The 72089-nt window shown below is 43.7% G+C and overlaps 1 protein-coding gene across 4 annotated transcripts; it reads right to left on the minus strand.

The window, feature by feature from the left end:
• Positions 1-43851: 43851 nt before the first annotated feature.
• S1pr1 (sphingosine-1-phosphate receptor 1) lies at positions 43852-48489 on the minus strand. 4 transcript variants are annotated; one of them, XM_050155186.1, is made up of 2 exons: positions 48123-48489; positions 43852-46495 (listed from the first exon to the last, which is right to left on the minus strand). In XM_050155186.1, exon 2 carries the CDS (start codon positions 46327-46329, stop codon positions 45181-45183), a length of 1149 nt encoding a protein of 382 aa, XP_050011143.1. In that variant the 5' UTR covers positions 46330-46495; positions 48123-48489; the 3' UTR covers positions 43852-45180. The 4 variants fall into 4 exon arrangements, with proteins under 4 accessions (XP_050011143.1, XP_050010976.1, XP_050011222.1 ...); XM_050155019.1 differs by lacking the exon at positions 48123-48489 and adding an exon at positions 47422-47760; XM_050155265.1 differs by lacking the exon at positions 48123-48489 and adding an exon at positions 47094-47298.
• Positions 48490-72089: the final 23600 nt, after the last annotated feature.

The raw sequence follows: 72089 nt of genomic DNA on the forward strand, positions 1-72089 counted from the left end.
AAAAGGTTATTTTATTTTAAAGCCTGTAGCAGTCAACTTTAATTGTCCACCTGACGCAACCCAGAAGAATTCCCTAGGAGGAGAACATCAGTGAAGGCCTTCTACCTTAGGTTGGCTTCTGGGCATGTCTGTGGAAGACTGTTTCAGTAAAAGTAATTGACATGAGAAGTCCCAGCGCAGTGTGGGTGGTGCCCGTATCCCTAGGCAGGGCATCCTGAACTAAGGGTAGAGAGATGGAGCCAAGCACAAGCAAGTGAGCCCGCATGCGTTCCTCCTTTCTGCTCTTGACCGTTGGTGTGATGTGAATGACTATTCCAAGTCCCTGCTTTGACTTACTCACGATGATGGATGGCAACGAGAGATGGTAAGCTGAAATATGTCCCTTTCTGCTCTAAATCGCTCTCTGTCTGGGCATTTTATCATAATAGCAAAGAGAAAACGAGGACAAAGCCTTTCAGGGTTCCAAGTACTTAGCAACTACGATGAGAAGCCAGTCTCCAAGAACTACTTCCAAAATACTATTAAGAAGTTGTTCCTCAGCAGACGCCACAATCTAGGGTGATACATGACCTCTTGATGCTCAATGTCGGCCTCTCTACTTATGTCTGTGAGCAGCAGGGCTATTCATGAAAAGCTTATCCTCACACCCTTTCCTTGCTTGCCAGTCACACCCTTCCTCCATATGATCCCCATTCTGCTCCCCTCTGCATCCTGCATTCTCTTCTTTGCTTCTCTCGCCTTAGTCTCTGCTGCCTAGTTGTTTTGTTGGGTTGACACAAGCTAAAGCTACCTGGGAAGAGGGAATCATAACTGAGGAATTACATCTATCAGATTGCCTATGGGTAGTCTGTGGATCATTTTCTTGATTAATGATTGATGGAGGAGGGTTTAGGCCACTGTGAATGGTTTCACCTCTGGGCAAATGGTCCTGTGTGGTATACAAAAGCAGGCTGAGTGAGCCATGGGGAGCAAGTCAATAAGAAGTCTGCCATAGTGTCGGCTTCGCGTCCTGCATATAGGTTCTCGCCTTGAATTTATACCACCTCATCTGGATTTCTCTACAGTTTGCCCACTGAACCCCGGAGAAGTTCATCCCTCTTGAGCACCGTGCTTGACAGGCTGGCTAAAATCTCAGGATGAGGCATAGCTCAGAGGTAGAGTATATGTTTCCCTAATACAAGGCTCTGAGTTTAACTCTCAAAACTCTACTGGTGAGCAAAGGCAAACTACTTAGAACCCAGAATGTGACTTATTCCAAGCATGGAAATCCAGCTCTATAACTAGGCACTTTGCTATGTGGCCTTGGGACAAGAGAATGACGCAAACACAATGTGTCTTTTATCAACAGTATTTTATTTACTGGATTAGGGGTTTGTTTCCTTCTTACATTTTTACATTATCTCGTTTTATTATTAGCCCCACGCCAAATATACCATATAAAAGTAATCAGTTTCTCTATTTTTATGTGTAAGTATGCAAGCTAGGTGTGGTGGTACATGCCTATAATCATAGCACTTGCTAGAGACATGGGGACCGAGGGCTCAGGTCAGCCTGAGATTCATGAGACTGTCTCAGATCAAATCAGAGTCAAAAATATGGGGCAGAGGTTGCACCCATCCCTACAGATCTATAGGCAGTTAATGGTTGCTGGAAGATGGAGACATGTTTTCTTTCATGGTGTAGCCACTGGAGAGGTGGCCGTGCTCCTCCTTTAAGCAACCTCTCACTCATGCTCCTGTGAATGGCATCTCGCTCACGCTCTTGTAAACAATCCTAATAAAACCTAATCTAAAAACAGTCCTAACAAAACTCACTGGCACACCAAAAAGAGACTAGCCAGAGGAAAAAAGACACAAAGTGATGCATGATTAATAAAAACTCAGGGTCGGAAATTGGGGTTCAACCTGAAGACCCGAAAAGCAAAACAGCCAGCCACTGGCTCTTACCTTGACTTCAGCCTGAAAATGGTGATCCTGCCTCCAGGAATCCCAGAATGAGACTGTGTGTGAGAACTGTCTCCCTGTCCTATCCTATATTTCTCTCTAGGGCTAGGATTAAAGGTGTGCACCACTGAGATTAAAGGTGCATGTCATTGTGGCTACTGAGCTTAAAAGTGCATGTCATTGTGGCTACTTGGATTAAACGTATGTGTTTTCATAACCTGGTCTGTAAGGCTGACCAGTGCGACTATTTTCCTCTCAGATCTTCAGGCTGTCTTCATTTATGAAAATACAATTGAGATGCCACTACAACGAAGGCAGAGGGAAGACTAGCTGGGAAGAGGAAAAGGATCAGCAACAGTGAGTGAGTCAAGGACATGAGAGCCTTATGGGTTTGAATGTCATCAAAGCACATTAGATACAAGCATGAAAATACCATAACAAGCCCACTGCCGTGCATAATTAATATATGCTAATAAAAGCATCTGTGCATAAGAGCAAATGACATAGGGAGAATAATAAAATAGTTCCATTTTCCCAAGACTGGCAGCTTCCCCAGGTCACTGGACTTTCTGTATCGAAATGAGTCCTGCACAAACTGGAGTAGTGACATCCCCTACATCACACTGTTCGTAAACAACTGGCTGGGAGCTGAACCGGGCCACCTAGCTGATACCGGGGCAATTGGGTCAAATAGGTATTTGTTCAATAATACTTGGTCCCTTCTTCCCCAATCCTGTGTGTTCTCCAGACTAATGCATACAGGTCCTGCTTGCTGTCATGAGACAGCAGTTTGGTGCCGTGGATGAGGAATGGCTGCTCTGCAGGTGAGAAAAGCATCCCCGCACTAATGTGAAGGTCAGAACAAACACTCCCAGTAATGATGTCAATAAAGGATTAATTGGACAGAGTCTGTGATTATCCTAACAAGACCTGGAATCAGAAGTGATTGTGAATGGGCCACTAACTCAATCAACAATCAAACTACCCCTACTCCTGGATGATCAAGCACTGATTGCATATATGAATATTCAAAATATGTAAATTTTAGGGCCCTATTATCAGATAACAATCAAGGGTTGTAAGAGACCTGAAATGGTCAATAAATCTCAAACCCAAGGATAGCCTTGATAAAAACTATCTCAAGAGAGTCTCGTTTCAAGACTTTCAGATAAAGAGAGCCCGAGAGCTCCTTAGCTGATAATGTTCACGTCTAGTCGTCAAGGACGAACAAACAGAGAAGGGAGCTTGTAGAGGAAAGCATCCAATTTAAGATGATAGTTGCCATCAGTTAATTGTATGTATGGGGGTGGGGTATCATGGGACAGGGTGTGTTGTTAACTAGTAATTTTATCTCTTCCTGTTGTGGCAGATGTGAGGAAGAGGGCAAGGGTCTCTATAAATTCAACATCAAACGTATGAAAATATGTTCCCTTTATGACCCAAACTAGCAAGGGACTTCTGTTCAACTCATAACAATATAGGTCCTCTGATGGACCGAGTGCAGCACCTCATCCTCAGGGCTGACAGAGCTCTCTCAGGGTGTGCAGCTTAACTTCTCAGCTAGCAGAGAAGGGCTGAGGTCAGTGCCCATCCACTTCCCCTTTGGCAGACTCTACAGGCCACCACCCTCTGTCACCAGAATGCCCCTGCTCTTCCTGAGTATGACCAGCCTTCCTTTTGACATTAGTTTACATAATCTTTGGAGATAATTCATTCTGAATGCTCAAACCCTACTCTAAAGCATCCTTTTATAGCCCCCAAATTTCACTTTTTTGGTGTTTCCAGATTCCGTATTTGTAACAGTATCTGGAAGATACTGATTACCCATCATTCACTCTGGCCACAACTGCCTGGCAATATGCTGGGTGCGGAGATGGGGGGGGGGGGGAACAGTGACAAGGATAAAAGTCCTCCTAGGAATGAGGAGAACAGGCGTGGCAAAGCTAGTTCAGGAAGTGGAGCCAGCATTGTATGGAGATGATACATGCCAAAGACGACAGATAAGTTCATCAAGGTTGGAGGCAGGAAGCCTAGCAGTTGGCAGACCCGCTGCTGGGCAATTCGGTACTTTTCCAGGAAGCTTTCTCTGGCTGAATCCTGCAGAAGCAACAGCTTCTGCCCCCTTCACCTCGAATTATCAGAAAGCCATTAGGGCTCCCAATGTGCTTCCTCCCTCTTATTTTCCCGCCGCTGGTGTTTTCTCACAGATGAAATATTTTAAACCCTATTTTGCATATGCTTTTCCATCCGTCTTCTGCATATACCTGCCACACTGGTCCACATCTCTGTTGTCTGCTAGTAACCGCTGTCAAGGGTGGAGTTTCCTGTGGCCCAGGAAAGAGAGAAAACATGAGCTTGCCGGCTCGACGCATGGGGAAGCCACTGCCTACTATCTCAGAAGTCTGGTTAACCCGCCTGAGGTCAGCACTGCACACCTGTCTCTGCCAAGCATGCCCTGTTCGCTGAATGGACACAAGCCTCGACACCCCCCCTCCCCGAAAGGTTTTCGGGAGCTTTAAGTGGAGCTGTGGTAGTCAGTTTTCATTGCTACCTCAAAAATACCCGAGGAAACGACTCTGAGAGGAAATGTTTCTTTTGCCTCCCAGTTGAGGTCCATAGTCACTTGTTCTGTTATTTCTGGGCCCCCATGAGGTGAGCCAGAACTCAGCGGCGGGACTGATGAAGTTAAGGTCATAATTCAATCACCCTCCAGAATCCCAGCAGCCAACAAGCCCATCTTAACCCCTGAGCTTGGGAAGGACTGCTCTGAAGCAAACCGCAGCAGGGGCTAAGCAAAAAGCTTGGTTAAGTCAGGCACTGCACTACTAAAACTGCCAAGGGCAAGAGAGATGGCTCAGTGGGTAAGGACCCTTGCTTACCAAGCCTGAGGGCATGCATTTCATTCCGGGAACACACATGATAAAAACAGAGAATGTTTATTCTCTGACTCCCACATGAAGACTGCAGTACAGCCCTCTCCCTCCCCTCCCCCAGCACTAAATAATTGATAGAAAGAATGGGAAGAGCTGGGTAAAGGGCTAAGCAAGGGAGAAACAGAAAGCAGACTGGGGGTGTGTGCTTGCCTTTCAGCCCAAGTATGGACACAAAAAAAATCAGTGTGAACCTCTGCCCTCAGCCAGAGGCTGAGCTGATTGGAACAGTGATAGGCTGGGACCCAAGGACTGTCACCTCACAGGCTGGCTGGTGATTGCCAAGGACGCTTGTGAGTGATGACAATAGGGATGGTCCTAGCTGCAGCTCTGATGGTTTGGTGGCTTTCAGCAGGCTCTATGCTTTTCTCATGTAGCTGGCATAGCAGCATTTATCTCTGTTTTACAGGTGGGAGTCGAGTAGAGGTTTCACAGTCCTCTAAGACCAAAGCTGAGCGGAGCCCTAATATATGTGCATCTAGACTAACGTCTTTCCTCTCAATTCAGCAAGACTGTTCGTTTATTGATTGTTTACCCCTCATTTAAAATGCTTCTCAGCATCCGCTGTAATCGCTTCTCCGTCTTTTGCCTAAGAACCCAGAATAAACCTAGAGCTACACAAAATGCTAAAGATGCTGTAGAGTCCAAGTCTTAAAATGTCCCATCAGACTCCCTCAGAGGCTCTACGTCACAGAAGACAATCCAACGCCAAACCACCAAAGAACATAAGCACAGGTTGTTACATGCTGTGGGTTACGACAGAGATGAATAGGTAGTCAGGGGAAGGCCCTGGAGAAAGGGATCTGGGATCTGAAGGACACTGCAGCTCAACCATTGGGCAACTGAGGACCAGATAAGTAATAACCACGCAAAGCAAGACAGTGAAGGTGAGAATGAACTGACCCTGAGGGAGTGGGATAGCTGGCCACACCCCCTAGTCTGCCGCCCAGCAAGGTGGTGAGATCGAGGGAAAGATGCCTTTCCTCCCTTGTGCCTGTCACCTGTGCTGAGAGAGGAAGCCTACCCTCCCCCCTAACCGCTGCAGCACTCAGGAAAGTGGAACCTGCACCTTGCCTGGGCGACATAGCAGTGTTGGCCCTACTAATAGGAGTAGGGTGAACCTGACCAAGCTCGTGAGCGCGGGAGATCTGGCCCCGCCCCTCTGCCACACAGTGTTTGGGAAGGGGGGAGATTCCCCTCCGCACTGCCCCTCACTGCCTGTGATGGGTGAGGAGCTGGCCCTGGGGTTATAAGAACAGGAGAGCTGTCTGGTCCCTCACCAGTTGCTGCGTTTGGGAAAGTGACCCCTGCACTCACCTGGACAGCACAGCAGAGCTGGCCCTGATCGGCCAGGTGTGGCAGTGAAAGCCTGCAGGTGTGAAAGCAGGAGAACTGGTTCCGGCCCTTGCTCATTGCAGCGAGGAGTGAGCTAGCCAGGGCAAAGCTGGGGAGCTCACCCTCTTGGTGAGGACCGGAGAGAGCTGGCTTATTGATCAACTGTGCAACTACCCAGACCCAGAACCCGGGCTATGAGTTGACCCATGCCAACATCCACCCCATCTGTGATCTGCTGGAGCACATGAAGGGGCCGGTCTGGCAGACCCAAAACTTCAGGATCTCCATGACACTGGGCAACAACAGGATAGCCAAGAGCAGTCTCAGTGAGGGCCCAGCATCTACAGTGTAGCAGAAACCTTGGGCCTCAAGCTAAATCAATGACTCTTTTCAATGAACACTTGTAAGTATATATGAACAAAAGGATTTACTGCCTGACTCACTATCACGACAGCTTCCATGATGAAATTTTCCCCTTTTTTCTTTATTTTTTTTCCTCTTAAATTTTACTTTATTTGCAGGGAGATTTCAAAGGCAGAGGGCAGATACAAAAAAGATGGGAAATAAATGGGATCCAGATGCATGATGTGAAAGACACAAAGAATAAATAAAAAGAGTTTAAAAATGTGATTTCCTTCCAGTGCAGTGTGTTTGCTGTCTTCTTTCCCTTGGTTCACATCTGCCCAGTGGAAAAAACTTACCAAGAACTTGATGCTTCTTACTACATAATCATAAATAGGAATGCGTACGATATGTGTATGCATTTGTATTATAGCACGCTATGATCTTTGTTTTGCAAAAAGTCAGTCCTCTTCAGTCCTCTTATATACATTTTTTTGTTGTTTAATGAATACGCACATGTGGAAACACTTTCTAAACATCATCCTTTAAATGGGGACATTCGGACTGAAAAGTTTCTGCACCCCATAAGCCTCTCCTCCAAATCAGACCAAACCAAACCGAATTAGAAAAAGCCTGGGTTTAAGGGATAAAAATGCTCCTGGATGGTTTTCCAGCGCCAACCCCCCCCCCCCAGAGGAGATAGGAAAGGAAGACAAGAAAACCACCATGTCTGTTTTCTAGGGGGCAGTTTAAGTACCTTGTGGGAGTGGTCTTGAGTATCCTGGGGAAGGGAGTCATCATTTGGCAGGCTTTCTGAGATGAGGCTGGGTTTGGAGAGAGAGAGAGAGAGAGAGAGAGAGAGAGAGAGAGAGAGAGAGAGAGAGAGGGGGAAGGAGGGTTGGAGTGGAGCTTCCACCTGAGCATTCCAGACTCTTTGGGCATATGGATGCCAGGGGCTGGAGTGAAGTTTCCACCAGAACACTGACTATCGTTTACAACGCACCTCCTCTCTGGATACACATCTGTTCCCAGTTCTTTTGATAGAACTAATATCTTCCCTGTAAGTGTCAATACTTAAATATCCTTGCACTCTGGTCTCTCAACAGGTATCTGGGAGAGGGGTTGCTAGACTTCAGGGTACCAGTGGTATTTCCTTTCCTTTGGTTTTTTGTTTTCTTTCTGACAATATCTCAGAAATAACACAGGGGACTAATCTTGAACTTGCCAAGCAAGCAAGGCAAGCCTTGAACTACTGTTTTCTCTACCTCCCAAGTGAAGTACTAAGATTACAGGTATCTTTATTAGTATTTTGTTATTGTTTGTTTGTTGAAAGAGTCTCACATAGCTCAAGGTGGCCTTGAACTCATTCTGTAGCCAAGGATAGCCTTGAACTATCATACTGTCTCTACGTTCTAAATTCTGGAATTATAGGCATGTGTCACCACACCTAGCTAAAATGTCCTGAGTTTTCATTATGGTTTCACACTATAATCAAAGCCATGACCAAGAGAGAAAATATTCACCACCCTCAGAATCTCCCACTGAAAATCACTGTTTTTTATTTCTATTATCATGTATTTATTTTGTCTGCAGTAAAATGACATATAAATAAAGCTACATAGGGTAGATTTTAGTATCTGGGTTATTCCACTCAGCTTTTTCTTGTTGCTATTGGCTTGTTATTATTGTCTGGGACATGATCTTACTACATTGGCTCAGGCTGGCCGGGAACTCCTTGAGTAGCCCAGATCCACCTTGACCTTGAACTTATCTTCCCTCTTTAGCCTCTGTGTTGGCTACGTGTGTCAACAAGCCTGGGATTCAGAACATTCAGAGCAGTGTGTGTGTGTGTGTGTGTGTGTGTGTGTGTGCATCATAAGACATAAATATGCAGATGAACGCTCCATGATAGAAGCTTTGCATCAGTCAAGTATTTTATGCTTTTTAATGCTATTAGAAACTGGATTGTTACCTTATTTCTTCTTTCTAGTTCTTTTCTGCAAGCATATAAAAATGATGATAAATAATATTACTTTTCATGTTTTAATCTTGTACCCTATAATTTTATTGAACTCTCTTGCGTTCCATAAGTCTTTGTAAATGAAGGGTTTATTTTATTATTTTATTCTATTTTATTTGAGAGAGAATTTTATGTAATCCAGGTTGCCCTTGAATTTGCCACCTGGACAAGGAAACCTAGAACTTCCAATTCTCCCTTTGTCCCCCCCCCCCCAGTGTTGAATTACAGATGTGATTCTAAGTTCACGGTGCAGTGAGAACTGGATGGAGGGGCTACTTCTTACACATTCCACCAGCTGAGCCACATTCCCAATCTCATCATTTTTGGTGATTTGAGTAGGAGGTCCTTCTGTATTTGTGTTGCTTTCATGGGTTATTAAAGAAACTGCCTTGGCCTAGTTGATTGGGCAGAACTCAGGTAGCCTGGGAAGACAGAACAGGATATTGGGAAGAAGGGCAGTGGGGCGGACACCATGGTTCTCCTGCCCAAGATGGATGCTGGTTAGACTCATGCTGGTAAGCCACCGTCAAATGGCAATATACATTAATGGAGATGGATTAAACTAATATGTGAGAGTTAGCCAATAAGAGGCTAGAGATAATGGGCCAGGCAGTGTTTAAATTAATACAGTTTCTATGTGATTATTTCGGATGTAAGCAAGCTAGGCGGCCAAGACCAAAAGCAGGCCTGCTCCTCCTGTTACACATATCCCAGGCTCGGCTCAAGCCCACAGTCTTCCTGCCTCTACCTCCCAAGTGCTGAGATTACAGGCACATGATACCATACATGGTATAAACATTGTTCTCTACATAAACAATTATGTTACTTCTAAATAAATCTACCTTGTAAGTATATGCAATAAGATATTATACTTATTTTTTCTTACCCTATTGCATAGACTTGTATCTCTAGTGCAATGTAAAATGTAAGTGCTAAAAGCAAGCACGCCAGGTGTGGTTGTGTATATCTGTAATCCCAATGCTTGAGAGGCTCAGAGGCAGGCAGTTTCTGTGAGTTCAAGGCCCGCCTTGGTCTACATAGCAAGTTCCAGACCAGCCACAGATATACAGCTAGACCCTGACTCAAAACAAAGTAAAGCGGACATCTTGCCTTGTTTCAATAAATATAGTAAGCACATCCAATATTTTGTTGCTAAGTTTAATGTTATATGTTTTTTACCTATACCTTTGAAAATAAAGTGAGTTGGTTTCTATTCTAATCCTTTCATGAGATCTTATAAGAATAACTTAATAAGGTTTGTACTCCTAGAATAAACTTTACTTGATAATAATATATCTCACATCCTATGCATATAAGAATTTGATCTAATAACATCCCATCTCTGACAGACTCTGACCATAACTTCTTTATTTCTTTGACAGTTGTTGATATTAATTCCTAAGTCTGGCATTATGGAAATAATTGGGAGGCATTCTCTTCTGTGATTTTCTAGAATCTGTGTTATAAACAAATACATTGTATACATACACACGTACACACAAAATATTTTTTACAAAAAAAAATCTGACAGGTATATATTACTTCTCCCTTAGATATCTGATAGAATCCATCACTGAAATTATATAAGCTTATGAAGTCAACTACTGGGGATAAGAATATGGGAGAAAAGTGCTCATACATGGATGCTGTTTTCATAGACTCACTCCTGATGTCCCTCTAAATCAGACACCTGATCAGATACTGTATTTTTTATGAGATTTCATGCATACCATGTCAATAATTCTCTGTTGCTGTGATAAAATCATGACCAAAATCAATTTGGGGAGGAAAGGGTTTATTTGGCTTACACTTATACTTCATGGTCTATCATTGAAAGAAGTCAAGAACTCAAGGTAGATATCTGGAAACAGGATATGAAGCACACGCCATGGAGGAATGCTACTTACCTGCTTGCTCTCTGTGGCTCCCTCATCCTAATTTTTTACATAACCTAGGACCATATATATTCCTAAGAGTTGTGTCACCCACAGTGGGCTGGACACTATCACATCCATCATCAGTCAAGAAAATGGCCCACAGACATGCCAATGTGAAGGAGACAGTCAACTGAATTTCCCTCTTCCCTGGTGACTCTAGTTTGTTAAATTCTGAGCAATGATGTAATCCCATGCATGCTGAAGTCATGCATTCCAGAAGTATTATCTACATCTTTGAGATTGGAATGCTAGTCCAGACAGGACTGAAGAGGTATAAGATAGCAAGCCTCGTTTCCTTTTGAGATAAGATCATGTGTTAGGAGTCTGACCTCAGATTTGCTATGCAGTCCAGGATGACTTTGAACTCATGGTCTTCATGCCTCTACTACCTCGAACTTGAATTACATGTCTGGTCTAATAGACTTCTCACCATGTTACTAGTTCTTGAAGAAGAGTGTCAGGTTTTAGTATTGGGTCTCTGCTACTGATCCACCACCTCCATTTAGGCAGAATTTCTCAATATAATCTGGGTTGGCATTGAATTTGTATTCTTCCTACCTCAGTTTCTGTAGTAATTCCTTACCACGCCCAGATTATGTTTCTGAATATAGCATTCCTTTCCCCACAAGTCAGCAGTGGGAGGGTTTAAGAGTTCATATATCAATAATAACTAGATACTTAATGACTTGAGTAATAATCATGCTGTATGTTTTGGGATTTAGTTGTCTCCCAGTGAGCTTGAATTTATGCTATAATATGTATGTGTTTCCTGATCACAGACATCTCCAGTCTAATAGAGGGACATAACGTTACTGGGTCTCTGGGGATCAATTCAAACCACATGTTCCTTAAAGTGTTAAGGTATTTCCTGTCCTCAGGGTCAGCACTTGCACATTAAAATGACCCTCTTCTTTCCATCTAAAGCTGAGACAAAAGAATGGAGCCTGTATGCCCTGCTTGGCTAGTTATTGCACGTAACCACCTCTGAGCATATTGACCCAGGATCCCAGAAGCCATGGGAATTAGTTCTCTGTTCCTGAAGTGACATCTGGCTGGTGCTCCCTGTGTCAAGCACAGTAATGTGCCTGGAAGAATGTCTAGAAGGGAATAGGGAAGCAAGGCTGGGCAGAGAAAGAGGATGGGTTATGGTGATGCTCCCACAGAGACCCCAGCCAATCCTACATGGGCACCAGCACAACTTCTCAGACTTGTTCCAAACTGTCAAACCCTGAATCTCGTTTCTACCAGCATTACATGCAGGCTGTTTTGGGTGAGGAAGTGTGGTCTGGGATGAGACAGTATTTAGGAGGAGAATCGGCTGGGCTTGATGGCATCCTTCTGCCGTCCCAGCACTCAGAGGCTGAGGTGAAAGCACTGAAATTCTGAGGTTGACCTGGGCTACATAACTGTCTCTCCGAAAACTAAGAGATGGCAGTGCAGCTCAGAGGCAGAGCACGTGAGAGGCCATGGGTTCCATCCCCAATACTCCAAAAATGGAAAAAAGGAGGTAAGAAATAAAGAGGGAGAGGGAGAAAAAAACAGGAAGAGAAAGAGGAGAAAGGAGAAGAGGAGAAGAAAAAGAATAAGAGAAGGGAAAGAAAAGAGGGGAAAAGAAAAGAGGGGTGGTTGTGAGCTGCCAAGGAAACCTTCCAGCAAGGAAGTGGGGGGAAGCATGCCTTAGTGCTGACAGGGCACCTGGGGAGAGTGCCAGGGTCTCCTCCAGGAGCACTCAGAACTGAGACTCAAGGCCTGCATATGAACGCAATTACTGAGAAGAAAGTGCAGACAGTAGAGAGAAGAGGAAGTTAGGCTCAGTGGCGCGCGCCTGCCTTTAGTTGAGAGCCTGAGGCAGACTCACGTGAGCCCAGGAGTTTGAGGTCAGACTGAGTGACAAAACAAAATCCCACTTCATGAGAAGAAGCGGGATGACTAGAGTCAGTGAGCGTCTGCTGGTAGTGCTTCAGATCCGTGTCCACCCTAAACGATCAGGGCACCAATCCCGTTCTCATCTTTACACAGGAAGAGACAAGGTGGGGTTTCGCAGTGCTGAGTGCTGACAACCACCGCTGGGCGCAGTTGCTTTGCCTCTTCGCTGTCTTTCTTTTTCTTCCATTTACAGTCATGTGTGCCAGCCTTCAAACTGGTAAACAGGGGATGGGGCAAAAGGTCAAAGTGGGTCAGATCTCAATCTGAACCTACAGGCCTGATCAGCTGTGTTTCCTCACTATAATCAGGAAATCCTGTCTCCAACCAGCAGAGGCACATCTGGAGAGAAAGGGTGGGGAAGGGCGGAGGGGGGAGGGAGGGAAGGAGAGAGAGAGGGTGGGGTCAGGTAGTGAGGAACTGAGAGGTTGGCCTCCCCTTTCTGGGCTCAAAATGACCTTCTTTCTTCAGTTCTTGTATATGTACATCTACTCTCTGCCACACCTCTTTCCCTATGAGCCTCTGCTGGCTTTAGACTCTCCTTCCTAGCTAAAGACAGTTCACTGCATTTAAACAGGAGAGCAGTGTGAGTTCTAGTCCACTCCTGGGCTACAAGACACCCTGTCTCAAAAAGGAAAGTTAAAAGTTTAAGGTAACATTATAATGTATGAACATGTTTGTGTGCATGTGGGACGCATGTATAAAGTACACACATGATCAGATGTGGTGATACACACTGATAAACTAGCAACCAAGAGGTGGAGGTAGAAAGATCATGAGTTACAGAGCAGTGTAGGCAACATGCTAAGAATCTGTCTTAAACAGGGTGATGGTGGTGCTCCCCTTTAATCCCTGCATTTGGGAAAGGAAGGCAGATCAAGTTCAAGGCCAGCCTGGTCTACAAAGGGAGTCCCAGCTCTGTACAGAGAAACCCTGTCGCCTCCAATGACCAAAAAGAAAAAGAACCTGTCTCTAAAAGGGGTAAATAAACAAATTTTGTATGCATACTTATTTATATTTATATAATTTTAGGGACTGGCATTGATAGGAGAGTAATTGCCTAACCTGAATGAAGTCTTGGGTTCAATCCCCAATCCTTCATAAACCAGCACAGTGGAAATAGGGAGATCAGAAATTCAAGGCCATCCTCAACTACACGGGGCATGAAATACACAAGACTATCTCAAACAAGCATAAAATAGCAACAGCAACCCTAACTTTTAAGTGGTCGACTTTTGTAAAGTGCTTATTGCATGCCAGCTATAATGTGAGCTCTGGGATTGAAAATAAACATTGAATTGCTAGTTTTAATAGCAGTGGTCATGTTTTTATTGTCTCTACCTCGAGAGTGTTAAGGATTAGGCATTTTTCAACCAAGCTTAGCTAATGTGGAGTTAAGGATTGAATCCAGGATTTTGTTCATGCTAGGTAAGCACTGGACCAGCTGAGATACATCCTCAACCTGTTTGTTTATTTTTTTATCTGTCTGTTTGTCTGTCTGTTTGAGAGAGGATCTTGCTGCCAATTTCCCTTCATTTAACTCTTTTCTGACTAGGAGAGATTTTATGTGTTATTTGCAACACTTGCTATTACTTCCCTTTTTTTCTTTTTCTTTTTTTTTTTTTTTTGCTTTTTTTGTTTTGGTTTGTTTTTGGTTTTTCAAGACAGAGTTTCTCTGTGTAACAACAGGCTGTCTTGCGATGGACTCTGTAGACCAGACTGACCTCAAACTCACAGAGATCCCCTGCCTCTGCCTCCCATATGCTGCCATTTAAAAGGTGTGCAGTACCACTACCCAACAATTGCTGTTACTTTCTTTTAGATTTCAAATGTCCCAGAGATTTTGATTACTTACAGGACTCCTGATCTGTCAACAGCCAATTTCATGAGTTTAACAACATTTATTAGCTTAATCTAATTCTGTCCTCTGCTGAAAGGATATCTCTGGTTCTTGACAAGCCTCCCCACTGCTTCAGCATGTGGAGCTTTGACCTTGTGCATTCTCTGATGGCCTGATACTGGGTACTTCCAACATGGGCCTGCCTGCCTGCAGTTTATTGAAAAGAAAGCAAATTTGGTCTCCACACCTTTGTATTGTCTCATTTCCCACTTGATGGCTCTTTGTACAGGGAGAAAAGCTTTAACCCTTTTCTCTTTTGAATTTATTTTGTGTGGACAAATGTCTCACCTGCATGTTTACATGTGCACCACATACTTGCCTAATCAGAAGAGGGGATCAGATCTCCTTTAACTGGAGCTACAGATGGTTGTGAGCCACCTTACAGGTGCTGGGAATCACACCCAGGTCCTTTGGAAGAGTGGCAAGTGTTGTAAACCACTGAGCCACCTGTCCAGCCCCTCAGCCCTTTCTTTTCTCTTACAAAATAGAAGAAGAATGCTGAAAGTGTACTCACAGGAATGCAGGCAATTTTCACATCACACCGCTGTCATGTCCAAGTCAGGTTGGTTGTTCTGGCAACCAAACAACTGACTTCTTTTAAAACCTACCCTTTGTCTTCTATAAATGTAGGCTCCAAACTAAGTGAACCCACTTCCTGAGCCATTGGATTGTTAAGCCTGCGGACAAAGACAGACACGTTAAAATTGAAACTATGATTCTGATATTCCCCCTCACATTTGTTTGCATTTATTTGGGGGTTTTTGATATTGCTGCTTGAGTTTTAATCCTCCTGCCTCAGCCTCCTGGGTCCTGCGATTGCAGGCACACACCATGATGCTACCTTGATTACTCTCTGTTGAAGTCAGAAATTCTCTGCATGTTGGCAACTCGACCTTCTCATTTCCTTTGAAGATCACAACCCAAGGAAAGGGTTGGTACCTGTCCTTGAAGGGAAGAATTTAGGAAGTGTAGCCTCAGCCATAGCAGAGAACAGAACTACCACCGAATGCTTCACTGCTACCTTAGGACTTCTGCCCACTGTACTAGTTGGCTCTCATGCTGGGACATTTTGCTATAGTTGCCAAGGGAATGTTCCCTTAAATCAATGGTGCTTATTATTTAATTGAAAAATACTCTATCATTCTAAACCTGTTTCACTAAATTTTATTTATTTTTTTATAGGGAGCCATTCCCTTAAAGCTCAACTACTTTGCATGAGGGTCCTGCCCCATCTCCAACTTGAATTTGAAAGAAAGGAAAAAGTAAATCGGCAATGTCAATCGTAGGCTAAACTATTGTCCTTTCGTCTCCACTTTCAAGTGTAATGCTCCTACTTGATTCCAATGACTGATTTTTCCCGCAGTTATTTGGGTTTGGTTACCACTACCAGTTGATTGGCGGTCTTCAACTCCAGTCCACATGCTTATCATCAGAGCAGAATGAGGTCGAACAGTGAAAGCTGAGCCTTAATCACAAGGAAAATGGCAAATTGTGCCCCTTTTCCCAATGGCCTGGTGACCACTTCTTTGACTACAAAGATCAACAAGCATGATGGTTGCTTTCTTGATTTTTTTTTCTTTTTCTTTTTCCACCCATCCCCCTACCCTGGGTAGTTCTGACATTGCTCCCAAAGAAGGCAGAACAAGATAGTTAGGGAAGCTACCAGAAACAGGTATGCTCAGATGTCAGACTTTTCTGTTCAATGCTTAGATCTTTTATTTTTGATTGACTTATTTTTGTTTCATGTGTATGGGTATTTTGTCTGCATATATCACCACACGTGTGTGGCGCCTGCAGAGGCCAGAAGAAGGTCTCAGTGAAAGGATAAAAGACGGAAAGTGGATACCTTCTGAAGGCTCCACCAAGATGTGCCACACTAAGAGAACACTCCATTTGCAACAGAGTAAGTGCTGGAGGTTTATTGTGGGAGAGGGGAGAGTGAAAGAGCCAAAGGCCATCATGGAGTGGGGACTTGAGAGGCAGACAGACAGACAGACAGGCAGGCAGACAGAAAGCAAGAGTGGCAAGAGAGAGGACTGTGACTCATGAACACTGCTAAGGGGTGTGCCGGTCATGTAGTGATGGTGGAAAGGTGGCTGAAGTTGATGACGTAACTGCTGTCCTGCGCCACTAAGGCAGGCTGTAACTGGAATTACAGACGGTTGTGAGCTACGATATGAGCACTAGAAACTGGACTCCAGTCCTCTGAAAGAGCAGCAAGTTCTCATAACTGCTGAGCCATCTCTCTAGCCCAAAGTTTAAAAGATCTTAAGAGTTATCAGCAAAGATCCGTTACCTGAGGGTGACGTTACAACTCCACCAAATGCTTCAGAGTTTACTACCCATGATGCACTTAAGGGACCACAAGGCAAATTATTTATCAATTTAGCAACACACACATATATCCATCTATCTATCTGTCTGTCTGTCTCTCTGTAGTAAGGAGGCTGCTAGTTGGTTCCCAGCTGCTTAGCCCCAAAATAATCACACAAAAACTGTATTATTTAAATCACTGCTTGGCTCATTAGCTTTAGTTTCTTATTTGCTAACTCTTACATCTTAATTTAACCAATCTCTATTATTAATCTGTGTATAACCACGAGGTCGTGGCCTACCAGCAAAGTTTCAGCACATTTATCTCTGGCGGAATTTCTATGACTTCTCTTGACTCTGCCTCCTTTCTCCCAGGATTCCCAGCTTAGTTTTTCCCACCTAAAACTTCTTTAACTCTGTTATAGGCCCCAAGTAGTTTCTTTATTTATCAATGGTAATCACAACATACAGAGGGAAATCCCACATCACATATATATGAAAACCTTATATATTGCCTATGGAAACTGACATGCCCCAATAGGTTGTGGATGCCTGAAATCCCAGTTCTTGGGAGGCAATGACAGGAGGATCAGTTCAAGTTCATCCTTGTTATATGTGGAGTTGAAGGCCAATTTACCAAGAACCTGTCTCAGAAAAGAAAAGAATAGAAATTGTTGTTACTGTCACACAAAAACTAAAATGAATTAGAAGGGGCTGTGTCTTCAAGCAGTCTGTGGTACCTCTAGTGACACTTCCTGAATGTCCCAGAAATTGAAGATGAAGAAACAAAACAAGCTCCCAAAATAACAGAAAAAAAATTAAGGAACTAACCTGGGCCTCTTCCAAAGAGAAGACAACCCTCCTTCCCCTGAAACAGGAACTGGAGCGGGTCTTCCTTTGTTATGAGACTGGGAGCCCTAAAAAAAATCCTCCCTGTGCTCTCTTAAAGACAAACCAGCTCAGGAAACCAGCGCTGGGTGTGCCCTGGTAAGCTGGAAGAGCTGATGTGCACTTTGATGTAGTTTATTTGCTACTTTGAACCCTCCTCTTATTCTTCCTCACTAATTCATCACCACCGTGAATCATCATCTCAGCCAGATAGAAAAGTCCCTTTCCATTCAGGAGAAGGCCAAAAAGTAGCTCACAGCAAATAACTGTGCATTCCTTTGAAAGTGTTTGTATCATTGGCACACAACGGTACTTCTTGTTTGTGGGGTGATGTTTCTGGCAGGGAGGTATAGCAGCAGGAACCTGAGAATTCGTCTTCAACAGAAAACGTGAAGTCGAGAGCGTGAGATAAAAGTAAGGTGAGGCTATGAACTCTCAAACCCCACCCGCAGTGATGTACTGCCCTACAGGAAGGCTCTATGTCCTACATGCCCCATAACCTTGTGAAACTGCACTGTCAAATGGGGACCAAGGTTTTCAATACCTGAGCCTATGGGGTATATCGCCCATTCAAACCATCACACGAAATATTATTTCCATACATGCATACGCTGTGCTATGGACAGATCAGGACAGGTGACTGACCTATCCATCACCTTGAACTTGTATCATTTCTTGTGGTGGGTATATTCAAATCCTTTCTATCAACTCTCTTGTAATATTCAGTTAATTGCTGTCAACATAACTCAACATTTTAAAGAATTTGTCCGCTCACTAATTCCCAAGAATGTGCACACACAGAGCCATGTGGCTATGTGCCCACCCACTCCAAAGGAGAGGCTAAAGTTAAATCCAATTTTTTCCTTAACCCACTGATGAACTTCTAGTAAAACCTCAAAGATTAAAAATAACAACAGTAGCAATAACAAAGCTGGGTGTGGTGCTCTGCCGGTAATCCCAGCACTCAGCGGAGACAAAGGCCAGAGTCAGCTCACACTCAACTGGTGAGCAAGGGAATTAATTATCTTAGTACCCTCAGAACTTAAGGCAATTCACTTCCAGGCTTTCTTAATATGCTATTACACACTTGCAGGCAACTGTGGTAATAAAACATGGGAATAGCGTATGATGGCCACTCACTCCAGGTTTCCTTTGTCTCATTTGGCTACTCCTCTGTCTTCTAATGTTTCTTGCTTAGAAACATGATTCCTTTACTCCAGTAGCGCCTTGACTCTTCCTGAGGCTTTCTTCCACCAACTGACTTTCCTTTTCTGGCAAGGGAGAGTTCTGAACTTAGCATAGGCTTTATGATTTCAGAATTGAGCATCTTTTAGCATTTCAAGTCATTACCAGATTTTCAGAGTTCAAATGACCAAACTTGCACGGGTTTTGAGTGACACATCCTCTACTTTAATTTCCCCATAAGCCCTGCTACTCTTAGTGATAGCATTCAGGCCAGCTCGCAGGGTTCTAATACGTCATCAACTGCAGCCACTAAGAGCACTATCTGTGCGCACGTGTGTGTTAGTATTCAGGCATTTACACTAGACCGTTCTCAGGGTCCTGACAGAATACTTCATCAGCCGCTGCAGCTGCGCCATAGAGCTCTCCCTGTGCGCATGTGCTGTATCCCCTCATACAAGGCAAGCACCACTCACCCCTTCTCTTTCTCCTTGACCCAAGGCGAGCCACCTCTGGACCCGCTTCACTCCCCCAGCAAACCTCCCACGTGAGTTCTGCTGTATGGTGTGACTTTCCTTCCCTCTGATGAACAACATTTAGTGCAGAAAGGCACACTCTGCCCTATACCTTTATGTGTCTGTTAAGTCAGATTGTGCTTAAATAGCCAAGTGACCTGGATTGTATAATATTATTATGAATTAACTACACATTAGAAGCTGTCTGGGGCTAGGCAGCACTTCATAGCAAGACCTTGTCTTTAAAAAATGTGGTCAGTCCTGAAATCATACACTTACGTCATACAGACCGAGCATATTGTTTTTCATTTCTAAATATTTAGGAGTATATATATGCATATATGAATATACACATATAGGAATATGCACACATATATAAAACAACAATTAAAGACAAAAAGGTAAGAGGACATGAATTTGAGGAGGCAGGAAAGTACATGGAAGATGTTGGGGGGAAGAAAGCAAAAAGAAAAAATGATGCAATTATATTCTCATTTTCAAAATTAAAAATGAAATAAACAAAGTATAAACTTTGATGTGGTATATATAAACGATTAATGCAAGAAATAAAATAAATTGAACCTTAAAAAAAGGAAAGAAAAAACTAAAATATAGCTTTTTAAAGAAAAAGATAGCCTAAAGGAAAAAGGGAAAATTAGATCTGCAAGAAACCAAACTGAAGAGTGGAAGAGGAAGTGTTAAATTAGCCCAGGAAAATAGCTGGAACCAAAATACTACAGAGACTTCTGCTGTTAGCAGGTTTTTGTTTTTGTGCGGCTGAAATGTGCCTTCCCATTTCCTGACTTGCAATTCTCTCTTTACCAACACTGAGATCAAAAAGGCAGTCAGCAGACCATGAGTCAGCTCTTTGAGGAGCTGGGCATCAAAGACTGACCCTCACCCAAGGAGTTCCCCATTCTCCCATTCAACACAGTGGCTTCGAAAACAAAAACAAGCCATGGTTTCAAAACCAGTCAGAAAATTTGAAGTTTTAAATTCAGAGTTATTACAGCATAACTCAATTCATCGAAAATCTTCCTTCAAGATCTACAGTGATGTTCATACATTGGCTTTGAAGTCAATGAGGCCAGAATTCTTGTATCCACTGTGGCAATGACTAGTTTGGTAGCTTCAAGCACATTACAAATTTATTTTTCAAGATAAGGTTTCTCTGTACAGCCCTGGCTGTTCCAGAGTTCACTCTGTAGACCAGGGTGGCCTCGAACTCAGAGACCTGCCTGCCTCTGCCTTCTGAGTGCTGGGACTAAAACCTGTGCTACTCCTGCGGGCTCACATTAAACTTTTTAATCTTCACGATCTTCCTCCATATAGTTGAGGGTCCAGATAAAGTGAGAGGGCCAATATAGGAAGACCTACTTCGACTCTGATCTTGAAAGGATGCCCCTAAGATTGTAGCAGTGAAGACCCTAGAACGGATTCAACACTGACAACTATACAAAAGGACAAAAGAAACTCCTGGGGGAAGAAGATCTTTGGATCACCAGTCCCCAAATAATGACAGAAATTTCTTATTAATCATGGCAATCTTACCAAAATAATCTACAGATGCAATGCCCATCAAAATTTCAGAAAAATTCTTCAAAGACCTCGAAAGAACGGTACTCAACTTTATATGGAAAAGCAAAAAAAAAAAAAAAAAAACCAGGATAGCCAAAACAATCCTGTGCAATAAAAGAACTTCTGGAGGCATCGCAATCCCTGACTTCAAACTCTACTACAGAGCTATAGTACTGAAAACAGCCTGGTATTGGCATAAGAACAGACAGGAGGACCAATGGAACCAAATAGAAGATCCAGATATCAATCCACACATCTTCGAACACCTGATTTTTGATAAAGAAGCAAAAAATATCAAATGGAAAAAAGAAAGCATATTTAACAAGAGGTGCTGGCATAACTGGGTATCAACATGTAGAAGAATGAAAATAGACCGATATCTATCACCATGCACAAAACTCAAGTCCAAATGGATCAAAGACCTCAACATAAAGCCAACCACACTGAACCTTATAGAAAAGAAAGTGGGAAGTATACTTGAATGCATTGGCACAGGGAACCACTTCCTAAATATAACCCCAGCAGCACAGACACTGAGAGAAACAATTAATAAATGGGACCTCCTGAAACTGAAAAGCTGCTGTAAAGCAAGGGACATGGTCAACAAGACAAAACGACAGTTTACAGAATGGGAAAAGATCTTCACTAACCCCACATCAGACAGAGGTCTGATCTCCAATATATATAAAGAACTCAAGAAATTGGACACCAAAAGAACACATAATCCAATAAAAAAAAAATGGAGTACAGACCTAAACAGAGAATTCTCAACAGAGGAATCTAAACTGGCTGAAAGACACTTAAGGAAATGTTCAACATCCTTAGTCATCAGAGAAATGCAAATCAAAACAACTCTGAGATTTCATATTATACCTGTAAGAATGGCCAAAATTAAAAACACTGATGTCAACTTATGCTGGAGAGGTTGTCAGGAAAAGGGAACACTTCCGCATTGCTGGTGGGAATGCAAGCTGGTACAACCCCTCTGGATGTCAGTGTGGCAATTTCTCAGAAAATTAAGAAACAACCTTCCTCAAGACCCAGTAATACCACTTTGGGGTATATATCCAAAGGATGCTCAATCGTGCCACAAGGACAAGTGCTCAACTATGTTCATAGCAGCTTTGTTTGTCATAGCCAGAACCTGGAAACAGCCTAAATGCCCTCGACCGAAGAATAGATAAGGAAAATGTGGTACATTTACACAATGTACTGAGTACTACACAGTAGAAAAAAATAATGACATCTTGAATTTTTCAGGAAAATGGATGGAGCTAGAAAACATTATTTTGAGTGAGGTAACCCAGAAACATAAAGACAATTATCACACGTACTCACTCATAGGTGGTTTTTAAAATAAAGCAAAGAAATCCAGCCTACAAACCACAATCACAGAAAACTTAGACAACAATGGGAACACTAAGACATACCTAGATATAATCGACATGAGAAGTAGAAAAAAAAAAAAACAAGATCTCCTGAGTAAATTGGAAGCATGGGGACCTTTAGGGAGAGTTGAAGGGAGGAGGGGAGAGGCAGGGAGAGGAGCAGAGAAAAATGTAAAGCTCAATAAATATCAATAAAAAAAGAAAAGAAATTTCTTATTAATTACAAAGGCTTGCCCTTAGCTTAGGCTCATTCCCAGCTGCTCTTATAACTTCTACATCTGTCCCATGGTGTGTTTACCTCTCTTTCATTCTGTATGTCGTATTTGTTGACATCTCACTGCCATATCACTTGCTCCTAGATTCATCTCCTGGATTCCTCTCTACCTGGAAGTCACGCCTGACATCTTCCTGCCTAGTTATTGGCCATTCAACTCTTTATCAAGCCAATCAGAAGGCAACTTTGTAAAGATTCATCTTTAGTGTTAACAAATATTCCACAACAGATAAGAGTGGAAGCAGGAGATCAAAGTCGTCTTCAACTACTCAGTGACCTCACTGTCAACATGGGCTATGAGATTCCTTCTCAAGCAAACAAACAACAAAATAGTTAGAAGGACAAAACAAAGAGACAGGGATGTGGAGTATGTTTATGTACATGAACACACTGTATGTGTGTGTGTGTTTGTGTGTGTGTTGTGTAGGGACTATCAAAACAAAATATTACAACTTAGTTTAATTTTTTTAGATTTTAATTCATTGTTTTTATGAACTCGGTCCTCACGTAGGTTAGGTTGACCTTTTACTCTCAGAAGATGACCTTGAACTTTGACCTTCCTGTAGTCACCTCCTCACGGTGGGCAGCATAAAGCATGCTGTTGATCAAAAGCAAGACTTCTTACATGCTAATCAAGTACTTGGCATACTGAATCACAGTCCCAAACTTGGTTTCAAAATATTAAGTGGGGAGGTAGAGAGATAACTCAGCAGTTGAAAACACTTCCTAATCTTCCGGAAGTCACAGGTTTGATTCTGAGCATCCAAGGAAGGTAGCTCACAAGTTTCATCTCTAAGTGCAGCTCCAGGGAATCTGATGTCCCTGGCCTCCACAGGCAGCTTCTCTCTCTCTCTCTCTCTCTCTCTCTCTCTCTCTCTCTCTCTCTCTCTCTCTCTCTTTCTCTCTCTCTCTCTCACACACACAGATGCATACTTCCACATAATTAAAAATAGTAAAAATAAATATTACAAAAATCTTAAGTGACTTTCTATTTAATTCTGAAATCCTTCAGGGTTCATCCCATCAATTAGAGTGAGTGTTCCAGTGTTGGAACAATGGCGTTGAGAAGCTTGAAAAGAACAGAAATAAAGGCAAAGAACATATTAAACCTTTTGATGCAAAATCCCAATCAAGCCAAATCAAAACAAGCCAAATTAAGAGATATCCAGGTTTAATGGGAGTTCTGCACTCTCAGGTGGCCCTGAGGAGCAGCGAAGGAGACCACCGGGAAGAAGAAAAGGAAACCATGTGTTCCTCTTTTGGGAGTTCACTTAAATATTCTGTGGGAGTTGTCCTAAGCCCCCCACAACCAGGGAGGGGTCAGGGCCTGGCCTGCTAGGATTTGGAGTCCAGAGTGCTAACTCTCAAGGTCCGGGGGCTAGGTTAGATGCAAGGGGCTGGGGCCTAAGCTCCCAACTTCACAGTTAACTTTTCCTTACAAAGCAGGTTTTAGGAGTCAGATAATGGGGACACAAGTTCACTGAAATCACATTATTTGGGTTATTTCTTCTGTGTAAGGGGGATTTCACTGTCAGGTCAATTATTATTATTTTGTTGTTGCTCTTGTTTCAAGAAGGGGTTTCTCTCTGTAACAGCCATGGCTGTCCTGGGGCTTGCTCTGTAGGCCAGGATGGCCTGGAACTCACAGATACCTACCTGCCTCTGCCTCCCAAAAGGTGTGTGCACCACCGCACCCAGCTTCCATTTTGAATTTTAGTGAACCAAAGTTCAAAAACAAACAAAAAAAAAAAGCAAAACAAAGGCTATTCCTGTATTAAAGATTCTACAGGGCTGATTAGAACTTATCAATAGAGCAGAATGTTGCCAACCCAGAATCGAATAGCCCTGGGCTACCTTAAGCCCACTTCTGACCTAACATTCACCTGCCTATCAGGTAGAAGCGTTCAGGAATGTATTGTAAACCATAAACTTTACCAACCCAATAAGCAAAGGGATGACCTTAAATCACCTACCTACCCCATCACTAATTCCATGTCACTGTGCAACAAAAGTTCCCATAACCTCCAATGTCTATATAAAGCTCAGTCATTTCAAGCCATTGAATGGTGGGTTTCTAGAAGCCCATACCCACAGCATTGTAATGAAGGTAAAAAGCTAAATTTTAAAATGCATTATTCCTTTGGTTTCCTGGGTAAAATTCTTTGCAGTAGTGTGCCTTCACCAATAATTTGCCCAGAGGAAGATTTGAATTGATTCCTGAAGAACAGGAGAATTCAACTTCAGACTTTCCCAAAACCAAGTTTTCCATAACACTTGGTAAAGGAATTTGGTGACCATCTCTGTGGAGCACTGGTTCCTTAACAAGTCTCAGGCTTAGAGACTTCAGATCACAGGGTTCTACTGCAGGAATACGTGTGGAAGGGAAGCCACCTGCTTGCCACTAAGATTTAGCCAGGTGGAGGCTTTAAGAAGACAGAATGCAAAAGCTTGCTTTTTGTGGGATGGTTAGTTTGAGGCTAGCCTGGGTTATATAGTAAGATCATATCTCAAAAGCCACTGAGCAAAGCTTACACATACAGCCACAAGGAAGAAAAGGGAAGGAAAAAAGGGACACATGGCGAGGCAAGGCAGATTATACTTGCCTTTGGTTAATCAAGAAATTGTTGTATTTGTGGGGGCAGCTATTGTGAGTGAGGCACTGTCTTAGGGTTCTTTACTGCTGTAAAGAGACACCATGACCATGGCAACTCTTATAAATAAACATGTAATTGAGGTGGCTTCTTTATAGTTTTAAAGGTTCAGTCCATTTTCATCAGGATGGGGAGCAAGGCGACAGACATGCAGACAGATGTCAGGAGCTAAGAGTCCTACAATCTAGACTCAGAGGCAACAGGAAGTCAATAGACTGTCACACTGAGTAAAGTTTGAGAAAAGAGACCTCAAAGCCCACTCCCAATGACACACTTCCTCCAACAAGACCTAACAAGGCCACACCTCCTAATGGTCTCACTCCCTTTGGGGGTCTTTTTTTTTTTTTTCCCAAACCACCATAGACACAAATAGTGAAGGATGTCTAATGGTCCTTCCCTAACCCTTTTGAGGTTGGCCCAGATAAGGAAAGCTTTGCTTTGAAGACACAAACAGCAATCATGACTGGAAAAATCTCCCTTCAGACCCTGAGCAGGAGTGGTCCACTGTACAATAAGCTCCCTTACAAACCTAAGGACTGAGACACTCCGCCGGCTTAAAGGAAACTGTCCCTTTACCTCTCAATTAACTTTGCTTGCTTCCTTGCTTTTAACACGAGGCAAAACATCATAGGATACAAAAAGCGCAATCCTCAAAGGCACTCATTATCGAAGCCAGTTAGACTTCTGACATTTGTCAGCCAGGGCACAACTGCTGGATTTTGACCAAACCCAGCCAGAAAACCCCAAGTCACACCCACACAAAGGAAAGCCACAAAGGCCCGCAGGGCAAGTAGCAAGTAGATGACAAGGGGCGCAGCGGAGGCCACCTAAGGACCTCAACTTCCCCTTCTTCCTACCAGGGCATTACATAGCACAGCCCTTCCCCCACGCTCTAGGCTCTTAGAGGGAAAGGGTGGCCAAGGCACATTTCATCCTGAAGATTACATCAGCAGTTCCTGCTTAGGACAACTTTTTTTTTTTTAAATTGTGTGTAGAAGATTGAACCCAGGACCTCATTATGTGCTAATCATGGCTTCAGTCACTGGCCCACACCCTTCAACTGTATTTTATGTTGGGTTCTTGTTTATTCTTTTGGCAAGTTTTTATATGTAACCAAAACTAGGCCAGGACCCACAATTCCTCCTGACTTCGCTTCCAGAGCTCTGGGATTACAGGCTTACACCATCACAAAGGATGCGTCCATCCTGGCTGTTTACATCATAGTGTTTCCCTCCACCCCTAAACGGGAAGGAAGGGCTTGGCAGGGAATCCAAAATACTTTAGACTAAATAACATTCATATTTTTGCACCTCCAAGCTGTAACACAGATAAAAGTGGCAGTCCCAACCTTCGGGTTTCATGAAAAAAAGACAGTCTAAGCAGTAAACGTCATTGTTGACTGGCAGAACTTCCAAAGGAATGGGTTCTTTGAAGGACCAAGAATAGTCTTCCTATGTGGTCTGGCTTTAGTGGCACTCATCTGAGGAAGGAGAGGAGGAGACAAGGAAATGGTTGTGGCAGGGGTTTAGTCTATTTTCTTTGTGACTGTGTGCAGAATAGCAAATATCCTATAAACATAAGCTAAAAGAATGAGTGATGAATGTTTGAACATCTGCCTCATGCCAGACATTGAAAAGCATGATCCTATTTAATTCTCTTAATAGTCTTTGAATTCGGTAGCCTTATCACTAGTGTATGGATAAGAACATAGATTCGGGGATGAGGATATAACACAACGGATAGAGTGTTTGCCTAACATACACGAAACCCTGGGTTTGATCTCCAGCACTACATAAAATTACTTGTTGTGGTTCATGCCTGTAATCCTAGCGCTTAAAAGGCGGAGACGGGAGGATGAGAAGTTCAAAGTCATATATAATGTGGCAGTTTGAATGTAACTGGTCCCCATAAGCTTATAGGGAGTTGCACTATTTGGAGGTGTGGCTTTGTTGGAGTAGATATGGCCTTATTGGAGGAAGTGTGTCACTGTAGTAGCATGCTTCGAGGTCTCATATATGCTCAAGACACACTCATGTCTCAGACCACTTCCTGTTGCCTGATGGTCAAGATGTAGGATTCTCAGCTCAAACCATCTCTTCTTACGAACCTCCATATCCCACCATGATGGTAAAGAACTAAAGCTGCAAATCATCCAATTAAATGTTCTCCTTTACAAGAGTTGCCATAGTCATAGTGACTCTTCACAATAGAAACCCTAACTAAGACACATGGAGAGTTCAAAGTCAGCTCAAGCTACATAAGACTCTATTTCGGGGGGGGGGGCAGTGAGATGGCCCAATGGGTAAGTATACTTTTTCCAAGCCTGAGTTTGATCCCCAAGACCCACATTGTGGAAAGAACCAGCTCCTGCAGATTGTCCTCCAGCCCCAACATGTGCATTCATGGAGCACGTACCCTCCCCACATACATATTTATAAACAAATAAATATAAACAAAAATACCAAGAAAGAAAGGAAAACAGGAAGGAAGGGAAAGGCTGGAGAGATGAGTTAGTTGTTAAGAGTGCTTGCTGCTCTTCAGAGGACCAGAGTTCAATTTACAGTACCATGTTGCACAACTAACAGCTACCTATAATTTGAGTTCCAAGAAATTGGCACCATCCTCTGACCTCTGAAGGCAATTGTACTGTGCATGTATTAGCCATACAGACAAACACACATATACTAACCACAAAAATCAAGATAAGTCTTGAGGGAAAAAAGGAAGGAAGAAATTAACTTAGACAGGTTTAATAATTTCTCCTTGGCCACATTTAGTAAGTGTGTTCTGGAAACAGGATTTAAAAATAGGTTTTCAAATTCAAACAGGCTTTCAGGATTCAAAAAAAAAATCCATTGTGATTCCTTGCTGTTTTTAATATATTTTTTCTCTTAAATAGATAAAAATCTTCATATGGAGGAAACTCTAATGATATTTCTGCCTTTCACTTTATTTTACAGGAAAGATTTCTGTGGTAACCAGATCCTAATACACACACACACACACACACACACACACACACACACACACACCATATACGGTCTTCCTCAAAGAGGAGAAATAAAGACCCTTCCTTCTGCCCTGATCTTACCAGCAAAGCAGCATCAAGGTTGCAGTGACTGTGTATCTAGGTTCAAATGCCAATAATTGCCTGGATAGAAAGAAGTCACAGCAACCATAGAAAGAATTCTGTGGAGAATCAAAACGCAATTCCAGAAAGGGGAGGGGTACTCTGGAAAAGGGAAGTCATAATCCTAATCAGTACTTTAACTGAAACAAGAACTTTTTAAGGTCAAAAGAACTTTGTGCAATCAAGGCTTAACAAAACAAAATGGGACAAATTGCATAAAAATAAGTCCTTTCTTAGATTTCCAGTGACGTTAGAAGCCACAAGACTTCACCATCTATTCAAATTACAGCCTTCTCTTCCAGCCTCTAGTGAGATGCTGGGTCAGAAACCACCATCTGTTCATCTACAGCAGCAGCATCCACCATGCCCGCCCCTCAGCTCTGATCTCCTGCTCTCTCTAAATTCAGTCCCCCTGTAGCCAGAGCAGGAACGTCATCAGTCCCAAGACTTGCATGCCACGGGTCCCAAGGTTCCAAAGAAGATCTGGCTGGGTCTGAGCAGTCAGGCCAGAGGCATGAACATGGAAGTGCCACCTACAACACAAACAAAACAGTTCATTTTTTGATCACTGCTTTTACTAATGTGTCTGTGGTTGCAAAGTAGTTCAGAGAAAGAGGAAGAATTAAGCTATCGCAAGTCACTTATCTCTAGAGTGAGATAATTGGTGATGCAGATTCCCGAAGTCCCCTCTAACTTGCACATTCTGGGTCCAAGACCAAAGATTTCCAACTTCCTCATGGAAGAAAATATCGAAGCCCTCAGCTTCACTGGTCATCTTGTTCTTGTTTCGAAGAGGGGGTTATTTAGCCTCTTTAGTCCCTGACTTTGCCTGTTCAGAAGATAGACAGTAACATGCACTCCACACAAACACTGTAGATAGTGAGCTGGGGTGGGAAAATCAGACCTGATAACATACTTTCTTGAAATATTTGTTTAGAAACTTTTGCACGCATATAGTATATTCTGACCATGTTCACCCATTACCAACTCCCATTTCTCCTGCCACTCATGTTGTATTCTTCTTCCAAACAAGTTCCCCTCCTACTTTCAAGTCTTGGGTGAGGTGTTGCAGGGTTTAATTAGGGCCACTTGGATCGGCCTTGGTGTGGGGGTTCTTTCCTGGAACATGGGCAAATAACCAGTAGCTATTCCTCTGAAGTTGGTGACTCCTCTCCCCCAGTTGTCATTAACTTGCAATAGCTCCTGGTGGAAGGGTGTGGGTTCCCAAGGCCCTCCCCCACCAGTGATGGGCACAGATCTTGTGCATGCTAACCACAGCTGCTGTGAGCTCTGGAGAGTAATGGCCATGTCATGTCCAGAAGACAGCGTGTCACAACACTCCTCCCCACCCATCCTCCAGCAGTTCTCCACGCCCTCTTCCCATGATGGTCATTGACCATAGCAGGGAGGGAGGAGAGGTTGATAGAAATGGGTCCTTTAGAGCTGAGCACTCTGCAGCACTGTGACCAGTTATGCGTCTTGTCATTAGCCATTGTCCCCTGCAAACGAAAGCTTCTCTAAGCAAGTCTGAGAGCTGCACTGACTTATAGGTATAAAGATAAACATTCAGAAGGCCACTGACAACATGTCCAAGAAGCAAAACCATCCCCAGAGCCCATAAACTCTCCCTCTCCAAATATGAGCTTTTGAACAAATTTCCAGGGCAAGGCATGATCTCCCTGCTATAGAACAGGCCTTAAACCCAATCAGAAAGCACTTGGTTACCCCCATAACTGTCATGCCACTGTTGCTAGCAGGCATATCTTCCCTGTAAAGTCAGTATTATAACATACAGGGTTCACAGCGCAATCAAGATCATTGAGGACCTTTCTTCTCCAGCAGCCTGTGCAGTGCTCTCTAACATGATGAAAGCTTTGCCCACATATTTTCTAAGCCTTAAAATTTTAAAGAAATTTTAGAAAGCGATATGGGAGGGGGAATTGACTCTTGGAAAGTGCTTCCCATGCATCATAACTTTGCCTGTGTTATTTTCTCATCATGCTAATGCATTAGGACAGCATCTTTTAGAGACACAGAAGGACTGCTTTTTATGTATCTGTCACCACCACTCAGTGGAAATATAGGCCCTGGAGTCCCCTTTGAGAATATACAGTAGCTTCTGATGATTGTATATACTGGCCATGAAGAATCCTCATCCACAGAGCCCCAGAACCAAAGCTGATCTGCTTTTCCAGTCCACCATGCTTGTCACACCCTGGAGTGGGGCGGTGACTCCTAAGTGGGACTGATATGTACCCAGAGTGGAATCCTGGGTGGATAACTCGGGTCTGAGAGCTTACTCAGTTGCACCAATGTATACTGATGACAAAGTAGGATCCCTGAGATTATTTGTCACTACTATTTATGCCACTTCATTCAGGAGGACCAAGAGTCTAAGGTCATCCTTGGCCATATATTGAGATTAAAACCAGCCTATTCTATATGAGACCCTATCTCAAAAAATCCAAGCACTTAAACAAAACATAAAATAAACAAAAATCTTAATATAACCTACCAAACGCCAGCTCCCTTTGAGATACCTAGAAATACTTGGTTTACATTCTTAACTAAACACAAAAGCCTGACTTGCAGAGGCAAAGGGTAGGGATGTTTTATATTGATATATTATTTGTATTTTAATAAATAAATCTTGCCTGAAGACCAGAGGCAAAGCTAAAGCCACTAGAGGTCAGATAATGATGACATACATCTTGAATTCCAGGATTTGGGAGGTAGAGGCAGAGGAATCTCTGTGAGTTCAAGGCCACCCTGGGCTACACAAGACTATGCAGAAACAAATCCAGGTGGTGGTGTCTCCCCTTTAATCTCAGAACTTTTGAGATTCAGAATTGTTAGATCTAAATGAAACTATAAATCAGTGGCTTCTAGACCTTTCTAATGTGGTAGACCCTTTAATACAGTTCCTCATGTGGTGACTCCCAACCATAAAATTCTTTTAGTTGATACTTCATACCTGTAATTTTACTACTGTTATGAACCATAATGCAAGTATCTGATATGCAAAGTATCTGATACACAACCCCTATGAAAGGCTCGTCTGACCCCCAGAGGGGCTGTAATTCACAGGTTGAGAACCACCGCTCCAAATCCTTAGTTATACTAGAATAAGTAAGCAGAGAGAAGTTACGTCTAAACAGACTAAGGAACCTTCTGAAGAATCTTTGGCTGGGACTAGTGGCCTGGTCTCGAGGGCCTGCAGGTTTATTCAGGAAGCTGATCTCACTGTCTGTTCTGCGCTTAGGGATGTTGGGACAAAACAACAGTGGCCTGAAATTGTCTGCGAGGCCACTGCATTCCAGAGGGAATTAGGGCAGTCAGAGGCATGTTTCAAGTCCATGATTCCTTTTCCATTCCTTTGTCCTGTGTGTTCTATAAATGCCATTTTCCAAGGTATGTTGATCAGCACCCCCAAAAACCATATCTGGAACCATTTTCACAATTTAAGGGAATTTTTCAGCCTACCTGAAGCGGAAGTTAGACAGAGCTTGGCTAGAGTACACGCTTTCCAACTATTGCACTTCTCATCAGTAACAATATAGCCAGTTCCATAAGAAACATAGCCATAGAGATTCCTATCTTAATAAAGCTAATAGGAATACATTCTTATTTTCCCTAAGGTTCGTAACTTGGCTCCTTTCAGAATTCCTGCTGTGTCTCCCTATCACTGATCCTTGGTGTACATTGGTTGTCAGCCTGCATGCCAGGCCCCTGCATTGGGGTCTTCTGTGGGAAAGAGCTTGCATGCTTACGCGTTCATATTAGTTCATCACATTAAGGGGCTTAAGCTTTGTTTCTGTTTCTGAACCTTGGCAGGGCCTCTTCATTCTCTCACAAGTGAAAAGCAAAACTCTGCCTCGGGCTGTTAATGGTGCCTACCGAGAGCCCTGGAATGTGAGTGATTGGGATCTGGGAGATTACTACAAGGGACAGCCCACAAGGCCTCTGAACACCCTGCTGGCTCCAAAATATGGGAACCAGAGATGGACCCTCAATTCGTGCTTTACCAAAAAAGGAACTGGGAAAAGGGAAACAATGCTCACCAAGTTTTTTTTTTTTTAATCTAGGATAGTATTATAGCCTCCGCAGTTCAGAAGAATCCATACAGTCAGATATAAGGAATGTGAGCAGCTTAGAACACAGAGAACCTATAGTGACCCCCGAAGTAGGAAACTCCCGTTGTATGGGAAGCCTTCTTGTTCCTGTAGGTAGATGTGAACGAAAGCTGAGTGGGAGGAAAGAACTTAAAAACAAAAATAAAACGTTATTATGATTGACTTAGCTCCAAGTATGAATTCCCCGCCAGTGCACTCTTAACTGATAGTCAGACGCAAAGTCTAATGTAAACTGACGGTGGTGACGTCACACACAGTTCTGTAAGCCCGACTTCCACAAAGCACACAAACTCAGTCTCAAGGTGACCAGAAGCAGTGGGGTGGCCTGAGAGCCACCCTCTCCAGGGAAGGCGGCACAGTATTTGATCACATAGTGGCTTTTTTCTGATTTGTTGATGGGAAGCCTCACTCTGTAGGCCAGGCTGGTTTGGAAGTCACTATGAAACACAGCCCAATCTCTCACTTGTGGTGGTCCTCCTGCCTCAGCTTCCAGGCTGATGAGAGAACAGGTCTGAACAACCACACTCAGCTGTACAGAATGATGCTCTAACGAGAGCCATTTCTATAGCTTTTTTTTTTAAACTTTTTCTTCAGTGTGTATTAAATTCCTCCAAATTCCCTATAGGTTTATTGTATCTGTTAGACAAAAGTTATGCAGATAGATTTGCTTCTGAGGAGGAGAATTCGGGAACTACAAAATCTCAAAGGCTTTCAAAAAGTCTGCCTGCTGTTTCCCCTTCTAGTTATGGCGCTCCTTCTCCCTGTTTCTCCCTCTCTGCGTCTACCACGTTATGAGGAAAGAAGACGGTCCCTGAAACACTGACCTGGTGCTAGGACCCAGTCATTAAGAGCACACACTTGCTGCTCTCACAGAGAACCTGGGGACTCTTCCCAGAGTCTACATCAGACAACTCACATCTGCAAACAACTCCAGCTCCGAAGAGTCAAATGCCCTTTTATGGCCTTCAAGGACACCTATGTGCATGTGCAAATACACACACACACACACACACCACAAATAAAAAATAAATCTTCTTTTGCACCCAAAACCTTCAGATCTGTGCCTGGAGACATTCCCACTCATTGCACAGATCACTTTTAATTGAGATGCTAGTGGCACACCGCTATAATATCCCAGCATCAGACTCTGCAAGGTTGAGGTGGAATGGTCACTAGTTCAAAGCCAGTCTGAGATACATAAGGAGACCATGTCTCCAAAGAATAAAAAAAAAATTTAAAAATAAATGAGTTTAATATCTTGAGGGGAGGACAGTGAAATCCAGGGCTCTCCACAGGACACCTACGATCACTATTAACTCCTACATCAGAGTATGGACTAAGACTATTCTTTCTTTCCAGAGGAATCATTCCCTGTGAAGAGACTTTCAGTAACTCAGTTTTCTGTGTCCTTTCAATATACAGACAATACTTCCCTGAGATAGAAGAAAATACTCAGAGGGTGTCTTTCATTTTTATTTATTTGTTTTTAGTGCTCTCACCCAGCGGCTTGAGAGATGATCAACAACCTACAGCGCTTGTGGCTCTGGCAAGGAGTCGACTAGGATTCAGTTCTCAGCACCGTAATGGCAGCTCACAAGCATCCACAGCTCCAGTTCCAGGGGATCCGATGCCCTTTTCTGGCCTTCTTGGGCACACATGTGGTACATAGACGTACACTCACGCCAAACACTCATGCATATAACATAAGGTAATCTAAATAAATAAATAAATCTGAATTATTTTTCGTGTTCTTCCCTCTATCTCTTTACTTTTAATGAATTTTTTTGTAAGATGTATGTATCGGTTGATTGATTTTTGTGGAGGTTACACACACGCATCTACAACCAATGTGTGAAACCAGAGAATAGCCTACAGGACTGTTTTCTCTTTCTGCCATGTGGGACCTTGGGCTCAAACTCAGGTTGTGACTCTTGGTTACAAACCCCCTTGTCACTGAGCCATAGGCCTTTTTACTTTTTATTTTTGAGACAGAATCTCACTCAGTTATTCAGCCTCACTTTGAATTTGCTCTGTGTGCGTGATATATCCTAGGCAGAGGTCAATTGTTTTCTACCCTTTCTTTCTTTTGGGGAGAGGGGGTGGTTCGAGACAGGGTTTCTCTGTAGCTTGTACTGGAACTCACTCTGTGTAGACCAGACTGGCCTCGAACTCACAGAGATCCACTTGTTTTTGTGTCCCACGTGCTGGAATGCTAGGATTAAAGGCACGTGCCACCACCCAGCTCTACCTTACCTCTTAAGACAGGGTCTCTCATTGAACCTAGAGCTCAGTGATTCAATACTGTCTCTTCCTTCAGCCCCCACAGCACTGGGGTCACTGGGGTCACAGAAAAGTACCACTGTGTCCCACTCTTGTGTGCACGTTGAAAATCAGAATTACGGTCATAGAGGACCTTGGAAGTTTTGTTTTGAGTAGTTCACATTGGAATGTAATTCCTTGAGGTCGAAGATGACCTTGAACTCCAGATGCCCTGCTTCCACGTTTGGAGCGCTGGAATTACAGGTGTGTATTAAAACGCCCTACTACGTGAACAGGGACAGACCCCTGGGCCTGCTGCATGCTAAACTGGCACTCTGTCAACTGAACAACATCCCTGGTAGGGCTTCAACTTCCGATCTTTCTGCTGTAACCACTTGGAATAGGAATTGCAGGCCTGTGCCACCAAGTCCACCTAATTGTTTTAAGATTTATTTTTATTGCTTTTTGTTGTTATTTTGTTTTTGTTTTATTTTGGTGTGTGAGTGTGTGTGAGTGTGTGTGTGTGTGTGTGTGTGTGTGTGTGTGTGACTGCTACATGTGTGCCCATGGAGGCCAGAAAACAGTGTCAGGTCCCATGGAACTAAAGTTACAAGAAGCTGTGAACCTCATGATGAGGACACTTGGAACTGAACTCAGGATCAAACATTTTTTTCTCTCCTGAGACAGGGTTTCTCTATGTAGCCCCTGCTATCCTGGAACTCTCTTTCTGTAAACCAGGCTACTTTGAACTCAGAGATCTTTCTGTCCCTGCCTTCTGAGTGCTGGGCTCAGAGGTGTGAACCACCACCACCACCAAACAGTCAAATTCTTTATCATTGTCTCTATCATGACATAAAACTTCAGCGCACTGGATGAAGTGCAAATATGGCACACGAGTGGGACACAGTGATGCTTTTCTGTGACCCCAGTGATGTGGGGCTTGAAGGAAGGAAAGAGTTGAAACTACTGAGCTTCAGATTCAGTGGGAGATCCTCCTGTCTTAAAAAGGTAAATTGGAAACAGTTGAGGAAGAGACCTGCATTGACCTCTGGTCTTCGTATGCCTAGGCACATGGCTGTATCAATGCATACATACATGTACACTGCATGAACCTGTACATAGCCCCCACCTCTCTCCAACTGGAAAAGTTATGGACCTAAAAATATCCAGCTAACTGTTCCAAGCCACTTATATGTTTTAAAGGTGCACCTGTACTGCAGAGCACACATGGAAGTCAGAGGACAGCTTTGAGGAATCATTTCTTTCCTTCTCCCGTGTTGGGCGCACAGGATCCCTGTTGTTTCTGTTATATTATGTCCCCCAGAAAAGCCAGTCCCCCCAGCCCAAGGACAATCCCCTTCTCTCTGTTTCCCATCTTGTAGACGGTGTGCTGGAAAGATGAGTCTCCACCAAGTCCATTTTTTTTTCAATGTGAACTCCAGGCATTGAACTCAATTCACTGGGTTTGCACGGCAAGCCCTTTCGCCCTTCAATCCACCTTATTGGCCCTGTGACAAAGTACTTCACAAGTTGAACAAGCTGGGAAAACTTCTGTGATACCCGAGTTTACTTCCACAATAGAAAGGAGTATGAAAACCTGTGTTTTTCTCACAGCTGCCTTGACAGGCATCTAGACAAGGAAGAGAAACCAAGGGCTATCTCTGCAGGTGGCCACACGCAGCTCGCTGAGGCAGAACAGCATGTGAGCTAACCAACCTCTATTTCTGGTACCACAGAAGCCGGGTGAGAGGAGTCTCCGGGCGGGCGTCTGATAGCTCATGTTTTTACAAGTGATTTCTCACAAATATTTTCTTATTTTAGAACGTAACTTTACTGGCGATCTAAATTTGTTTTTATCTGAAGTGTCTAGACAGGAGCAAAAGAAGCTCTGAAATTAGGAATAAATATTTTCTCATTTGCACAGAGCAGTGAAGAGGCTCCACCAGCAAGGAGGTGCAGTGTGAGGGGCAGAGCTGGCCATGGAGGCGCAGACGTCTGAGTGGCTGGTATTCTTGAAAGTCATAAAAACAGCAAATGGGGCTGGGGTGCAGCTCAGTTGATAGAGCACTTGCTCAGTATGTGGGAAGCCTGGGGTTCAGGGCCCGGCACCACATAAACCAGGTGACTTTGTGTCCTTTCTAATCCCAGGACCCGTGTCAGGCAGCTCACAGACACCTGTAACTCCAGCTTCAGAGGATCCAATGCCCTCTTCTGCTCTTCTGGCCCCAGAAGACAAACACACACACACACACACACACACACACACACACACAAATAAAATAAGTTAATCATTTTTTAGAAGTTACATATTTTGTCACCTATATTTTATATCCCGGTTCAACAAAGATCCCACCTACGTTGTTCAAATGACTTATTTGGACCCAATTTGGCCATTGCAACCCACATGGTTCTAGTTCACAGTAGCTGCACAGAAAGAAAAGCAGAAAAGCACACATGCAGGAGAGACAGAAACTGGCAACAATGTAAAGCTGTTTGATCTAACAGACACCAAATGGCCTCCCCCACACAGACCATAAACGAACTGAAAAATCTCCAGCCCGGCTTTTACAGTAGTGTCTAGGAACTCCCTCTTCCAGATGACGTAATTCCAGCTCAACTACCACGATTTAGAGAAATCAAATCGAGCCTGGGATGAAAGCTGCCATCATTAAGCTCACTTTGTCTGCTGCGCATTGTGCTCTCACTGTGGTCCATTAGTGTGTGCAGGTGTGTTGTGTGTGTGGCGGGCACTTGTGCCATTACAGACACGTGGAGGTTAGAGACCAATGCTAATCCTAGAGTCAGTGGACAGATCTTCCCCCTTTTACATAGGAGCCTGGAATTCAACCAGGTTCACCTGGCAAGAACCTTCCTGTGCTGAGCCATATAGCCAGCCTTGTCTTTGTTTTATTTACAGACAGGTTCTTCTTCAGTAGCCCAGACCAGCCCAGAGTATTCACTACGTAGCCCAGGCTTTCTTCTGCCATGGTTCCCCAGAGCTGGGGGATTACAGCATAAATCACCTGACCTAACCATACTGTCTAAGTAAAACGCTGCAAAACTAAAAATATTGGAGGAAGTATAGGACTGTGAATACATTCCTGAAAGAAAAAAAAAAAGAAGTAAGTCTTGCCATCTCATCATCTCTTAACCTCAAAGGGAAGAAGCCACTGAAGTACCAGAACAGAAGGAATAGACCAGAAATGACTAGAAAGTCAAAGACCCTGTTTGTCATTTTCCTCTATCACAACGCACAACCAGGCCAGGCATTCCCGCTGAATTCTGCATGCGTGGGACAGTGGACAGACAGTAGAGCTGTGAGGAAGGTGGGGGCAGGAAGGTCAGCCACACTGTGGCTTTGATTCCTCTACAGGAAACAGATAAGCAAGCAGCTCACTGCCTTCTCCATTCCCTGGTAGGTCCAGGCCGCGTTTCCCCCTCTTTCCTGTTTCTGGTCCTGATTAGTATCTAATCAGCCTGTGGAACACCTGAAGCACGTCGTCTCCGCTCCACTACACCAAGAGCTGGCTGAAGGCCAAATCTCAGCCAGGGATGAGCAGAGGCAGACAGCATGCCCGACTTCAGGGTTGCCTTCCCGACCCTTTAAAGCTCTGCTCAACACTTTTACCCATGTAGACCTCATACCCAGGGAGCTGCTCTTATCTGACCGAACGCTTTGTCTAGGTTTGCTCATGCGGCCATGGTTTGGCGTACTTCTCCATGTGTTTCCAATACTGATATACTTCAGCATCCTTACCAGTTTATAAATTGTGTTCTTCTTGAGATTATTTATAGTCATTTATAAATTCATAAGAGTGGAATCTGAATGTCAATGCATTTTTTATTGTGAAAGTTTCATTGTACCACTAGACTCTTCCAACACACACAGATTCTCCAGGGATTACGCACAGTGAGGCTAAGCCAATTTCTCATCCTATAGAAGTAAAAGAGCACCATTGGGTCATGATTATTTAGTATTTTAAAAGTTTGTTCCTGGGGCATAAGATAAATACAAAGAGATCACATGCTCTTCTATGAACTATTCTGGGACTTTTGCCATGTTCTCTTGAAATCCATGGAATCTTCCCAGAATTTCTGAGAAGAGACCCTGTACTGCCCTTGTACTTAGAAGCAAAAGCCGGCAATCTCAGATTTTTAAAACTACATTTTCTTTAGAATATGGTTGGGTAAGTTTAGACAGCTATGTACATCTGAATAACAACATTCCTTAAAGAAAATGATTGAATATAGAATATCCTTAACAACCTAGAACGTCCTTCCTCTTCCTTTTCTTGGGTCCCTGTTCATTCTCTTTTGATGTCAATAAATTGGTTTTCCTTTCCTTCTTAAAAAAGATTTATTTTTCTTGTCTTTAATTATTATAGGAGTGCATATGAGTGGAAGTCTGGCCGAGGACAGACATGTTGGATACGCAGAGACCAGGATTACCAAGGCACCTGCCGTGGGTGCTGGGAACCGAACTCAGATCCTCTGAGAGAACAGCTGGCAGTACTCTTCTTCCCAGTTTACCTCTCTCTTTCCAGCTTTGCCTTTTCTTAGATTTCACTTCTGGGGTTTATGCAATATGAATCTGTTTTTGTTTTGTTTTGTTTGTTTTTGTTCAACATAATGGTTTTGAGGTTCATACAAATTTTTAAAAGAATTAGTAGTAACTGAGTCGCATTCCATGTGGGCCAGCTGTCATCCACAAGGAAGCTGCTGGCTGGGAGCATAGAGGAACGTCAACAGAACACAACACAGTCATTTCTAAACACTCAGATTCATAGCTTACTTTGGGCTACTGCTTACGCCTATACGTAGAGCACAGTCTGAGTGTTCATCTTTGAGATCCCAAAGGAATAAAAAAGGAGGACACGGGGAAAATAGGAACCATGCGAATCCAAAGTCAAGAAGCAAGCCCAGGAATGGAGGGTAGGGCGCATTAAGAGACACATCCCCCTTGTGGATCAGCATGGCTCTTGGTCCCAGCTCTCATCTCGAGAACGGTGAAAAGGACAAGACTGGACTTCCTGAATGAGCAGTATTTCTAGCACTGTCCCCCTCTTCTCTTCTCAGCTCTTTTGAATTTCTTCCTTTCTCCTCTTCTGGATTTTGTTTTGCTGTCTTTATAAAGTTTTTTCTTTTTAAGTTTGTGGACATATATTTTCTGTGCACTGAACATATTCCTTGACCTGCCCCCGCCCCCCTCCATGTAAAAAAAAAAAAAACTCCTTTTTGAGATAGGGTCCCATTCATAACCCTCCTACTTCAGCCGCCCTGGACGTGTGCCACCATGACAAGGAACAAGGAAAAACTCTGCGTGTGCACATAGACATTTGGACAGTTTTTACCTGCTCATGTTTTGTTTCCTGGAATGTTCTGAAAGATGATTCCAGATTCAGCTACCACAGAATTAAAAGCAAAACTGTGTGGATGGCTCTGTTGGGTCCTTTTCCTTGTACAGTGGGAAGCACACCAGAAAGGTAGAAAGGAAGCACGGGAGAACTGACGCAATCGCTCATCTTCAGGAACTTACTGTGCTGGGCAGGGTGGCCCTCACCTGTCACCCAGCACTCAGGAAGCTCAGGCAGGGGCATGACAGTAAATTCAAAGACAGCCTGAACAGCAGAATGAGACCTTGTCTCAAAAGCACATGTACACACCTGCCCCCCACACACACACATATAAAACACACATGTCCACAAAAGAGCCCTCTACCAATTTTACTTACTACCGAACTATGCGGGGGGGGGGGGGGGAATACAAAAAAAGTCAACTCTAAAAATAAATGAGATCAAATTTAGTTTGATAAAATTAGTTAGGTGCCCTTGGAAAACACCACAGACCAAAGGAATGGAATGAGTCATCTGAAACACAAAAAAAGAGCACGGTTCAGATGGGAGAGTGTCTGTGTCTGTCTAGCAGGCAGGAAGTCCTGGGTTCTGCATCTGGCACTGTATAAACTGGGTGTGGTAACACTCACCGGTAATCGGGGAACTTGCTCAGTCACGGCAAAGTCTTAAGTTCATGCCCATCTTTAAGGAGTTTGAGGCCTTCCTGGACTATATGATACCCTGCCTCAAAAACAAAATTTTAGAGCCAGGTGTATGCCTTGGGAATAAGTTTGGGGCCAGCTTAGGCTATATGGGATCCTGTCTCAGAAAGATGAAATAAATTAATTGGTTATATTAAAGGAATAACACGATTACATGGAAACTACAAAAACCTCATTGCAAATACTTACCATGCATATTATAACAGTTTTTAGTTAGAGAATAGTTTTTGAATCAACAACTTTTTGTTTGTTTGTTTTCTTAATGGGAACTTTCAGCAATCCCCCTGTCTAAGCAGGATTATAGATGTGCCCCAACTGCTAAGTCATTGACTATTAAGAAGCTCTTTGGCAATTTTGTACATGGAACGCTTTAAAATGGACCACTCCAGCACTATAGCCCGATTCCCATAAAACATGTGATTGCTACCACTGAGTGTTAACCGGATCCTCAGGTCCTCGTGTTATAGCATTCCCAGGAACACCTGCCGCTTGTCCGAAATCTTCCTCTCTGAGTAGCAACTCCAAACAGATGCTTAGAAGTGAGCAACCTTAGTGATGGAGAGAGCCTAGGTGCCAGGGGTCCAGAGTCTAAGAAAAGTGCAGTCTGAGAAGTATTGAAAAGATGGGCACTGAACAGTATTTTAACACAGGCAGCGTCCAGAGAAGAAACCGGCCAAAGGACTATCATGATGATCTCTATAAGCAGAGTATTTACATTGGGGGGAAATAGGGATTCTGGACATCACAGATGAAGTGTCAATCTTTCTCAGGAGAATCTAGTATGGAAAGAGCACAGACACATGGATTCAAAGCTTACACTTAAGCTTCTAAGTTCCTGGTAATATTGCAAGATTTGGTAGTAGCTGTTTTGGTTTTTTAAGACAGAGTCTCATATAGCCCAGTTTGGCCTCTGATTTCTCACTTGGCCAAAGCTGGTCTCAAATTCTTTATTCTCCTGCTTCACTCTCTTATTTACTGGGATTACAAGCATGAACCACCACTCCCTGCTCCAGGTCTTAGCATTAAAGGGCTTCTGAGGACCAAGCCCAAGCCACTGGGTTTGTGTGGTGAGCACCTTTACCTTCTAGGCCAGCTCAGCAGCCCTCGCATAATGTTCTGGGATGTTAGTAATACTGAATGATGGGAATCAAATCCTATGCCATTTTGTAGCTTTCCTGGTATCTAAAACTAACTGAATTTTTACACAAAATCATTAAGTCATTTAATACGCCTCACATTCATTTCTCTTGAACAAGACTACATTTTTTAAAAGAGATGGTCTCATATATTCTAGGATGGCTTCAATCAATATTTAACTGAACACCTTCCTGTTTCTCCTTCCTGGAATTACTACCTTGCCCACATGAGGTTTAAGGGTTATTGGGGATGGAATTCACAGTCTTTTGCATGCTAGACAAGCTCTCTACCAATGGAGCTATGTAAACATATATTTTAATATATATAATTATATATAATATATATATATATTTGTGTGTATGTGTAGTCAATCACTGGGGGTTTTTCTCATCTCACTCCTTAGAGTATACCAAATCAAAATCAGCTATACATGGTAGAATACAACCCCAGATTCCTTGCTCACTGTCTTTGCATCTTGACTAAAACTGGGAGCTGGGGGTCCCACACATCTGCAACTGCCCAGCTTTCCCCAAATGAGGTCCTCTGTCTGGTGGCACTGGAAGAAAGCATGTCCACAGGATGCTGTGCTCAGAGGTGGACAAGAAGGTTGACCTCCTGTCAGCAAGGAGCTCCCATCTGTTCCCATATCGTGAGTCACCCTGTGCTTGGAGATAAGTCCCAAAGTACAGCTTTATCATCCACTGAAGCAAAATGGACACACTTTTCCATTATGCCCGAGTCTGTAACGAAAGCCCAAGGAAGTGAGTGGAACATGAAGTCACCCCTTCCGCCGCGGCAGACAGATGGACAGAGACATTCTCTTTTGTTTCCAGCCCTTTGTCTTCCTAGCACTTTTGGCATTTCCTTCAGGAAGCTGGAGGTTATGACCTAAGGTTTCCTTAGTGAACACACTCTGTTTCCCACAGTCAGCCTCACCCAGAAATGACATCTACTCTAGTAGGTGAGGTTTATCTTCATGTCCCAACTGTGTCCTGTCCTGTGCATATTCAATGACACTTGCAAACAAAAATTCTGAAAAGAAACAATAGGCTGGAAAGCCAGACACACCAAAGTACTCCCATTTAATCTGAAGAAAAAAAAAGAAAGATGACAATAACTCCAAGAGCTGACTGTTGTAATAATTTCGTGTTGTATGCTGCCATTTCACAGTTGCTCTCATTTTACTAGAAACATTTAAATGGCCAGGAACACCAAGAAAAATTTAAGACGTTTGTGTGTCGGGGGTGGGGGTGGGCGGTGATCACTCACCCTATAGTCTGTTAAATTGATATGACATAGCCCCATATTGTTCTTATAAGAACCCAAGACGGTGTCCTCGAACATGGGATGGCTTAGAGACTGGATAGGTAGCTCAGCTGGTAGAGTGCTTGCCTAGCATATGTAAGGACCTGGGTTCAATCCCCAGCCTAGCATAAACCTGGGCCCAGCACTGAGGAAGAGGCGGAAGCAGAAGGACTAAAAGTTGGCATTCATCTTCAGAGTGAGCACGAGGCAAGCCTGGAACCCACTAGACCTTGACTTAAGAGCAGACAAACCAAAAAAGTACAAAGCATTGAGTGACAATATTATCTCCTGCACACCGTGTTTCATCTCCCTTAGCATTTTGCAAAAAAGGCCAAGAATGCGTGCTTCTGTAGTTGGGTTTGAAAAAGATTTAAGAATTCACTGTTGTATTTTAGAAGGCTATATTTTAGGGTGGAACTATCACATTTAGGTTTTTTTTTTTTCCTCCAAAGAGTTACATTTATTTGCTGTGGTCTTTAGAAGGCTTTTTCTTTCTCTCTACATGTCTTTAATGCTAGTTGATTGTAGTTTCTCTTCCTGAAAAAGCTAAAGTGGTTTCAAAACAAACCACTTTTTTCCATACCCTAGCTTATCAAGGCAAAAGCTTTTTAAAGAGTACCGCAAATTTACTCTTAACTCTAATTCCAAAGGGCCACATAATCGACAGACATCTCAGTGAGTGATTTCTAAAAAGTTCTCTTCACAAAAGAATCTTTAAAAAAAATCAGTTTATTAATGTTTAAAAGTTGATAAAGCTATGTGCAAATGACCCACAAAAGTCAGAAACCTATTAAATACTATTTTTTTAAAAAAGACATTTCTTGGTTTAATTGCACTGAAAACCATGCTAAAAGAGACAGTAATATATTTTTATTCTCTGCAACATTTACACCTCACCATCTCTATCTATTAACAGCCCAAATGAAGAACTCCTGGTGCTCCCTGTCAGTTAAAGTAATGCTTTTTCGGATACAAGAGGGTAGCACTTTCTTAAGAACTACACATTCAGTGGTGTTAACACAGGTTAGGAAGAAACTCATCAAGATGACCTCAAAGAAACAAATACATTCAAAAAACCATAAATTGTATTTTAAACGAAATGACCCCCCATTGTTTGAAATGGCTCACACAACACTCGGAAATAATCAATAAAAGTGCCAAAGACATCGTATTTCTTAGAGAAGGACAAGAAGAAATCACTCTTGGTTTGCAAAAGTGACCGCCACACTTCACTTCATCCTGTGGGTTTTCTCCTGTTTCATCTCAGGTCAGGGAGGATGCCATTCAAATAAAATAGACTTCGTTATTCCCATTACAAACACGTGTTCACTGTGGTTGTAATGGGAATAAGGAATGCATGAGGAATACGGAACACATTTTCACTTTGAACCTGGCCTAGCAAATAACCAACAACTTAACGCGCCTTACATGGAAACTTTGGCCTCAGCAAGTAGCCTTTCCCGTGAATAGCCGTCCAGTTTCAGACAATCAAGAAAGAGCCCTGTACAACCCCCTACTGACGAACAATGTCAGACAGTTAAGATATAAAGTAAAAGAATATGGGGAAGGGGAAGGAAGGAGAGAGGGGAGGGGGAGGGAGAGTGCGAGGTGCGCACCCCCTACCAAGCTAACGGGCACATCCCCACTTTATCGTTAACAGTGAAAGATCACATCTCAAAACACCAGGGATACTTTCTCATGGGACTTTAGTCTTTGAGAAGGGGTCAGATGCGCCCTTCAGGAGCTTGACAATGCTAGACCTTTGGCTCAGTGCAAAATCAAAGCTCCAGGGTATGGGGCGGGGGCAGGAAACCCACTGCAGGCCAGACCTTATCTCCACCCTTTCCAGTGCTTTGTTCACAAGAACGACCTACCCTACCCCATGGCATTGCCAGGTCGCACATTCTCCCTTCCCTCCCTCTCTCAAGCTCCCAGGAGCTCCTTCCCGGCAGCAGTGGAGAATGAGAGACATTTTTTTTTTTAAATCTGGGGTAGTGAGTGACCAAGTCAGTACGGTTCCCCAGTATCAACGGCTTCCATTTTTAAGAGGAAGAGTTGACGTTTCCAGAAGACATAATGGTCTCTGGGTTGTCCCCATCGTCCTTCTGTGGGTGGGAGGAGTTGTCTGATTTGCTGCGGCTGAATTCCATGCCTGGGATGATGGGCCGCTTGAATTTGCCAGTGGAGTCTCCGTTGGGACATTTGCAACAGGATACGATCCGGATGAAGGCCCTGCGCATCTCCTTGTTGGTCAGGGTGTAAATGATGGGATTGGTACCTGAGTTCAGCACAGCCAACACCAGGAAGTACTCTGCTTTGTACAGGATGTTGCAGGTCTTCGCCTTGCAGCCCACATCCAGCAACAGTAGGATGAAGAGAGGGGCCCAGCAGGCAATGAAGACACTCAGGACAATGATCACCGTCTTCAGTAAGGCCAGCGACTTCTCAGAACTGCGGCTGGCCTTGGAAATGTTCTTTCGGAAGGTCAGGCGGCGGCTTCGAGTCCTGACCAAGGAGTAGATCCTGCAGTAGAGAATGACGATGGACAGCAGGAGCAGGGTGAAGACGGTGGTGCAGAAGAGAATATAGTGCTTGTGGTAGAGCGGAAGCACGGTGGAGCAGCTGGACAGCGAGTTGATGCAGTTCCAGCCCATGATGGGCAGACCCCCCAGAATCAGGGAGATGACCCAGCAGGCGCTGATCAGCAGAAACGAGCGCGAGCTGTTGCTCCCATTGTGCAGTTTCATCTTCAGCATGGTAATGTAGCGCTCTATGGCGATGGCAAGGAGGCTGAACACCGAGGCTGACAGAGCCACAAACATACTCCCTTCCCGCAGAAACCACTGGGCGGGGGTGAGCTTGTAGGTGGTGGCCCCAGATAACAGCAGGTTAGCTGCATAAGCCACTCCTGCTAACAGGTCCGAGAGGGCCAGGTTGCCGATGAAATAGTACATGGGCCGATGGAACTTCTTGGTTTTCCAGATAGTTAGCAAGACAAATATATTCTCTAGGATGATGAAGCAGCAGATGAGAATGAAGACCACGGAAGTCAGTTTAATGCCGTGGTCCTTCTCCAACCCGATGTTCAACTTGCCTGTGTAGTTATAATGCCGGACTATGATATCATAGTTGCCATAGTCGGAAACTGAGCTACGAAGGGCCTTAACCACAGGGACGCTGGTGGACACCATAGCCGCAGTGTGTCCCCAAGAACCCGGGGTAGGACTTCTCCAGACGAACGCTAGAGGGCGAGGTTGAGCGGGCCTTCGGTTACCGCAGGGCCGGGTCAGTGAGCAATCCAACGTTTTTTTTGTGTGTTGCTTTTCCGTGGCTGGAGAGAGCCTCCGAAACAGCAGCCTTAAACGAGTTACAAAGAAAAGAGAATCAGGAAAAAGGCCCAGCACACTAGCATAATTCATTCTGGCCAAGGCCCTGCTCCAGTTGGTTGTTGATTTGTTTTAAGAAAACTTGGCCAGAATACAGGGAGGGCTTTTTTTTAAAAAAACTCAAATTATCATTTCTAGTAACAAAACAAAAATAAACAAACTAGAGACAGAGAGAGATGAAGTTAGAAAGAGAGGGAGAAAGCAAACAAATTACCCAGAATGAAAACTCTGACTAGAGGACAACCTTCTCTCAGCTCACTAAAGCCACCAAAATGGGAATGGGAAACAACAGCGCCCGTTCTAGTTTTCAAGCCCTCACCGGTTCCCCAGGCATTGCCACCCCTGGGCTTCCAACCCTGAGATTTCTCTAAGTGCCGCCAGCTCAGCCACTTGCTTCACCACCAGCCCAGGGGCCTCTTCTCAAAGGAGGCCCCAGCTGCCAATTCTGTGTGTAGTATAGATACGTACACCCCTGACCCTTCACCACACCACACACACACACACACACACACACACACACACACACACACACACCACAGCTCCTAGAGATCAGCCCACCTCCTAGTTACCATGCAAGAAAGTAGATTTGCAGGAGGTTCGTTTGACAACGTAAGCCATTTTCTGGGCTCTATTAATAACTCTCTCGGAGCAGGTGTGCTGAGGGTCGGGTCGGAGGGCGCAGTGAGGTGTGGGCCGCCAGGCCTTGCAGTAAACAGGAAAGCTTGGCGCCTCCGCCAAGCAACTGCCTAGTCTTTCTTCTTCTTAATTTTTTTTGCTTCCCTCCTCCCTACCCAAGTCCCCCCCCCCCCGCGACACACACACTTATTAAGTTTAAAGATATTCATCTAGAGCCCCTCCTACGAGATTGCAGCAAATCCCAGAGGTTTCTACTTGTACCGATTGCCTCTTTCGACTTCAGCCAACGCACGCATGCACGGAGTGGTTACCGTGCTAGTAATAACGGAGCATGCCACTTTCTTCTAGCTTTAGGCTAGAAACTTTCCAGAAACACACACTGCTGCATTTTCATGGGCAGTTTTAGTCAGTGTTATCGATCCTCGTCCTCGGCCCACACCCTCGACATTGCCCCCTCTCACATAACTAGGAACCTCCCAGAGAATGGACACAGCACGAAGTACTTTAAAGACTGCCCGGGTAATGGATCAACGTTGTAAAATGAAGTTTTTTTTTTTAAAAAAAAAAAAACTATAACCATTGATTATGACAGAAAAGTTCACGAAACTGCAGGTTTCCCCACCCTAACCGTAGAGTCCACTCTCGGGCAGGGGAAGTCATTGCGGTGATGCCTGATAATTTTGTCTATAGCATTTCTAAAAATAGGCGTCTCCGCTTTTCTCTGCCCCCTCACCCACCCACCCCCGTCGTTTCTACAATTTGGGGATCGATCCATTTCTGAAATTCATTAACCCCGTGCCCCAAGACGAAGCCAATCAAGATGGGTTCCATAGTAACCTGGTAATGCACTTTTCTTTCTTTTTCAAAGTTTTTCTTTGTTTCGTTCGGTTTCAAAGCTTAGTTCTTGGCACCTGAGTTCCCCGCACTCAGCGCTGAAGACTGAGAGGCTCACAACCCCCTACCTTGCTCAAGCCGGACGAAGCTGCGTCCGCAGGGCTCTCGGTCTGTACCGCGCGATCCGCATCTTGCTGCTGTCCTCGAATGACGGCGACCAGCTCACTCGCAAAGTTCTCTGAACTGGGGTCCCCTCCCTCCGCAGCCGTTCACTCCAATGGCCAGCCTTGGCTGCCGCTGCCTGCACCAGTGGCAAAGCGAAGTCTCTGGGCGCCCGGCTGAGGCTGGGTGGCTCCTCTAGGAAGGGACTGGGAGGGGTTAATGCCTTTAACTCCTCCGCCCTCTGCCAATGGCAGGGGGCCCCTTCGGGTCGGTGCAGCTGAGAAGCAGCCTTCAAGAAAGATCTGGGGCAGAGTGACTAAAATAAAACGAAATGAATAGGAGCCCCTCCGCCCCAACCAGCAGAGAGGGGGGAAGAAAAGGGGTGGAGCCTGGCAGCCCCTAAATTCTAATTCACAAATCACGTCTCTTGCCTTCTACCCGCGGTCTCCTGGACTGGAGAGGACTCAGAAACTAGAGATGGGGCTCCCTTGAAAAACTTTTCTTCGGTAAAATCTTAGCAGAGGACAAGCCTGCATCTCGTGGAGGACCTTTTTGGTCCCCGGTCCCACAGCCCTGTGGATCGGAGTGGCCCCAGTCCTCTAGGAGCCGCTTACACACGGTCTGGGGAAACCCAACCCTAGACCAAGAGAGTCGCCGCCGCACCGCGGGGAGGAGATCCTGGGAAGGGATTGCGAGGGAGACCGGAGGCAAGCCGCCTGAAGGCACCGAAATGCTGCTGTCCTCCTCCTCCCCCTCTCTTACTCTGATCCTAGCGAAGCCTTGAAACTTGCGGTCTGGTGGGCAGAAAGTGGCTTTCCCCGGGCGCACCGTGAAGTGGGCCAGCGCCGGGCTTGGTGTGGGGTGGGGGTTCCCCTCGCTCAGCTGAGTGCCAAGCCAGGCGGTGTGTCCCAGATTCTGGGAAGCGCTGGGGCCTTTGAGGAGGTGGGCTGCTAACCCTGACCTCAGAGATTTAACAGTCAGGCAGCTCAGGAATTTCCACAGGGGAAAGGGTTGCCTGGGTTTTCACAGGCCTGCACCTACTGCAGCCTGGCTAAAGCTGAGCTCCCCTTTTCTATTTGAGAGATAACTAAGAGACCCCCAAATCTACAGAGTCACACCTCACCCACATTTTCTCTCCGTAGATAATATTTAAAAGATTGAGGTTGAAGAGGTCTTGGTTAGGTTTGTTTAGGTGGCAGCCTTGCCCTACAGTTAAAAAAAGGTTCCACCCAAGTCCCCTGGTCACATAGTCTTCCCACCCACCCTAAGCAGATGTGAACGCAAAACTTCCTCCACTGTGCAGTTTCAATTGACAGACACACCCTGTACCTGAATGACTCAAAAGAGGCTGAATGAATAAACAACAGACCCCTACCTTCTGAGATTTTTATGAACATGCAAAAAAAAAAAGTTAACTGCTAATTCACATCTGCCTAAGAACTCTCGTCGACAGCCTTGTACCCTGTATACCCACAAACTACAGAGCTTGCAAAACAGTATGGAAACCAAGATAACAGCCGTCCAGTCTCCTCCGGAAAAGAATGAGTTTGAGACTTGTTTTATTTGAAAGAGGAAACGATTAAAGTCTATCACAGTACAGCAGAGGCAAGGAGCGAGCCTCTTCTCCCCTCTCACCATTAACTTAAAAGGTCTTTCAGGGGAAATTGAACACCTTGCTGTCTCAAAATGTGAGGGACACTGCCCTGTGACACAAGCAGGTACCGGGGACTGTTCTATCCAAGGTGGAAATCCTCGGCCTGAGAGACCTGGAGATGCCCAGTTACTGTATTAGCAGAGCGCAGTCCCCAAATCTAAGGTGTCTTGCCTGCTGGCTCAAACACTGTCAATCACTTTAAAAAATCCAGTTGCTTTTCCTAAACAGAGCAGACTCCCGCACTTCGACTTTTTCAGCTTTGTACTTCTGATTCTACTTGCCTCTAAATGTGCATAAAATGATTACTGATGTAGTCAGTGTGGAGGGGGAAGTTTGTGTTTCAAAAAACAGCACACACTGCCTCGGCTCTCAAGTGTGGACTATCACACTTAGCCATATCCATATCCATATCATTACCTGTCTACAAACAGCCAGGAAAAGGGGTAAGTGCCTGTAATCTCAGAATTTCTAGAGGCAGGGTCAGGAGTTTAAGGTTATCCTTGGCTGTCTAGTGAGATGAGGGCCACCTTGGGACACTTGAGACATTCTCTCTGTCTCTGTCTCTGTCTCTGTCTCTGTCTCTCTCTCTCTCTCTCACACACACACACACACACACAAAGGCTTGAATGTATCTCAGTGGTAGGCCATTTCCTTAGCTTGTGCAACACCCTGGGTTCTGTTCCCAGTACAAAGAAAAGAAAAGAAAAGAAAAGAAAAGAAAAGAAAAGAAAAGAAAAGATAGTCTATGAGTGGTGGCAAATGTTTTTAATCCCAGCATTTCAGAGGTAGAGGCAGGCATATCTTTGTAAATCTGAAGCCAGTCAGGCTAGCCAGGACTATATACTGAGACTGCGTATTTACCAATTGAGCTACTCATGATTACCTCCTAATGATTGTTCTCTGAAACTTTTCAGAGCCCTTCTTAGAGACCTAAAGTCAAGTTGTGTTTGCAGTAACTCCACACCAGATTCTAACCCTTGCAGATTAATCACGGCAGGTTATGTTCGATTATCCTAATTTTATGAACACAGAAAACGGGCCCCTGCTATATTAATCATGTTGGTTAATGTGCAACATGACCATAGACAGACTCTTAGAATCATAACCACCACACCAAACCACTGAGATAAACCTCAAGTCTATCAAAGAATTGCTCCGGAGAAATCTTTTCTGTTGTACGTACCATGGCTGAGGACAACACGCAGGCCTGGCCCAGCACTGTAAAAAACATAGCTATTTTGCAGATGGTGATTTGGTAACTAGTGGTTTCTGTTATCATACACTTCTGGAATGTAAAATGTATAGAACCAATGGGCAGATGAGAAATCCCAGCAAGTTGTCAGCTACAGCTTTCCGGTGAATTCCAGGACTCTAGCCACACACCCTTCAAAGCGGCACCACTGAAGACGTCCCTAAGAACTAAGCCCTCCAGCTAATTCTTGGTTGGTGGTCTAGCCCTTTCTCTGCCTGGGAGCCACGCCCTGTGTTCCCACCTGAAGTCCACAGGAAGGCTGCAAATTCCCTGTGTCTGGGTCATCTTAAGGTGGCTCCATTTCAGGGTTCTGATTTTAAAGAAGCTTCCCTATCCTTTAGTGTTTTTCCTTAAGAGTTATCAGATAAAATAACCCTTGATCTTTGATCTATACAGCTCATATAAATAACTAAATACTTGTTCATCTGGGAATCAAATGAGATGGAGTAAGCTATATCTTTGCTAAATCGGAGTGCCCGTTTTTTCTATTTACTCCAGTTGATTTTCAACTCACCTGCCTCTCAAGCCCCAGGGAACAGCAACAACTTAATGCTTTCTTACTCATTTATTCATAGGTAAATAAACAACCTCTCACAGTGGTGTGTGTGTGTGTGTGTGTGTGAGAGAGAGAGAGAGAGAGAGAGAGAGAGAGAGAGAGAGAGAGAGAGAGAGAGAGACCACTTTCTCAGCTCCTCCCAATACAGCTCAGGAACAGTGGTGCCTGCAGCGCGTCCTTCCCACCTGCTTGAGAAATAAAATGAATTTGACTCTTCTATTAACCACCGTGCCCAGGCTGTCCAAGACTTGGATCCATTGATCCCTCTCTTGTAAACAGCTTTTACTTTCTTCCCCCCAAAGATTTACTTTTGGTTTTATGTATGTGTGGGTTCCCACAGAGGCCAAGAACATCAGATAATCTTAGAGCTGAAGTTACAGGGTGTCATGAGCCACCCCACATGGGTGCTGGGAACATAACTCGGGTCCTCTGGGAGATCTGTAAATGCTCTTAACTGAGCCAGCTCTCTGGACCCTCAGGAGCATCTCAGCTTCAATATTGTTAGTTTTTCTGTCCCTGTCTCTGTATGTGTGTGTGTCTTTTGTTCTTATTCTCTTTTGGGACAGAATCTTATGCTGGCCTCAACTCCAGAGCCTCCTAACTCCTTACTGAATACCATGGTTGCAGGAATGTGCCACCATGCCTGAATTGGCTTCTGATGACTTTTAACTTCCAAATTATAGCAGTATCTATGTGCTTCCTTTACGAAAACTTTAATGTCTTCTGCTAATTCAAGGTTCCGCTATGTCTTCTTGCTTGCCAACGGTCCAAATTTCATAGATAAATATGGAGGAGCCTCGGAAACAGAGTTCGGTTCAACCTTAGTATTTCCAGTTTAAGCTCTGTATCTATGTCTTTAAACAATTTCTTTTAGCTTCCTGTATCTTCTGTTGGATGTGGCAATGGCAGTGTTAGAAATCGAACTCAGGGTTCCTCAGATGTCAGAGGAGATTTTTGTCAGTGAGTCACACCCCCAGTTCTCTGTGAACTTCCTGGAGGCTGTTTCCTCATCTCTAGAAAGGAGGACAATATTCCTTCTAAGTTATTTTAAGATTTAGAGTTTCCTATTGCAGCCCTGCTCACGGAGAGAATTCCTCCCCTCTCACCTCTCACTGTCTCTACTTCTGACTCCAACTATTGCTTTCGTGATCTGATGTTTCCACTTCTCATTCATTTTCTTTCTGGTTTTCAAACAAAATCATTTAATGACATTTCCTATATAGACGTGTGTGTGTGTGTGTGTGTGTGTGTGTGTGTGTGTGTAGGGAGATACTCCTGCCATGGCATTCACATATATGCCAGAGAGCAACCTGGGGAAATTGGTTGTCTCCTTCCAAACAAAGTTGTGGGGGTCAAACTCACTAGACAGACTTTGTGGGAAATACTTTTAGTCTTTGATTCTTGTCTCTGGCCTTGACAAAATCATTCTGTGATCAAGCCAATACATGCACATCATTTAGAAAACTTCAAAGAGTACTTATCTTGTGGACTGTTACTCCTTGGTGCTCTCTGGACCTCAGTTTCCCATGTCCCATAGGTAGAGTCCTCTTCTTATTTATTTATTTTTATTTGTTTTAAAAAAGAAAAAAAGCTATCATTTTTTATTATACATACCAATTTAAGTTCCTGCCCCCCCTCCCATTCCCTCCACATACCCTTCTACCCCAGCCCCCCATCCACTCCTCAGAGAGGGGAAGGCACATTGCTTTGGAGAAGGTCCAAGGCCCTCCCTACTATATCTAGGTTGAGCAAGCTATTCATCCAAAGAGAATAGGATCCCAAAGAGACAATACAAACAGTAGGGATAAATCCTGGTGCCAAAGTGATCCCTCAGTCTTCCCTAGCTATGCAACTGCCAACCACATTCAGAGGGAATACTTTGGTCCTTTGCTTGTTCCTTCCCAGTCCAGCTGGTATTAGTGAACTCCCATTTGCTCAGCTAGACTGTTTCAGTGGATGAACCCATCATGGTCTTGACCTCTTTGCTCATATTTTCATTCCTCCCACTCTTCAACTGGACTTTGTGAATTCAGTCCAATGCTCAGATGCGAGTCTCTGCCTCTGTTTTCATCAGTTGCTGGATGAAGGTTCTGTGGTGATATTTAAGATATTCATCAGGTTGACTATAGGACAAGGCCAGTTCGGGCATCCTCTCCTCTATTGCTTAGGATCTCAGCTGGGGTCATCCTTGTGGATTCCTGGGAATTTTTCTAGAGTCAGGTTTCTTGCTAACCCTATAATGGCTCCTCAATTATGACATCTCTTTCCTTGCTCCCATCTCTGTTCTTCTTCTATCTCGACTATCCTATTCCCTCAAGTTCTTCTCCCCATCTTCCCTTTCTACCCTCCCTTCTCCCCACACCTCTGTGTTCAAAATTTTGTCAGGTGGTCTTGTCTATTTCAACTTTCCAGGTGAATCTATATATGTTTTTCTTAGGGTTCACCTTGTTACTTAGCTTCTCTAGAATTATGAGCTATAGACTCAATAAACTTTGTTTAGAGCTAGTATCCACTTATGAGTGAGTACATATTTATTCATCTTTTGGGGTCTGGATTACCTCACTCAGGATGGTGTTTTCTAGTTCCATCCATTTGAATGCAAAATTCAAAATGTCATTGTTTTTTTAGTGTTGAGTAGTACTCTAATATGTAAGTGTGCCACATTTTCTTTGTCCATTATTCAGTTGAGGGACATCTAGGTTGTTTCCAGGTTCTGGCTATTACAAATAATGCTGCTATGAACATAGTTGAACCAATGTCTTAGTAGTATAATTGAGCATCTTTTGGGTAGATGCCCAAGAGTGATATTGCTGGATCCTGAGGTAGGTTGATTCCCAATTTTCCAAGAAACTGCCATACTGATTTCTAAAGTGGTTGTACAAGTTTGTTGTAAAAGGAGCGGCGGGGCTGTGTCCCCGGCACCCAACCGCCCGCATGGCTAGCTTATGCCTGAAATAATTACACGGAAACTGTATTCTTTTAAACACTGCCTGGCCCGTTATCTGTAGCCTCTTACTGGCTAGCTCTTACATATTAATTTAACCCATTTCTAATAATCTGTGTAGCCCACGAGGTGGCTTACCAGAGAAGATCTTAACCTGCGTCTGTCTGGAGTGGGAGAATCATGGCGACTCTTCGACTAAGCTTCTTTCTCCCAACATCCTGTTCTGTTTTCTCCGCCTACCTAAGGGTTGGCCTATCAAATGGGCCTAGGCAGTTTCTTTATTAATAAGAAATCACTCCCACATCACAAGTTTGCATTCCTACCAGCAATGGATGAGTGTTCCCCATATTCTACATCCTCTGCAGCATAAGCTATCATTGGTGGTTTTGATCTTAGCCATTCTGACAGGTATAAGATGATATCTCAGAGTTGTTTTGTTTTGCATTTCCCCGATGGCTAAGGATGTTGAGCATTTCCCTAAATGTCTTTTGGCTGTTTGAGATTCTTCTGTTGAGAATTCTCTGTTTAGTTCTGTACCCTATTTTTAATTGGGTTATTTAGAATTTTGATGTCTAATTTCATGGGTTCTTTATATATTTTGGAGATCAGTCCTTTGTCTGATGTGGGGTTGGCATTGGCAAAGATCTTTTCCCATTCAGTAGGCTGCCTTTTTGTCTTATTGGCAGTGTCTTTTGCTTTGCAGAAGCTTCTCAGTTTCAGGAGGTCCCATTTATTTATTGCTGCTCTCAGTATCTGTGCTACTGGTGTTATATTTAGGAAATGGTCAGGTAGAGTCCTCTTAATGATTTTCATAGCTACTGGAAGATCCCTTAACCCTATGCTTATATGCCTGTAACTTCATTATTAATCTTTAATATCGTCTATTGATTTTCTGCCATGCTGATGTTTTGCAAAAACTTTTTATGCTGAAATGTTGATTAACTTACTCTTAAAGATAATGCTTATGCTGTAAATGTTCCAAATCCTACATGTCTGATATGACTATATACATAATATATATATGATGTGTAATATATATAATCACATCGTATACATATAATATACATATGGGTGGTGTGATGGATAATTTTATGTCCACTTGACACATCTAAAGTCATTTTGAAAGAAGGACCCTCAAGTGAGAGAACAGTCCCACTTCACTGGGCTTTAGGCAAGCCTGTGGTGCATTTTCTTGACTGGCTATTGAAGGGTGAGAGCCAGCTCACTATGGGTGGTGCCACCCATACATTGGTTGTCCTCGGCGCTCCAAAAAAGCACACGGAGGAAACCACAAGGAGCAATCCAGTAAACAGCACTGATCCGTGACCTGTGCATCAGTTCCTGCTTCCAGGTCCCTGTCTTGCTTGAATTCCTGCCCCGCAGAACCTCAGTGATGGGCTGTGGTATGGAACTGTAAGCTGAAACGAACACTTTTCTCTGCAAATTGCTTTCTGGTCATGCTATTTTATCATGGCCACAGGAGCGCTAACTATGACAGCTGCTTTGCCTGCATATGTGTCTGTTCACTACATGTATGCCTGGTGTCTGAAGAGGCCAAAAGAAGCACCCGATTCCCTAGAACTAGAGTTACAGACAAGTGTACATGACCATGTGGGTGCTGGAAATCAAGCCTGGGTCCTCTGGAAGAGCAACAAGTGCTCTTAACTGCTGAGCATTCTCCCCAACCCCAAATAATCTTGTTTGTTTGTTTGTTTGTTTGTTTGTTTGTTTGTTTGTTTTAAACCGGAACTCATTTTAGAGCTCAGGCAGTCCTGTAACTCACTATGTAGACTAGGCTGGACTTGATCTCACAGAAATCTATCCACCTTTGCCTCTCAAGTGCTGGGATTAAAGCTGCGCACCACCATTCCACACATTATATATTTCAAATGTATACTTTGCCAATATTCTGGTATACCATAGGCTTTATATATGTGTGTTACATATATGCTCTATATTTTATGCCTATATATGTTACTTATATGTGTATTATATGCATATATTTAAATATATATTATAAGTAATTTTTCTTGAGAATCTAAGGCTTTCCTCTTTTGTCTTTTAATTTCTAGTTTAAAGATTCCTGAATGCAGAATGTGGCGCATCCACCTTGCTTCAGCCCATGGGTGATTTTGAGATCTCTTCTCAGAGCTCCAGAGTAACAACACTGCTCTCCAGGCCTACAGCTCTGAACATTATCTGAACTCATTTCCCTGTTATTTTGATCTTCTCTTTATTCTCCTCATTTCTAGAACTCTCATTATCCAGGTTGTGGATCATCTGTGTTGACACATCTCCTCTTCCTACCCCTTCCTCACAAATCCTAGTGTAACAGGCATGCACGAGACATATACTTTTGAGTAGAAAAGAAATCATTATACCTAGCTGGTCTGACACTTACCTTTTAGCCCATGCTGACATCATGCTTATAACAATCCTCCTGCCTCAGACTCCCAATTGCTGTGAACATGGATGTGTACTACCATGTCTAATTTCCATGTAATTTTAAAATCCCATATAATTTTATGTATATTCTTTTTCCTCTAAGAAGTTACATTTATGGTTGGGCAGTGTTGACACAAGCCTTTAATCCCAGCACTCAGGAGGCAAAGGCAGGCGGATCTCTGTGAGTTTGAGGCCAGCCTGGTCTACAAGAGCTACTTCCAGGACAGGCTCCAAAGATACAGAGAAATCCTGTCTCAGAAAGACAAACAAAAAAGGTTACATTCATTTATTGTGCGTGTTTGTATGCACACTCATGGGTGCACATGTGTGTCACAGTAAGAATGTGAAATTCGATTATAAATTGTGAGCACACCCATTCCTTCACTGGCTTCGGAGCCTACTTCTTTGGGATTCCAGAATGTATAGAAGACCAGTTAAAATATTCAGCCTTGTAGGACTGAGAAACTTCTAGATTCTTTAAATTTCCAGTAACAGCTAACCATTGTTGAATTAGTTGGAAGGCAGCCTGTAAGTCGTTTCAATAAATTATCATTTTATATATACATACAGAGAAAGATTAATTTCATAAGTCTGTGATGTTAGAGAACGCTGATTTTACAGGCCTGTACTGGAACTAGGACCTTTTTAACCAGCATTGGTTTGGAATGATGCTAATCTCTTCCAGAGTATCTCATAACCTATCTCTCTCTACCCACTTTTTTCCCTCTCACTTCGTTAGAGTTGATGTCATGATTTTGTTAGCCTAGTCTCGATAATGTAGCAAAATACTTTAGACCGAGTAATTTATAAAAAATACAAACATATACAAGTCCCCCACACTGGGATGTCCATGAACAAGAGACAGCCAAATCTAGCTGAGCAAGATAGTGCATGCCTTTAACTCCAGCAGTCGGGAGGCAGAAGCAGAACAACCGAGTGAGCTCCAAAGCAACTGTCTTAGTTAGGTTTCTATTGCTGTGAAGAGACACCATGACCAGGGCAACTCTTGTAAAGGAAAAACACTTAATGGGGTGGCTTACAATTTTTTGAAGTTTGGTTCATTATCATCATGGTGGGACATGGCAACTTACAATCAACATGGTCCCGTTGTCTACAAGGTGTAGGACTCTCAGCTACTACTCCAGCACCACATCTGCCTGCATATCTCCATGTCCCACGATGACAACAATGGACTGAACCTCTGAACTGTAAGTGAGCCACCCCAATTAAATGTTTTCCTTTATAAGGATTGCCATGGTCATGGTGTCTCCTCACAGCAGCAGAAACCCTAAGACAGAGGCCTATAATATTCAACCTTCTCTTACTGCTTTTAATATCCTTTTCTGTTATGTGCTTTTAATGTTTTGGTTATAATATGTCATTGGGTCTCCCTCCTAGCCCTGTTCATTCATCATTCTATATGCCTCTTGTACCTGAGTGGGCATTTCTCTCCCTAGGCTTGGGAATCTTTCTTTCAGGATTTTATTGAAAATGTTTCCTGTGCCTTTGTTATGGCATTCTTCTTTTTCTTCTAAGCTCATAATCTGAAGGTGAGATCTTCACATGGTGTTCCAAAACTCTCCATGTATTTTCAAAGTTTGTCACTGCTCCGTTCTGAGTGGCCCACTTCTGTCACCTTGTCTCCGAGTCCCGATTCTGTTTTCTACATAGTCCAGTCTGCTGGCGAGACTTTCCACTGAGGCTTCTGTTTGGCTTAGTGAGCTTTTCCTTCCCAGCATTTCTCGGTTTCACTTTTCTTCGGCACTTCTTTCTCTATTGAATTCTATTTTGGGGTCTCGTATTGACTTATTGTTTCATTCTGTTCTTTGTTTTCATTCTTTTGGAGTACATTCCTGGAGTCAGTTGAGCACAGTTATGACCATTCTCTTGAATTCCCTGTCGGGAAGTCCTTCGAAGCCATCCATTCTTACTGGGAACCATTACTATGGGTTAGGCATTTTTGGAGGAGACATGTTGTCTTGGTTTTCTGTGTTGTTTTTGTTTCTATGCTATGACCTGTGCATCTGAAATTAGTTGAGCCTTTCTTTTTTTTCATATTTTTTTGTTTTTATTTATCTATTTTTTTAGCTGTTGAAAAGAATTTCCACCTCCTCCCCGTTTCCCATTTCCCTACCCCTCCTCCCCCTCCCCCCCCCCCCCCCCCCCCCTCCCCCCCCCCCCCCCCCATTCCCCCTCCCTCTTGAGACTGAAGAGCAGTCCAGATTCCCTGCCCTGTGGGAAGTCCCAAGTCCTCCCACTTCTATCCAGGTCCAGGAAGGTGAGCATCCAAACAGGCTAGGCTCCCACAAAGCCAGTTCATGCAGTAGGATGTAAACCTAGTGCCATTGCCCTTGTCTTCTCATCAGCCTTCATTGTCCGCCATGTTCATATTTTTTTTTTCTTGTTTCAATGGAGGCATTTACAATAGAGAAGATTCTATTCTGGTCATAGTAGGATTGAGGTGTCATTTTCCTCTGTGAGATCTGGTGTTGAGTTCTACAGGATCTATTCAGAACTGTCCTCTGAGCGTCAGCTACTGTCTGGTGACTGTGGTCTCTAGGATCAAGTGTCTAAATGGAGTGCCCAGGACAGTTTGCATCATCCTAATTCGGGGGAAGCCTGGTCTGTCACCTTGAATAGGAGGTTGCTTGGGTCAAGCGCCTAGAAAGAGTTTGTCTGAGGTGGTAGATGGGTGGAAGTAGAAACCAAGTCTCTCACTTGGTGCCTAATATTTGAAGCAGGCTGGGTCCCTGGAGTAAGGTCTCTGTGGCTTTATGGGCTGAACTTAAACAGAAAAAACCAGCAGGTCTCCTACTTGATGCATGTAAGGTCCTGCAAGCAGGCAGCTGGCAGGTGTGAGAGAGATTTTAGGGAGTCCTTGGGGGAAGAGGGGAGGGCTTCAAGAGGGCCATGACTAGAACTTTGGGGCATCTCTGGGACTGTAGTCTTGGGAGGAAGAGGCACAGAATCCTGGTGAGCAAAAGACTGATCTTGAGACTCCTTAGGAGAAAGAGGCCCACACCAGGCTGGGGGCTGGGATTCCAAAATGGCTGTGTTTGGGTTTGGGGTGACTTTTTAAAAATAAGGACACTAGAACTACTCCTGAGGAAGATCATGCCCCTCCCCGATGACTCAGTATCATCCAAAAGATGTCAACTTTTAAAAAAATGTGCTTGCCCCTGGGTGTCTTCTCCTTTCTCTTCCCTACCCCTTTACTTTTACCTCAGCACCTAAATTCTGACATAAGACATTTAAACAGACGTTCCAACCACAGCAGTGATATGGGCAAAAGACAGAGATGTCCAAAGGGCTGAAGCTATTTCTGCCACAGCTGCTCAAGTTTTCCAAAATATTAAAAGAGAACTTTGAAATATCCCCCAGCTCGTGGGAGATACTGAGTCAAAATCAGGCATGTAGAGGGGCCACTTCTGCATTCTTCTCTCTCCGGGCTGGCAGGAGGTACATATGCTATTGTGGGAAACTAAGTATAGGGGTTGTTGGTTGTTAGCAGCCAAACTAAGCCAAATTGGTGCTTATCACCTAACCCCACTTCTGCCGAGCTTTGAAAATCCTGTCTTTGCCTTGAATTTTCTGAAGGCTCATGAAGAGTTATCCTGGTCATTTTTTCCCCATACATTTCCCCAAGGGCATTAAGTGGACCCTTCAACTTAGAAGTGTAACCCTCTCGGGTAAGAATTAGTTATTTGGTCTGGGGGGATGGTTCTACAGATGCGTGTCTCGCTTCTTCAAGTCTGGGTTAATCCCCGATACCAAGAGCAAAACCTCAATTATCAACTGACTCTGGAGTTCCCCATCCAAATGGCATGGATTTCAAGTAAAAGCATTAAACTCGCGTGAACTGGCAGATGATTGAGCCTTCTTCTTTGTGGTGTGTGTCTGTATCTTCACTTCGCCCGCTTTTAGTCACATGTTCAACAAATATTTAAGTCAAACCTCTTTTTGTTTAAATATGTCAAGAAAAAAACAAGCAATCAGAGGTGGGTTTCTGTTGTTGTTGTTGCTTTATTCTTTTGAGACCGGGTCTCATTAAGTAACTCTGCCTAGTCTTAAACTCTGCCTCCTGGATTTTAGGATTGAAAAATAAAAATAGCTTTGTTCTAACAAATATTCTAAGTTCAATAACTCACTCCCATTTTTGTTGTTGGTGTTGCCGTTACCAATAGTTTATTTACTATTTCTCTTTCTCTTTTTTAAAGTTTTCTTTATCCAACATTATCTTGTTTTCTTTCAAGGCACTGTTTTTCTCTCATTTCTTTCTCATTAGCTGAGTTCAGCGGCGATGCTTGTCTGTCCTGTTAAGATTTCAGTCACAGTCCCAAATGACAAGACAGCTTCCTGCCTGAGCAAGAAGTGAGCATGGAGCAGCCACCCCGTAAGCTGAACTGACTGAGCCTCTCTGTCAGAGACTCCTAATCATAGCTATCTTTAGACTATTTCTTCTGGCGGGTTTAGATAGCCAGCAAAAACCCTTCCGTCCCTTCCAGAGAATACAAAGCAGGCTTCGGCATTCTGGAAACCGTGAGGCGTGAGCCTGGAGTCACTTTAACTTACAGAATACAGACTTCCACCTGAGCCTCTGCCTTCACCTTGGCCTTCCACTGCCAAGGTCATTAGCTCTGCCCCTCCATCCTCAGCCTTCTGCAGTTCAGTAGACACAGCCCACCTCCCCACCAGGCTGGGAGCTCTTAGCTTGAAGGAAGGAAGGACGCAAGGTTCTACTTTTGGTTTTGAGGCAAGGTTTACTTACGTAACCAGACTGGCCTTAGACTTTTCATACTCTTCCTCCAACCTTAACTTTCTTTTTGAGACAGAATTTCACTCCTGCTAATCTGGAATTCACCATACAGCCCAGGCTAGCCTGGAACTCAAGACACTCTTCCCGCTTTACCTTAATGCTGGGATATGGGGCACAGGCCACATGCCTGGCCCCACCATAACTTTCAAAGCAAGCCCATTTTCAAAGGTGCCTCGTTACAGTCTGGGGCCCCTACGGTGTTCTGAGCAAGCCCGCTTGCTTCTGTGACCTCAGCTTTTGGCTTCCTCAGTTCCCCAGTTAGCGCTCATCAGTCTCCAGAATTTCGTTGTTGTCATTTCTTCTTTGTTTTCGAAGAAAGAGATTCTGTTACCATGACACCACCGAAAGTGGCAGTGCAGAGGGAAGTGAAAGTGTTCACTTTACCATCTTGGAGCAGAGGTCATTTCTCTTCTCTCTTGAACCTGTGCCTTTGCCTTCTCTGACGTCACACGGCCTCCTTCGCTAATTCGACACAGGCCAGACTGGTTCCGAGGGAGCTGGGGAGCACCGGGCATGGCTCACCCTGTGCTCCAAGCCTCCACATTGCTGTTCTTCAGCTGTGCTTGCTCCTTTGTTCCGACCCACAACCTTCGTTTGCACACTCTGATCGGGACCCTTCTGTGTTACCTATGCTATCCTAACTCCAGTAGCACACGCCATGGTGCAGCCAGAGATATGCGTTAAGAGTGTCTAAAGAGGCAATGTGCAGCTAAAACTTCATCCTCTCAACAACTCAGCGAGCGAGGTTTTGTTACATTTTACACATGCAGACACACCAGGCTCTGAGAGCTTCAGTAACTCAAGTCGCTTTTTACTACTGGGCATATTACCTTGGCAAATGCTGGGTCCTTGGCTTCCCCCTCATTCCAGTCATATATTCCTGAACTTTCTCATTTGTCCAGAGTCTGTCTACCTATCACATATTGTCAAACAACCCTGTTTTTGTTCTTTATTTTTTATCTATTTGGTGTGTGTGTGTGTGTGTGTGTGTGTGTGTGTGTGTGTACACAGCTGTGGGAGTCACATCTTTCCTCTTTCCGTGTGGGTCCTGGGGAACAAACTCAGCTTTTCAGGCTTGATAGTAATTGATGTGGATGGTCCACCGTACAGGCAAGTGGCACCATTTCACAGGCTGGGGTCCTGGCCTGAATAAGAAGGACAGAGGGAGCTGAGTGCCAGCATCAGCTTCCTGTCTCTGCTTCCTGTCTGCGGATGTCCTGTGGCCAATTGGCCTCAGCTCCTGCTATCATGCCTTCCTTCCATGATGAACTGTACCCTCAGACCATGAACCAAAACAGAACCTTCTTTTTGTAATCTGCTTTGGTCCAAGTTACAGCAAGGAGAAAAATAAGCAATATAGCCATGACACGAACAAGCCACATGGTGTGTACCTGCCTCTACCTCCCAAGTACTACAGTTATAGCCATGCACCTTGTGTTGGTTGTGATTTGATTTTTCATTTTCTTTTTTCCTTTTTCTCTTTCTCCTTCCTTCCTTCCTTCCTTCCTTCCTTCCTTCCTTCCTTCCTTCCTTCCTTCCTTTCTTTTGTCAACTTGACACAAAGTAGAATTGTCTGGGAAGAGAAACCTCAGTTGAGAAAACTCTTCCATCAGCTTGCCCATAGACCAGTCAGTAGGGCATTTTCTTGATTGGTGATATATAGGAGGTCTCAGCCAACTTAGGGCAATGACACGCCTGAATAGGTGGACCTGGTTTGAATAAGAAAGTAGGCCAAGGCCAGGTGGTAGTGGTGCATGCCTTTAATCCCAGCACTTGGGAGGCAGAGGCTGGTGAATCTCTGTGAGTTTGAGTCCAAACCTGGTCTACAGAGTGAGTTCTAGGACACGTATGACTATTACATAGAGAAACCCTGCCTTAGGAAAGAAAAAAAGAAAGGAAGGAAGGAAGGAAGGAAAGTGAGTCCCTGCTATGAATTCCCTTCACAATGAACTACAACTGTTTCCTCTCCAAAATGGCTTTGGTCACCGTCTTTATCACAGCAGCAGATGGCAAACTAATACCTACTCCCCTGTCTGGCTTACGCAGTGGCAGGAATTGACGGCAGGACTTCAGGTCTGCTAACAAGTACTCTACCAGCTGAGTTACATTCCCAGCCTTGTTTGGTTTTTGGAGAAAGGCATCATCCTGTAGCCTCAGTATCCTGAGTGCTGGGATCCTGGGTGCCCCACCCCCGTGTACTCAGCTCTACCTGTTCTTGTGGTGCAAAAACTGATTGCAAGTTTTTATCTTTAGGAAGGAGATAGTTGGCAATGGCGTAGAAGAGCAGAAGGAGAAACAACATGATTTGTATCTGCTTCCACCCTGCAGCTAAGGACTACCAGGAAACATGAACTGCTAACAATAGAAGAATTTAGTTGGTCATGGTAGCACAGGTCCAGAACGCCAACACTAGGGAGATTAAAGAAGGAACATCACAAGTTTTAGATAAACCCAGTAACACAGCAAGTTGAATTCTAACCTGGGCTACATAGAGAGACCCTGTCTCAAAAAACCAGAAACAGAACAGAACAGATCTCATGACCAGGCATGATGACACTGTAGTAACAGCCTGCAGAAACAGCATTTGGGAAACTGAAACAGGGGAACTTCAAACTGAGGGCCAGCCTTGGCTAAAAGGGAAGAAAGAGAGATGGGCAGGGGGAACCTGCCAGCAAAGTCCAGGAAAAATACTTTTTTAAAAAAAAAATAAATAATAAAATAAAGCATTGCTGTTAGCTAGTGAGCTGTAACAAAAAGTTTATGAACAGCTTCAAAATCTACCCAGTATCGATAGTCTACCACCCCCAGAAAAGGGGGTGCCTAACACTCCCAGAAGAGGGGATGCCACTCAATGGTATTTGAATTCGTAAAATCACTCACGTCAATGTGAGAAATCAATCACTCTGGCTGTTTGCCTCGTCGTGGAGGAAACAGTGAGTTGCCTGGTTACATTTCACCACAGACGTGACTTCAGGTGAGAGCACTGAGTCTCTCACAGGAAACCCCACTTGGCGGCTCCCCTTTCTTCTCTGACTTCTCTCTCCCCTCACATCTTCTCGCCTTGCCCTTCATACTGTGCTATGAGTCTTACGATACTAAAATTTTAAACTCTGTAAAACTCAAGTAATGAGTACTACATAGATTCCAGCTAGTTCTTAACCTACCACAGCATATCAGGGATGACTATAATTGCCCGACCATGTGGTTATCTGGTCACGTAATCAAACCATAAGTCTGGTCCCAGCAGAGCTTTCATTCTGGGGCATGCAGATTCTGAGATCCTTCTTTCTACAGAAGGAGAAAGAGGGGGGGGGGGGGAATCCGAGGTTGAGATGTCTCAAATTTAGCCTAAAAGCTATTGAAGTAGGGACACAAAAGGAGCTGCAAAAATTCATTTCAAAACTGCAAACGGCTTTCTGGTGAACCTGACACTTGAATGTATCTTTGAGTCAGATTATTCTGTTCTTGTTGAGAAGCCATTTCGATGGCCCCCTCAGTCATACAAATGAAAAATTAAGTCCAAATCTGGCGATGTCTCCCTTGAGAAGCTTTAGGGAGTCCATTGGCTGCTATTGCCTCCTGTAGTAAACAAACAGACTCCACTAAAACACCTCAGGCATCTCAACCTTCATGGCTAAACTCATGATAATCCATGGTGAGAAAGTCGTGTGATGTGGGAGGTGATTATGCTCTGAATATGTTTTATTGCCATTGGTTAACAAAGAAGCTCCTTTCAGCCAATGGCTTAACAGAGTAAAGCCAGACTGAAAGAGATATCTAGAGAGAGTAGGCGGGGTCAGGGAGAAGCCACGTAGCCACAGCCAGAGAAAGACATGCTGGAAACTTGCTGGTAAGCCACAGTCACGTGGCAATACACAGATTTATAGAAATGGGTTAACCAAAGATATAAGAGCTAGCTAGCCATATGCTTAAGTGATTGGCCAAGCAGTGGTTTAAGTAACATAGTTTCTGTGTGGTTATTTCGGGTCTGGGCAGCTGGAAAGGAACAAGCGGCCTCTCGCAACAGTCCTGTGGTTGGCAGCCTCCTACTCTCCCATCTTCCAGGATATACTTACTCAGTATCATTATTCGTCCATCATCCTTGATCCTCCTTCTCCTGAATCCGAAGCTTCACTCCCTAAAACACACACCTCCCATCTCTTCACATGTGTCTTTCTCTACTGCCACCCAGGCCACTGTCCCTTCTTAGTCACTCTGGTAGCCTCCTTTCCCTTAGTCTTCACCCATGCATTGTCCATCCTTGACTCCTAAACCAGAAGAATCTTATTTTTTCTCCTCTTTAAGTAGATCACTTCATTGTTTTCAAATAATAAACATTATTTCCTCTTTAAAACTGTTTTAATTCTACAGTAAAACAGAGTTTCCGGGAGAATGGCGTGACTGAGGTCAGAGAACAACTTCCCTTGTGTTGGTCAAACTCAGGTCATCAAGAATCAAATGCAGGTCATCAGGAGCCAAACTCAGGTCACCAAGCTTGGCAGCAGGCACCTTTACCTACTGAGCCATTTCAATAGCCCCATAGCGAATACCTTAATGTGTGTCATAAAATGTTTCAAGGACTTTTGCAGTAGAGTCTTTTCTTTTTTCCAGCCCCAAATCCCTTTTCCCTTCCCCTGTTCCTAGTATCTCACTTTTCCTTTGGCATGCTCCATCCCTGTGCCACAGCTGCCAATCAAATGAGTCAAATCTCTTTACCAAGGAGAGTGTCTGTAACCCTGGCCAAGTCAGTCTGATTTTTCTGGGATTTAAATCTTGATCAGGGTAGCTCAAGGTCAAAAGTGGTCCTTCTCCTGACAAAACCCTGAATAAATTGTCTATTAGTTTCAGCCACTAGATCATCAAATATAATTAAGCTATTCCACATACTGGGCCAGAAAAAATTCCTTTTATTTAAATATGCCTTAAATATTTACTGTTGCTTACAAATGATGAAGCCTACTAGATATTCCCATGTAAGTAGGTGTTAGTATGCAATTAATTCATTATTAGACTTCCTTTTTTTTAAGATTTCATGTATCTCAGGCTAGCCTCAAACTCTTGATGCTAGAATTACAAATGTGCATTATAGAACCCAAGTTCAGACTTTCTTTTCTTTTCTTTATTTTATTTTATTATTATTATTATTATTTTTTGAGACAGGTTTGCTCTGTGTAGCCCTGGTTGTCCCAGAACTCACTTTGTAGACGAGCTTGGCCTCAACTCAGAGATCCTCTTGCCTCTGCTTTCCAAGTGCTTGGATCAAAGGTATGCACCACCATTACTCATCTGAGACTTCTAAATATAGGCATATATCTAGGGATGTGGCTCAGTTGGTAAAGTGTTTGACTCCCATGAAGGGGGCTCTATCTTAGTTAGGGTTTCAATTACAATGAAGAAACAGTATGGACCATGACAACTCTTATAAAGGAAAGTATTTAGGGTCTGGCTTTCAGTTTAGAGGCTTAGTCCATTGTTGTCATGGTAGGAAGTATGGAGGCATGCAGTCAGACATGGTGCTGGAGAGGTAGCTGAGAGTTCTATATCCGGATTTGAAGTCAGAAGGAAGAGAGAATCATACTGGGCTTGGCTTGAATGTCTGAAACCTCAGAGTCCATCTCTGGTGACACACTTCCTCCAACGAGACCACACCTACTCCAACAAGGCCACAACTCCTAATAGTGTCACTCCCTATGAGCCTATGGGGGACCATTTTCATCCAAACCATCACAGGCCCTGAGTTTGAGTCCTATTACCAAATATACTGCACAGAGTGGGGTGGTTTGAATGAGAATTTCCCCATGGGCTCATATATTTGAATACTTAGTTCCCATTTGGTGAAACTGTTTGGGAAGGATTTGGAGGTATATCCTTGTTAAAGGACGTGTTTTACTGGGAGTGGGCTTTTGAGGTTTCAACAACTGCTGGTACTATTCCTGGTTAGTTCTCTTTGGCCCATAGCTGTGTCTCAATATGCAAACTCTCACCTACTGCTCTAGTACCATTCTGCTTGAGTCTGTCATGCTTCCCTGTGGTGGTTATGGACTCTAACCCTCTAGAACCATGTGCCCCCAATCAAACCCTTTATTTTATAAGTTGTATTGGTCATGGCTTCTTAGTACAACAATAGGAACGTAACTAAGACACAAGGTGATTCACATTTATTAGAATCCCAACACTCAGGAAGTGGAATAATAAGAGGATCAGACGTTCAAAGCCATCCTAGACTGACAGCAAATTTGAGGCCAGGCTGCTACTACATAAGACTGTGCCTAGAGAAAGTATTGAAAACAACAAAGCAATTACTTTTGTTTCTTAAGTTTGCTACTTGGAGTAAAAATAAAGTTACATGAACAGGCACCTTACCTGGCCTTGAACCTCAAACTCTCCTACTTTACTCACATAAATACTGGCATGTTTGCATGCATATGTCACAATAACAACTTTTGTTAATATGCTGAGTAAAAGATGTCTTCGAAAAGGTCATTATTTTAAGAAGAATTTATATGTAGGCTAAGATTTTCACTTTGAAAAACTACAAATGTTCAAATAATCATACAGTGAAAGTAAATACCAGCTCCACAATGAGACACGAAGAGCAAAAACCTTAACAGCTGTGTAAGGATGGAGCCACTACCACCGTCTCTTTTCATAGAGGAAAGGTCCTCTATGGAGACCTACATGCAGATGGATCTGCACATCTGTTCAGATCTAAGCAAATCCAATCTCTACTTATTCTATGGTTGGGCACCAGGTCCCGGAAGGGGAAGAGTTAAAGTATGAATAGAAACCCATCCATTCTGACAATTGTCCGGTTCTCTGATGAGCTTCTGATTAATCAAGAAGAGGCAAGCCAGATATAGGTGAAGTAGTCGACATAAATTTTATTACTGGCCTCTCATTTTGTGTTTCTTTCCGGCCATCACACTACTTAGATACAACCAGGAAAGTTAGACATTTTCAACTATAGTTCTGATGGTGAAAATATGCCCAAATACTTACAGAGAACACTCGAAGTTTGACGACCTGTGTTTAGACAGTTAGTCCTTTGTAGTTTTGAAACGGTTTGGTGCACCCTACCAGGCAGGTTCCGAGAAAGAAATAAAAGGGGGAGCGGAGGTGTCAATGATGGGACTGATAAAGGGCTGCTCACAGGGGCGGTGAGGGGGTTAAAGAGCAAACAAAGGATGCTGAGGCTCCCAAGAGGTAGGGGGTGGAAATAGTGCTCCCCAGAGCCCATGTAAAGCTAGTGTCAAGGGACAGGGGCCAGCCGGCCAGCTGCTGCCCGGGATCTAAGACAGAAGTGGGAAAGGAAGACAGCAGACCTAACCTCCTTTTCCTGCCTTGTCATGTGCTGCTAAGTCAACTAGCAGTCAAATGGCTAAGGAGTTCTGATTATGCAGCTATTAGGAGGTAAATCCTTGGGGCACTGTGTGTATGTGTGTGTGTGTGTGTGTGTATTTGTCTGTCTGTGTTATGAATACCGAGATCTAGAGTGATTAAATTCCTGATTCAATTTACAGAGCTCATGACCTGGGACCTGGGATTTAAGTACAAATGTCCAGGTCCTCACAAGCCAGGTTTTTCCCACTACCACCATACTGTGCTTTTTAGATAAGGGCTTAACTGTCCATGGCTGAATACTGTACTGTGTTGCTTCAGTAAATATAATTTAGTTTCACACATTGTGGATTCCAGTGAGGATCGCAGGAGAAGCTTGCTTCATGTCTACTATGGGACTCAGCCCTTAGACATATTATCGCATAAACCAGGTGAGCTCAGAGGTGATAATTGTCCTGTCTCCTACCGTCACTCCAGTGGGGACTCTGGTGCGGCCAAGGGCTTGACAGGAGTCAGCAAGCTTGAATGTTTTCCACTGCCATTTTGCTGGTGGGAGCTCAAGCCAAAATAAAATAAATATGTATTTTCTTGAACTTTTGTAAGAAAGTTGGTACAAGGTGTGAGGCGTGAGTTCTACCTCTTTGGTTTTCCTGGCTGTTCCTCTTGTCCTTTTGCTATGATCATTGTTGGTATTTCAGGGCTACCATCCCCAATGCCACTGTGGTTTCTTTTTTTCTTTATTTTTTTTTAAATAAACCAGGGTGCCCTTGAAGAATATGCCTTTCACGATGAGATAATTGGTTTAGAATCCCGATGCCTTTATTTATCATCACACGGAGCTGATTTTTCAAGGAATATGGCTTTGATGCTTGATGGTTGGCTTGGTGCCAAGCGTCATTGTTGGGGATTCTGGCTGTTTGATGTTCAGATGCAATCTGCCGCGTACTGACTAGGCGTTCAAACACAACTTCACAAGCATCCCTGGGAGGTCCTGGGAGGACAGTCCCTAGTAATCATTCAGACAGAGTCAGGAGGTGTCATTGGACAGGACGGTGTGCCCTTGACACCATGTTAGGAGCTTACAAAGGCATCTAAAACATGTCAGCAGTGCCCCTTCGCACCCTGCTCACTTGAGCTCGCTCGCTATTTTGGGAACATGATATGTCCCAATTAGGTGTTTGTGTTTCCCACAGGATAGGGCTCTTTAGAGGCAGGGATTATGTCATTAATTCAAAAAGCATTCATTGAGTACTCCATGCCACTGCCAGACATTGTATAAGGAGCCAGAATCCTTATTCGTTCTTGTATCCAGGACCTTGTAAAAAATATTACTCACCGAAGAGGTGAGACACAAGCACTGTATTGGCTTGGATAATGAAGAGTTAGCTAGCAAACGCAAAGTTTTCTTGAGGTACTCAGCAGCACCCAAATCTGTTGTATCTGAAACAATGATGGTTTACATGGAACAACTACAGTATCTGTTTAAATGTATTTCTATTTATTTTGTAGTTAAAGGCTAGAGCATCCCAGTCCATCAAATATGTTGGTTGTTTGAAGGTTAAACCTACATTTGGTACTATCAATTAAAAAGAAAACCTTCCTACCCAAACAAAACATAAATCATTCCTTGATGATCAAAAGACAATGTGAGTCCCTCGCAACTGTCATTAGGGAAACATTTGTCATTGGCTGGGCTCGAGCTGTACATGGGGTTAAGAGCCTGGATTAATAAATGCTTGCCCTGTTACTGTGATTTATTTTTTATGCACAGTTAATGATACATAATTATGAGAACCCCCAGGCTACAGTCAATCATTTACAAAATAACTTGAAGGAAAGGAAAGTAATACCAATGAAGGCTAGAAAAAATATTATCATCTAAAAGATAATAGATGATAGGTAGATAGATAGATAGATAGATAGATAGATAGATAGATAGATAGATAGATGATAAATGGGTAGACAGACAGATAGATAGAAAACTTTCAGAAGAGATGTGGCTGGAAACCCAGGCTCAGAACAAAAACAGCAGGAACCAAGGGAGACCAGGCGGCAGGAAACTTAGACAAGATGCTGTGTGATAATAATAAGGCCCAGACCTTCTGTGTCACCTTACCAAAACCAGCAAAAAGGTGTTAGAGACAGAGAGGTGCGGCCCACACAGTCTGAGCTAAGATGTCAGAAGGATCGTCTACCTTTCCAGGGCAGGGGAAGATGCACAATTTGGCCCCTGGAACATCTGAGGCAAGAATCTGAACTCTTCCTTCAGGAGACTCAGAAAAAGGCACTGGCTGTTCCATGAGCAGTGGTTGTAAAGAAAACCCAAAGTATATTGCTTGTTACAACTAATGTCAAAATAAATAAAACACATGTATGATTCTTTAATTCAATTATGAGGGCCAGGGAGAGGCACAGTTGGCAAAATGCTTGTTGTACAAGTGTAAAGGTCTGCGATTTAGCCACAGCATCCACATAAACAAGCTAAGTAGAGTGGTGCATGCTTGTATTCCTGGTGATGGAAAGGTGGAGATGGGGATTCTCTAGGACTCAGTGGCCAGCTACCCTGGCTTAATCAGCAAGCTCCAGGTAACTGGAAAGACTGTCCCCCGCAAAAAAAAAAAACCCAAGTGGGTAAAAACACCTGAGGCTGACCTCAGGTCTCCACACATGTACATACATGTGCATGTGTACACACATCCACCCAAATACATATACATTCACACACACATAATAAATACATTCATGTAAAATAAAATTCAATGAGCATGGTAGATTGAGTGATGTCACCCGCTCCCTGCCAAAACATGCTACACTCACTTCAGATGTGATGAAGAAAAGGGGAACATGCAGTAGCAGGCGGTTCTTTGCTTTTGCTAAGCAGTACTGAGTCCCCATATAGGTCCACAAGCTAACTAAGAGCAGGATGAA

Source organism: Alexandromys fortis, unplaced genomic scaffold (genome assembly GCF_014885135.2).
Source record: "Alexandromys fortis isolate MF-2015 unplaced genomic scaffold, M_Fortis_MF-2015_v1.1 scaffold_19, whole genome shotgun sequence".
NCBI classification, from domain to species: Eukaryota; Metazoa; Chordata; class Mammalia; order Rodentia; family Cricetidae; genus Alexandromys; species Alexandromys fortis.

Coding starts and splice junctions, on each gene's coding strand:
- S1pr1 (XM_050155019.1), bottom strand. CDS start 47,456: ATGCGTGCGTTGGCTGAAGTCGAAAGAGGCAATCG. Junction 46,496..47,421: donor GAAGTCGAAAGAGGCAATCG/GTACAAGTAGAA, acceptor AACTCGTTTAAG/GCTGCTGTTTCGGAGGCTCT.